General features: G+C 43.1%; 1 protein-coding gene across 1 annotated transcript; it reads left to right on the top strand.

The window, feature by feature from the left end:
- Positions 1–22,318: 22,318 nt before the first annotated feature.
- Positions 22,319–67,452, top strand: nsmfb (NMDA receptor synaptonuclear signaling and neuronal migration factor b). The gene is made up of 16 exons (XM_064971677.1): positions 22,319–22,668; positions 32,300–32,361; positions 32,866–33,636; positions 34,936–35,008; positions 35,934–35,939; positions 38,430–38,507; positions 55,137–55,201; positions 56,257–56,346; positions 58,450–58,577; positions 58,870–58,953; positions 59,209–59,242; positions 59,376–59,446; positions 59,607–59,686; positions 59,821–59,923; positions 62,412–62,487; positions 63,073–67,452. The coding sequence occupies exons 1-16, from the start codon at positions 22,598–22,600 to the stop codon at positions 63,168–63,170; spliced, it is 1,890 nt and encodes a 629-aa protein (XP_064827749.1). The 5' UTR covers positions 22,319–22,597; the 3' UTR covers positions 63,171–67,452.
- The last annotated feature ends 4,637 nt before the right edge of the window (positions 67,453–72,089 follow it).

The raw sequence follows: 72,089 nt of genomic DNA, 5'->3' as shown, positions 1-72,089 counted from the left end.
TACCACCCCTCCCCTAATTGGAGTAAACTAAATGACAACAATGAGAGTGTTTGTGCATCACTAGAATGCACACTTCCTCAAAACTTGAGGATAGAGCAGTGAGTGTTCCACACATTTAGCTGTGAAATGCACTTTGAGGATCAATTGTACTGTAATACTGCTGACCAGCTGTTCCTGAGTAGGGTTTGTGTGCCACCCAACAGGTTGTAGGTACCAGTAATGTGCAGGGGTGATGGATGGAGACAGACCCAATTAGAATAGAGGTAGGAAGGAACATAATCTGCTCCCTGCTTTCTCTTTACATACCAGACCTGTGTTCAAACACTATTTGAAATCTTTCAAATACTTTAAGCATTTGCTTTAGACAGCCTGGAGTGACAGATGTGCAGGGTTTGCAGTTTTGCAACTATTGTATTGGTTCCATTGTACCAGTCAAACCCAGCTAAAGTATTTGAAATGGTTCCCAATAGTGTTGGAACACAGGTCTGGTATACAGTAGTCCCAGGCAGGCAGTACTCTGTGTGCATACTAGATAAGCTCCTCCATTATGGCTGGCTCGGGCTCTGTGTTGTTTAGCATGCAGCCAGTGTGTCCATTGGACATGTGCTACTGTTCATCCATCACGCTAACAGCACTGTCCAACATGAGCCAAGACACACACACACATCTATCGCCCTAACAGTAATGTCTGACATCAGCAGAGCAACCATAACTGCACTCTGGGGGACTGACATTTTATTTGCGTGTGTGTGTTGGAAGGTAGTGTACAGTAGCAGCAATGACATGACTCAGCTCTGTGACTCACTGTCCATGCCTGCCAAACGCACGCTGGAGAGCCAATAAACCAGCCCCGTACGTACACACACAGAGAAATATTGCACAGATACAATCACACGCACAAATACACATGCACACTCACCTTAACCATTGTCAGTTGTATATCGGGGAATAGGAGAATACAAACATTGTATAATCTTGACCTTGAATCCATTTACTGCCACTATGGTAATTACCATATCATATTATGATAACATTGCAAAGCTATGGTATAATTTGCACATTCAAGCAGGTTTGCAATATTACTCATTAGTATTCCGACCTTGCTCAAAATATATAGCAAGATACCAATAATTCACCAGCGGCAATGTAATGAGAAGCCATTTAAATATGGCATCAGAGGGCAAACTGACAATACAAACATTCAGCTGCCTCCAATGAGATGACACTCCTGTTGAGATAGTAATTTTGCTGTTTAATGATCACGTGGGGTTATATTGGATGGTGAGCTGGTGGAGGAAAGGAAGTGGAGGAGGGATGAAAGAGGAGAGGAGGGCTGGAGGAGAAGAGGGATGGAGGAAGAGGTGAAGGGATGGAGGAGGAGGAGGTAGATAGGAGAGGGAATATTATCAGTATCATCAGGTGATGTTTGGCAGCATTGGCTGTGTTGCGTTGGGGGGTTAGACAGTGAGTAGGCTGCAGATCATGTGTAGGCAGTTAATTGGATTACTGGAATGGCTAATTAGATAGGCCTTCTGCCAAGCAGAAGAGTGTCTGAGCAATACATTTTCTGGGGTCCTCCTGCATAATATTTTTGGTTTATATGAAGCTCATTTCCTGCATTCCAACACAATCTAATATGACCCATGGCCCTTCTAGCCATCTATATTTAGAACAACAAAAAGTTAGCAAAAATGCCCACAGTCATCAAGCTAGGTAAGAGGTCATTATTAAATATGTTAAAGTGAGACTGAACTAGATCAAAGGTAATTCAATAGTCAATATTGTGTTGCACCTTTAGCCAGTAGCCTAACAAATGAACAACTCTTTCAAATAAAGTACAAAGACATATCGTTACATTGTCTTTATTAAGACATCCTCTAAGTCAAATTTCAGGCAGCCCGAGCCGCTTGGATGCCCGACCCCACCAGTCTAGTCAATAACTCAACTCTCTCCCCAACACAATTTCCTTCCCACGTTTTTTTTGTCTCAAGGGCAAGGTTTAGAAAACAGAAGTTTATTAAAATGCATACACCTAAACATTAACACATAGAAACAGTACATCCACCATATAATTCACATCATAGGTCTAATAGTACTGTAGAGCTCTTTTTACTTGCACACAATAGAGCTGTGTCACCCTGTTGTCATGACGTTGGCCTGGGGGGGTAGGTTTATGACAGTCATAAATACCTCTTCCACCCCTTTTCCTCTCTCTACCCTACTGAGGTTACATTTGCAAAACCCTTGGTTAACATAGAGATTCTGGGAACATCAGAAGGTGGGGGGAAATGAACTATATTCTGGTAATCTGAACAATGAAACATATGCGGTGGTACTTAATGAATATGATGTCAGTTCGGTTGTCATCTGAGACATTCTCATCAATGATCAGATGACATAAACTCTACAGTGGAAAGTCTACACATCAGAGTTATCGGATTCACATGGTATTGTTGTTCAATTTAAATGTTTGAATATGAAATTATTCGTGATGGGATGAAATGGGATTTTAGCTTCTAAAATGTGAGATTTGGGTTTTTATAAGATAGGGCTCTGCTCAATCAGTGGCCCGCCCCTGTGAAGGGACATGGGCTATAAAACTTTTCAAACACGCCCTCCTCTTCCTTCCTATATAAGCCCTTGATGACAATATAACCTCCTATTCCGAGGACGTGAGGACGACGGTCTTGCATCTACCACCAACCTAACGAAGCGCAGCTCAGAGTAAATATTTATTACATTTTCCTTTTCCAAATGGGCGGTAATTTAGAATGCATAAGATACTGTATTTACGATAGCACAGCTTCTTCCCTTTTTTCCTCAGTCTTCCCGCTCTTTCACGCAAACCCAGCCCCTTTTCTTTTGTGTAACAAGCTGTCATATCTGTTCCGCCCACCAGGGACGTTTTCCTTTATGACGTAATTTGTAATCAAGTTATGATTTAATTATGTGTATGTGTAATTCTGTGTGATTAGTTAGGTATTTAGTAAATAAAGAATTAAACACAATTTTGTATTGCTGATTCAACTTGTTAGCCACGGTTCGTGAAGATAACCAAGAATGTACAACTTTCAGATGAGACTGAATTAAGATGACAATTTATATTGACTGCTATTGATGTAAAATATTACTAGGTCTTTAAGAGGCAGAAATAATACAGTGTTAATTTTGCCATCAGCTGGAAGACAGTGTCCCCTTTTCTCAGCAGAGGGTGGTAAGGCCAGTGTATACTACTGGCAGCACCCTGCGGTGAAACACTGTTTCACATTCATTTTCAATGGAAGGAAAGCAGTGTGGTAGCCTCTGCTCTCTCCCTCCCCTCAAACAGACCATCAGATGCAGGCCATCAGTCCAGTAAAATAAAACAAAACAATTATTACGCTCACTCAAAAGTAATACAACAAATGATCTATCACAAGTGTGATCGTATACCTACATTTAAAAAATATATATCATTTCAAAATAGTCTGCGAAGAACAACATTTGCAGGGCAATTCAAGCATAGCCAACATGCAGTGATAATGTATTGGGCAGATAGTTTACTACAAACCTCATTGCTCATTTTAATAGGTTAATGTTGCATAGGCTTACATTTTTTAAGTCATGTTTAAAAAAAGAAGTCTGAGCAGTAGATCTCGGCTTGCATTTTGATTCAGAAAGTGATCTTGACTCATAAAAGGTGACCACTGATCTAATTGCTTGGCCTTTTCACCAAATCAATGCATGAACAAACAAGCACTTGCAGTAAATGTCAACAGGTTCCATCTTGTTCCCATTCTGGCCCATGTTTGACAAACACATCAGTCTCGGGTCCCATTAGCTAATATCCATCTGTAGAATTAGACTGATATCCAATGAAAGTATAATTAATTCCATGAATTATTGAAAAGTTTTCCTCTTTTCAAATGGAGTCGCTGGAGCGTCTTCAAATGATGTTGTTGAAGATAGATGTTTTTATGAGGGAGAATACATTTTTGGGATAGAAAAACGCTTTCAGTGTAAACCAGAGCTGTCCCAACTAAAAACATATTGGTGGACCGAAAGTTGTCTGTTCTTTTGACCAATCGATTGCTTGAAATGTTTACATGTGTAATCAACTGTGTGCATTGAGCTTGTCTGATGCTTTAAACTTACAGTTTGATGCTTGGAGAGAAGCAGAAGAAAAAAAACTTAACCTGACCCAACTATTCTCCTATCCTGATTAAAAATAAATATCATATGAATCACATTGGTTTCACATGGCCTGTCTGCAACGAACTTGAAACATTGAATCAACTATTAACTTGTGTTCGGCCCACAGTTTGCACTAGCGAGTTTCCAACATTGTATAAAATATTCTGGGCACACAGTTTCCTGGGCTAGTGTGCTCGAGACAGACACAGCTGTAGACTATTTGCACAAGGGATAAGAAGCAGTGCTTGACTTAGGCAGGAGCTCACTGGAGCTGAGTAGCAGCATCTCAAATGTTCTACTGCTTGAGCCCCTGTATCTCTTATAGAATATTAGCTCAAAAGTATTGTGGAGCTCCTGCACCATATAAACAGTACCAGCAACCAAACTAAGTACGGGAATTTATTTCAGTCCAAGTCAAGCACTGATAAGAAGCCACTTTATGACGTTTCCACTGGATCAGAGCTTTACATGTTTCCTTCCTCATGTTGAGTGGTTATCGAAAAGGAAAGCTGGAAAGATTTTTCAAATACCTTGAGGAACTATTGTAATTCTCAATGGATGTAAAAACAGACTTTGTTTGCTTGCTGTTTTAGGTGAAGAAAACATTTATTTGAGAAGCTCCACAGGTCATTAGTGGTGGTGCGTTAAGCCAATCAGAAATATTATCAGATACCGAAATGGGCACATTTATATTCCTACATTTCCACGCTGGCCAGGTAGTCTATATGCCTAATTTCTATGCGTGTGTGTCCTTACTCAACATCGACAGGAGCTCTCCAAACAAAAGACAATGACTAAATTGACATAACTCGTCAATAAATAAGCCAAAACTTGTTTATCACAAGTGTAGCACAGGTTGTGCACTCTCAGTGGCGACCCTTAATAAAACATTTTTGGGGGGGTGGCTGCCTGTTTTGCATGTTATTTTGCCATTAATACGTGTCACATATCAGTTTGCAAACAATGTCAAATATATATACAGTTGAGGTCGGACGTTTACATACACCTTAGCCAAATACATTTAAACTCAGTTTTTCACAATTCCTGTCAATTAATCCTAGTAAAAATGTTAGATCAGTTAGGATCACCACTTTATTTTAAGAATGTGAAATGTCAGAATAATAGTAGAGAGAATGATTTATTTTAGCTTTTATTTCTTTCATCACATTCCCCAGTGGGTCAGAAGTTTACTCAATTGGTATTTGGTAGCATTGCCTTTAAATTGTTTAACTTTGGTCGAACTTTTCGGGTAGCCTTCCACGTACCCTTCCACAAGCTTCCCACAATAAGTTGGGTGAATTTTGACCCATTCCTCCTGGCAGAGCTGGTGTAACTGAGTCAGGTTTGTAAGCATCCTTGCTCACACACACTTTTTCAGTTCTTCCCACAAATGTTCTATTTTCTTGAGGTCAGGGCTTTGTGATGGCCACTCCAATACCTTGACTTTGTTGTCCTTAAGCCATTTTTCCACAACTTTGGAAGTCATTGTCCATTTGGAAGACCCACTTGCTACCAAGCTTTAACTTCCTGACTGATTTCTTGAGATATTGCTTCAATATATCCACATGATTTTCCGTTCTCATGATGCCATCTATTTTGTGAAGTGCACCAGTCCCTCCTGCAGCAAAGCACCCCCACAACATGATGCTGCCACCCCCGTGCTTCACGGTTGGGATGGTATTATTCGGCTTGCAAGCCTCCCCCTTTTTCCTCCCAACATAACGATGGTCATTATGGCCAAACAGTTCTGTTTTTGTTTCATCAGACCAGAGGACATTTCTCCAAAAAGTCCAATCTTTTTCCCGTGTGCAGTTGCAAACTGTAGTCTGACTTTTTTATGGCGGTTGTGGATCAGTGGCTTCTTCCTTGCTGAGCGGCCTTTCAGCTTGTGTCGATATAGGACTTGTTTTACTGTGGATATAGATACTTTTATACCTGTTTCCTCCAGCATCTTCACAAGGTCCTTTGCTGTTGTTCTGCGATTGATTTGCACTTTTCACACCAAAATACGTTCATCTCTAGGAGACAGAACGCGTCTCCTTCCTGAGCGGTATGACGGCTGCGTGGTCCCATGGTGTTTATACTTGCGTACTATTGTTTGTACAGATGAACGTGGTAACTTCAGGCATTTGGAAATTGCTCCCAAGGATGAACCAGACTTGTGGAGGTCTACAATTCTTATTTTTTTGGTCTTGGCTGATTTCTTTTGATTTTCCCATGATGTCAAGCAAAGAGGCACTGAGTTTGAAGGACAGCCTTGAAATACAATCACAGGTAGACTTTCAATTGAATCAAATGATGTCAATTATCCTATCAGAAGCTTTTAAAGCCATGACATCCTTTTCTGGAATTTTCCAAGCTGTTTGAAGGCACAGTCAATTTAGTGTATGTAAAATTCTGACCCACTGGAATTGTGATACAGTGGATTATAAGTGAAATAATCTGTCTGTAAACAATTGTTGGAAAAATGACTTGTGTCATGCACAAGTAGATGTCCTAACTGACTTTCCAAAACTATAGTTTGTTAACAAGAAATTTGTGGAGTGGTTGAAAAATAGGTTTTTATGACTCCAACCTAAGCATATGTAAACTGTATATATATAATTGAGTCAATTAGGCCTCCATAAAAACATGGTCTCTTTTTTGCTTTCTTGAATAAGGCAGCTCCAAAATGCTGGTGTTTCAACCTAGCTAATTTCTTTCTGTAGTGGTGGGGCAACCAGCAGAAAGTACGGAGCGTAGGGGTTGGTAATGTTCTCTAGTTGTGCCGTGATTGGCTCAGTGTTCTGTCACTCATGGGGACACTACGTCACTGCCAAACCTCAGGGTAGAGCAACAAAATTCAAGCCCCTTAGAGTTACATTAGAATTGCCCATCCAAGAAGGTTCAAGGTCATTGGCCACAGATAAAACAATGTCAAATCACATTATATCTACAGTAGCTTGATTGGACTGATCATCATATTTTCAAAATCTTAGCTAGCAGTCATCGTGAATCGACAATCTAGTCGACAATCTACTGCCAAATCCTTTTTAATCCTTGTTATATGAAGATAAATAATGAAGAGAAATTATAGATAAAATGTATCGGTGCTCATCAGCCAATGGACATGAATATTACACAACAAGTTGGAAATCGCAAATTCAACAATGAGTGGTTTTGAAGGAATCAGTGACTAACTGCAAGCATTGCAAAGCAATCACTAGCCTGCTATTCAGTGGAGTGGGTGTGTGGTCCCAATTCTCGGTTTATGGTTCTCTTTTCTTAGTTTAAAATTATAAACATTCAACATTGGCCATGCTGTCAATCCAGCATGATTCCTGCCACGCTCAAAACAACAACTCCGACCTGGGAAATTTGACTTCAGTGAGTTCAAGACAACTGGGAACTCCGGAAAAAATACAGCTCGGACTGGGAAAATACACTTTGAATGGTCAGCTAACTAGGAATTGTAAGTCGGGAACTCGGGCCTCTTTCTAGAGCTACAATCTGAAGATCACTGACGTCATCATGATTCAACCTTCTTTTTTCCGAGTTGCCAGTTGTCTTGGAAGCAGCATAAATCCAGTGAAAGCCAGACTTTGATGACAAAGTTTGATGCCACGAAGGAGTGCGGCACCACCTTTCTGTTCAAGTGGGCACAGCACAACAAGGTGAGTCCAAAAAATGTTTTGTATGTTGCTGCAAAAATGATGTAATATGCCAGCGAGATATGTATACTGCAGCTAAGAAAGTAATACTAAGTATATGTTGTGTAGTAAGCTGTTAGTAGCCCATGTGCCTCACCCTAATAATTTGGTATATTTTCCCCTCTTCATTTCGCCTACTGTTCTGACTTGGTGGTGCACATGTAGTCTATAACCTGTTTTAGAGAAATGTAATCATCGAATTTTGAAAGAGCTTTCATTGTCTGCTTTTATATGCCCTCTTTCTTTATCCCACGGTTCTGACTTGGTGTACAGGGAGAACACTGTAAGAAAGGAATGTTCTGAATTATTTTGCTGTACATTTCAAAAGTGCTGAACAAATAGTTATATTGACTACGTCCGTCTTATCTTGCTTATTAATGTCTTAATCGAAATCATGGATTGCCTCGTTTCCGCTCGACGTCCCCTTATGCCGTAGTTTGTACATCTCAATTGTCAGTAGAAACCCCATTTGTTTAAGCAAGTCAGCTATATCAGCTGTGTTTTTTTAAAGGCAGTAAATGAGGCTGAATGAACTGTTTCACTGCCAGACAAGACTCTGCTGACAGCCAGGTGTAGCAGTGGTAAGATGTTGGAACTGCTGTTGCGACTCTGCTATTGGGATAACTTTATGTAGGCCCTAACAGTTTGTGGGCACCGTTTTTCACTGTTATAGTGCAATTCATGTATTGTTTAGTGTTGTGTTGTGTAGAGGTTTTACTGGCATGCATCCCCAATAAAATTGCCCCACCAAGATTTATGTGCTAAAATCGCCACTATGCACTCTGCAAACAATGTGTCAACTCCGACAATGAGAACAGGAAGATTGGCACAATATTGAATGCGTAATTTGTTTTTACCTTAACCAAAGTAACAGACATTGTAGATTAGAAATTCTAGGAATTCATGGTAAATGTTCTACTGGTGATATATGGGGAATTGATATACACTAACAATCAAACGCAAACAATTCACACAATGAAGTTATTAAACAATTTGCACAAATTGGCGGGAGAGAGTGCATTCTGGAGAGAGAGGTGCATTGTGCATTTGGGCGCATAGTCAATCTGACTTCTGCATTGGCTATGCAGCATTTACGGTGATATGGCCTCAGCAGAAGTCAGAGCAAGAATAGCCTCAGCAGAAGTCAGGACATTCATACATCTTGCGCTTCGAGGAGCAGTGCAAAGCTGTTGTCAAGGAAGTGAGTTTGTGTTTATACAGGATGTACCGGCCCCACTTACCGTCAACCAATCATGTCAATGCGGTTTGTGGACTTCAGGAAACAGCAGAGGGAGCACCCCAATATCCACATCGACAGAACAGTAGTGGAGAAGGTGGAAAGTTTTAAGTTCCTCGGCGTACACATCATGGTCAAATTGAAATGGTCCAACCACACAGACAGCGTGGTGAATAAGGCTCAACAATGCTTTTGGCTCCAAAAACACACAGAAAATTTTACAGATGCACAATCGAGAGCATCCTGTCGGGCTATAACACCGCCTGGTACAGCAACTGCTCCGCCCACAACTGTAAAGCTCTCAAGGGGAGTGAGGTCTGCACAACGCATCACCGGGGGCAAACTACCTACACCACCCGATGTCACAGGAAGGCCAAAAATATCATCAAGGACAACAACAACCCGAGCCACTGTTTGTTCACCCCACTATCATCGAGAAGGCGAGGTCAGTACAGCTGCATCAAAGCTGGGACCGAGAGACTGAAAAACAGCTTTTATCTCAAGGCCATCAGACTGTTAAACAGCCATCGCTAACATTGAGTGGCTGCTGCCAACATAGACTCAAATCTCTAGCCACTTAATCATTAAAAATTGGATGTAATAAATATATCACTAGTCACTTTAAACAATGCCATTGTACAATGCCATAATACAATGGCAACGGGTCCCTAGCGGACCAACACAATATGATACTTGTTCCGCAAGATGGCGATTTAAAGAAAGAGGGCGAGAGAGGAAAGCAAGAGAGAAAAGCAACACTTGGACCCATTTGTAAACTACGCTTAGTTTAGCCCTAACACCTTGCCTCGAACTGCCGCTCTTATGGGTCAGAACTGTTATTATGTGTTATTGATTATTTACGTGTTGAAGGTCTCTGTTGGGTATCTCTGATGGTCTGGTCTTTTGTTTTCAGGTTTAAGTCTCTGATTGTCCACAAGATGTCACAGTGTCCTTTCTCTTAGTTGTCTGTTCCCTTGCACTCGTTCTGTGAGAGGGGGCTTCTGAGGAGGCTAATCAGCTGTGTCGATGCTCCCAGCATGGTAGGAGGGCTGTGTAGACAACTGGTGACTTGAAAAGAATAACCAGGTGCTCCTGCTTGAATTCACCTTCCTAGACACTGTAATCAACCGTAGCATTGATTGTTAAGAGGTTCCTTTGTCTTCCTCAACCTTGTGTTGCGTTTTGGGATCGTGACTAATCGTGGACCCTGGCTGCAGTGCGTGGTCCTCTAGTCTAATATGTAAATTTGTGAGAGTTTGTGAGAGTCTCACCTTTCCATATTAGTGTGTAGCCAAAAGTGTTTTGGACTCTACAGACAGAAGTTGACAGATCGACGTTACCGACGAGTCCCGTGACACTTGTAGGGGTCGTAGAGCAAAACGGAGATGCCACAAACGCTTCCACGCTACAGACGTTTTCGTGAGAAGACAGATTTTTGGGATGTCTCATTGTCTGACAAACACCGCTGTAGCTCGTCCACCTTCAACCGCTGATGCGGAAGGCCCCCATTGGTGGGTGCAGTGGATTGAGATGCAGCCCAAGCAAAAAACAGATATATCTAGCGTAAACAGACATATTCATTTTTTCTAATGCTAATTTGATTTCCGCGGGGGCACGGCCATCGACTCTAAGGGGTTATTAACAACGGCTTCCAAAATGGCAGCGACTGCAGGCCAAAATAGACCAAATGAACATGTCAAAATGCTCAGACTTGCTGCCACTCCAATCTGTCCCCTATACATGTTTTATTGATGTGGCACTACTACCACATACCAGTTAAGTTGGTAAAGTATTCTTACTAACTACCATATACCAGTTAGATTGTTACAGTATTCCCACTAACGGGTCCAACAAATATAACCTCTCACAAGGCGCGTCTCACAATATATTAATGAACAAGAAACAAAAATATCATGCACTCACATGTGGTCAAAAAGGGTTTTTGGTCAAAAATATAGTACGGTATTGTATTCTGTGGGAAGAAATTACTGATACCTGCACGTTCACAATGAGGAGGCCTGCACTCTTGGCCTCGCATGCTAGCAGTGAAAATGTAGCAGAAACAAAACTTAACGTTGCATATCTCACTGCTTTCTTCCATGTGCTGTGCTCTCCTGACAACAAATAATCAACACTTTTTAATATCAATTCAGGGAATTGTGCTCAGTAAGCCCATGGAATATGGTGTTAGGTAATTGCGTAGCTACTGTTACGATAATATTTCTATAAATCTATTAGCAAGTACAAACTACAAGTGCATAACTAGATGGAAAAAGCATTTTTTATAATTATTTAGTTGCGATGTTTTCAGAAACCATGTATAACATTTGATTGGCAATGAGAAAGCCTCATGTTGATGTTGGTCACATTACTAATGTGAGTTTGTAATGCTGTGCGCACTGTGCAGTTCCAAAATAATTCAAAGGGTGGAACCCTAGACCACAAATTAATGTGTTACATGAAATAATGTTCTGGTTATGTGCAACATAGCAGGATTGGGATTTGAGGCTGCTATCCTTTGGATTATTGTGGAACTGCATAAACTCACATCAGCAGTAGGCTTGTATTTTAACTGTAGAGTAGTAGGACACAGACATAGCTTTTGCAGATAATATGTACAAACTCATTTTCTTTTTTAATTTTTTCTTTCACCTTTATTTAACCAGGTAGGCTAGTTGAGAACAAGTTCTCATTTGCAACTGCGACCTGGCCAAGATAACACAGACAACTGTGACACAGACAAAAACACAAGAGTTACACTGGAGTAAACAATAAACAAGCCAATAACACAATAAACAAATCAATGACACAGTAGAAAAAAAGAAAGTCTATATACAGTGTGTGCAAAAGGCATGAGGAGGTAGGCAATAAATAGGCCATAGGAGCAAATAGTTACAATTTAGCAGATTAACACTGGAGTGATAAATGAGCAGATGATGATGTGCAAGTAGAGATACTGGTGTGCAAAAGAGCAGAAAAGTAAATAAATAAAAACAGTATGGGGATGAGGTAGATAGATTGGGTGGGCTATTTACAGATGGACTATGTACAGCTGCAGCTATCGGTTAGCTGCTCAGATAGTTGATGTTTAAAGTTGGTGAGGGAAATAATAGTCTCCAACTTCAGCGATTTTTGCAATTCATTCCAGTCACTGGCAGCAGAGAACTGGAAGAAAAGGCGGCCAAATGAGGTGTTGGCTTTGGGGATTATCAGTGAGATATACCTGCTGGAACGTGTGCTACGGGTGGGTGTTGTTATCGTGACCAGTGAACTGAGATAAGGCGGAGCTTTACCTAGCATAGACTTATAGATGACCTGGAGCTCGTGCACCGAACACAAATTAAAAATAATAATATTTGTGGTAATAAATCACAGATTCCAAGGTCTATTGGCTACAGAACAATATTTATACCTATTTAATGACACAAAAACAAATACGAGGAATATGATACATGTTTGCAACTTCCTGCAGGTATTCTTCTGACAAGAAGTTTAGGACTGCAGACTCAATAACAAAACCGTCCAGGTTTGGATGCCTCTTAGCAGGTCAGCTCCAACAGTTGAAAATCTAGCAGTTGAAAATCTGATCTCGCTCAGCAAATATTCTAGTTAGGCAAGGGAATTATAGTTTGTGTTCACTAGTACTGTTGCTGACCTCAGAACGTGCTCCCACATGCAGACACAATAACAAAACCATCCATACGTTTCTGTTTGCTTTTCCCTCTTGCACGAGCTTGATCTGGGATTTCATTGATTTCACAGAAGGACTTTGTTCTCTCGTACAACTCTGTGGCCGTCTCATCTCTATGCTTGCTTTTCAAAGCATCGCACACAGCTTCCGTGTAGTCGACTGCATAGGCTAAGTCAACTGTTTCCCTTTGGAGGAACTTGTGGAGACCCTCAGTGGTGGCCAGAAGGCTTTTGAACATCAGAAGGAGATAGACAGTTGAGAACTTTGACAGTTTTGCCAATTGGCCCACAGCTAGGGCACTATTAACAGTGGCCAGGCACTGAAGTAGAGCAGGAAGGTTCTCCAACACTGTATCGACAGACTACAACTGGCATGCCCAGCGGGTGTTAGAAAAACCATTAGAAACCCAGTTGCTTCTGTACTTTTTTGAATTTCTGATGGTTAACAAGACTTCCACTAAAGAAAGAGTACATTCCCTCAAACATGTCAAAGAATTCATTAGCTTCTGGAAATGCCTTTGCAGGTGTGGCACAATACCAAATGTAATTAATGAGCGTAACAGTGGACATAAATTGTTTCTGTGAGAAACATCCGGAAGCAACTGCCTCACTCGTCACCGAAGCACCATCATAAGTTTTGCCACACATTTTAGGTATTGAATATCATTTGATGTTAAGAGTAGCTCAATTGAATCGGTTATTGCCTTTGCATCAAAACCACTTGGCGTGTTAATGCCAACAACAACAAAAAACGCTTGAACACCCTCTGGAGTCACATACCTAACACAGACCGTCAACTGTTCAATGTGTTTGACCCTAGCTTCATCTGCCATTACTGCAAGCATTTTTAGATTCCTTCATTTTCTTGACAATTGTTACTGTTATTTTGTTGTGAGCCATACCCAACCATTTCATTTTGTGAAGTTGGAGAGAGGTGGGGCCTGTGGGATGATGGATTTTACGACTGAAGAAAAGGGTTGAATACTTTAAAGAATTTCATAACCTCAAGGAAATTACCTCGATTGCTACTTGTTTCTGCTTTGTTATTACCACGGAATAGGATGGTTTGTCTACAGAGGAGAATTGCTATTGCTACTAGTCTTCTAAGATATTCTCTTCTTTCTGTTTTTTTTTTCGTTTAAATTTGCGACTTGTAACTGTTCTGCTATGTTTCCATGTGTAGCACAGGCAGTGTAGTATTGCCATGAAAGCACATTTGTTTGTGTGTGAGGATTTGCCCTCATGTTCATGGAGAGTGTCCAGTGCTCTTCCAATTTTGGCATCTGGTGGTTATCAAACAATCTCTTTCCTTTCCCAAATTGGCAACATGCAAAGCAAAACGCAGCATTTGTGCGAACAGAATATTCCAGCCAATTAAACATTTGGAACCAGCTTTATTGGGAAGCTCTTTTCTGCAATCCAAATTGCTGCTGTGGATAGTGGGCAAGTTGAACTTGACTTGGACCTGTTTGCTTAACACCCAAATCATCTGGCCCTTGCTGCTTTGGTGCTTGCCGTCTGAGTTCTCTCTCGTCTGCGTTCTCTTCTTCTGTTCTCCTGAATGCTCCTCTGTCTGTCTTGTGTGGGCCTCCCCTCTCTCTCCCTATGGTTCTTATGTGTTCTCCTCTCGCTGTCCTGTCTGCACCACTCTCTCACTCGCCTCTCTTCCTTGCGATATGAAGTTCTGCTTTACACTATCCCCTATATTATTACAGAGACAGAATAATATCAGTGCCGTAGCAATATGGAGTAAAAACACACACACACACACACACACACACACACACACACACACACACACACACACACACACACACACACACACACACACACACACACACACACACACACACACACACACACACACACACACACACACAGAGGCAATATGAACTACAAATAATAAGTTTACCTGATTTGAGCTAAAGTAAACATCTGGGACCATTTCTGTTCCTTAAAATAATAGCAGTTCACTCAATCTTAAGCCTGATTCAACTCTCATATTTGGACAGTAATTGATTAGACAGTAATTGATTAGTTAGTGATGCTTTTCAGGTGGTGAACAGAGCTCCAGCAGATGGATTCAGTGTTCATAACTATTTCTGGGTAGTCCCTAGTTAGCTAGCTAGCTTAACGTTATATGTCAGTGCAGCTTTTGAGTCAACATGTAAATCGGCTAACAAATGGGCTAACAAAACACATCGTTTTTTAATCTAAATTAACTATAGTAGTAGCAATCTAACAAAGTTTACCTCCGATTCTCCTTCTCAACTTTGTGCTCTCTCTCTCAGAAAAGGAACAGTCAGCGTGCGCTGAAATATAATTTAATTGAAGGAATAAAACATGACTTTGGAAAGCAACTTTATTTTTTTTTATTATTACTATTATTTTTATTAACAAATATCAACAAACAAAAGAGGAATAGTCACATGCAAACAGGCATACAAACAAACTGGAAAACGACTTTGACTCCGCCTCCTAAAGTGCCACTGTACACAGGGCAGGCCGGGGCTCATGATTGGAGTCTCGACGGAACGACTTGATTAGTGTAGTGTCAACATCGCAGCCACTACCAGCTAGCCTACTCCAGCAGTACTGTATCATTTCAATCATTTTAGTCAATAAGATTCTTGCTACGTAAGCTTAACTTTCTGAACATTCGAGACGTGTAGTCCACTTGTCATTCCAATCTCCTTTGCATTAGCGTAGCCTCTTCTGTACCCTGTCAACTATGTGTCTATCTATCCCTGTTCTCTCCTCTCTGCACAGACCATACAAACGCTCCACACCGCGTGGCCGCGGCACCCTAATCTGGTGGTCCCAGCGCGCACGACCCACGTGGAGTTCCTGGTCTCCGGTAGCCTCTGGAACTGCCGATCTGCGGCCAACAAGGCAGAGTTCATCTCAGCCTATGCCTCCCTCCAGTCCCTCGACTTCCTGGCACTGACGGAAACATGGATCACCACAGATAACACTGCTACTCCTACTGCTCTCTCTTCGTCCGCCCACGTGTTCTCGCACACCCCGAGAGCTTCTGGTCAGCGGGGTGGTGGCACCGGGATCCTCATCTCTCCCAAGTGGTCATTCTCTCTCTCTCCCCTTACCCATCTATCTATCGCCTCCTTTGAATTCCATGCTGTCACAGTTACCAGCCCTTTCAAGCTTAACATCCTTATCATTTATCGCCCTCCAGGTTCCCTCGGAGAGTTCATCAATGAGCTTGATGCCTTGATAAGCTCCTTTCCTGAGGACGGCTCACCTCTCACAGTCCTGGGCGACTTTAACCTCCCCACGTCTACCTTTGACTCATTCCTCTCTGCCTCCTTCTTTCCACTCCTCTCCTCTTTTGACCTCACCCTCTCACCTTCCCCCCTACTCACAAGGCAGGCAATACGCTCGACCTCATCTTTACTAGATGCTGTTCTTCCACTAACCTCATTGCAACTCCCCTCCAAGTCTCCGACCACTACCTTGTATCCTTTTCCCTCTCGCTCTCATCCAACACTTCCCGCACTGCCCCTACTCGGATGGTATCGCGCCGTCCCAACCTTCGCTCTCTCTCCCCCGCTACTCTCTCCTCTTCCATCCTATCATCTCTTCCCTCTGCTCATACCTTCTCCAACCTTTCTCCTGATTCTGCCTCCTCAACCCTCCTCTCTTCCCTTTCTGCATCCTTTGACTCTCTATGTCCCCTATCCTCCAGGCCGGCTCGGTCTTCCCCTCCCCGCTCCGTGGCTCGATGACTCATTGCGAGCTCACAGAACAGAGCTCCGGGCAGCCGAGCGGAAATGGAGGAAAACTCGCCTCCCTGCGGACCTGGCATCCTTTCACTCCCTCCTCTCTACATTTTCCTCCTCTGTCTCTGCTGCTAAAGCCACTTTCTACCACTCTAAATTCCAAGCATCTGCCTCTAACCCTAGGAAGCTCTTTGCCACCTTCTCCTCCCTCCTGAAACCTCCCCCCCTCCTCCCTCTCTGCAGATGACTTCGTCAACCATTTTGAAAAGAAGGTCGACGACATCCGATCCTCGTTTGCTAAGTCAAACGACACCGCTGGTTCTGCTCACACTGCCCTACCCTGTGCTCTGACCTCTTTCTCCCTCTCTCTCCAGATGAAATCTCGCTTCTTGTGACGGCCGGCCGCCCAACAACCTGCCCGCTTGACCCTATCCCCTCCTCTCTTCTCCAGACCATTTCCGGAGACCTTCTCCCTTACCTCACCTCGCTCATCAACTCATCCCTGACCGCTGGCTACGTCCCTTCCGTCTTCAAGAGAGCGAGAGTTGCACCCCTTCTGAAAAAACCTACACTCGATCCCTCCGATGTCAACAACTACAGACCAGTATCCCTTCTTTCTTTTCTCTCCAAAACTCTTGAACGTGCCGTCCTTGGCCAGCTCTCCCGCTATCTCTCTCAGAATGACCTTCTTGATCCAAATCAGTCAGGTTTCAAGACTAGTCATTCAACTGAGACTGCTCTTCTCTGTATCACGGAGGCGCTCCGCACTGCTAAAGCTAACTCTCTCTCCTCTGCTCTCATCCTTCTAGACCTATCGGCTGCCTTCGATACTGTGAACCATCAGATCCTCCTCTCCACCCTCTCCGAGTTGGGCATCTCCGGCGCGGCCCACGCTTGGATTGCGTCCTACCTGACAGGTCGCTCCTACCAGGTGGCGTGGCGAGAATCTGTCTCCTCGCCACGCGCTCTCACCACTGGTGTCCCCCAGGGCTCTGTTCTAGGCCCTCTCCTATTCTCGCTATACACCAAGTCACTTGGCTCTGTCATAACCTCACATGGTCTCTCCTATCATTGCTATGCAGACGACACACAATTAATCTTCTCCTTTCCCCCTTCTGATGACCAGGTGGCGAATCGCATCTCTGCATGTCTGGCAGACATATCAGTGTGGATGACGGATCACCACCTCAAGCTGAACCTCGGCAAGACGGAGCTGCTCTTCCTCCCGGGGAAGGACTGCCCGTTCCATGATCTCGCCATCACGGTTGACAACTCCATTGTGTCCTCCTCCCAGAGCGCTAAGAACCTTGGCGTGATCCTGGACAACACCCTGTCGTTCTCAACCAACATCATGGCGGTGGCCCGTTCCTGTAGGTTCATGCTCTACAACATCCGCAGAGTACGACCCTGCCTCACACAGGAAGCGGCGCAGGTCCTAATCCAGGCACTTGTCATCTCCCGTCTGGATTACTGCAACTCGCTGTTGGCTGGGCTCCCTGCCTGTGCCATTAAACCCCTACAACTCATCCAGAACGCCGCAGCCCGTCTGGTGTTCAACCTTCCCAAGTTCTCTCACGTCACCCCGCTCCTCCGCTCTCTCCACTGGCTTCCAGTTGAAGCTCGCATCCGCTACAAGACCATGGTGCTTGCCTACGGAGCTGTGAGGGGAACGGCACCGCAGTACCTCCAGGCTCTGATCAGGCCCTACACCCAAGCAAGGGCACTGCGTTCATCCACCTCTGGCCTGCTCGCCTCCCTACCATTGAGGAAGTACAGTTCCCGCTCAGCCCAGTCAAAACTGTTCGCTGCTCTGGCCCCCAATGGTGGAACAAACTCCCTCACGACGCCAGGACAGCGGAGTCAATCTCCACCTTCCGGAGACACCTGAAACCCCACCTCTTCAAGGAATACCTAGGATAGGATAAGTAATCCTTCTCACCACCCCCCCCCTTAATGATTTAGATGCACTATTGTAAAGTGGCTGTTCCACTGGATGTCAGAAGGTGAATTCACCAATTTGTAAGTCGCTCTGGATAAGAGCGTCTGCTAAATGACTTAAATGTAATGTAATGTAAATGTAGTGTGTAACGCAGTGTAGCCTAGTTAGTTTTGCACCATCCCATCAGCGCAAAAGCCTCGAGGCTGAGCTAAAATCATTCGGGGCTAAAACCCTGAAAGCCCGGGTCTGGTGATGTCACTGCCTGTAGGTCTGGGCAAACAAAACAAGGCACCTTTTACTAAAGCAATAAAGGGGTACTCTTCTCTCTGATGGTCTAGCAACCATTTTGATAATTTATAAAGCCCTAAAAAACAGAACAAAAAATGACCTAAACCTCTCCCCCAAAGCCAATTCCGTCCTTGGCTAATTCTGGGGTCTGAAACTTTCCCATTATCTGCCCATTGCACTCACAGACACACCCACAGGCCATTGTCTTAATTATTCATATTTTGGCTGCAAATCTGATGAGAACCCACTAGTGCTCTAGCATCTCCACATGGAACTGTCAAAACACATTGGAAAAACTTCAGCAGGCATGTGAAAAAAGATCACACAGACGTTTCAGCGTCAACTTCCTTCAGAGTGTGTACCCGAACCACACGTCTCCTGCTTCTCTACCCCTCCCCACATCCATTGGTCTCTGTCTGAGATAATGAAGCAGGTGGGAAGTATCTGATGTACTCAGTAGCAGCCAGTCAGTCCTGTAGATCCAAAGATAAAGGCTGCCTCCCAAATGTCACCCTATCCCCTAGTGCACTACTATGGGCCCTGGTCAGAAGTAGTGCACCATATAGGGAACAGGGTGCCATTTGGGAATCACACACATATATATTTTTTATGTTGCTCAGATGGTGGTGGAGAATTGTCTGCTCCATACTTACAATGCTGTATACTGTATGTGTAGAGGCTGTAGCTTTTAGCCAGGGGGCTCTGTTGGAGTCATGTATGGCAAGTGAATTGAAGAGCTGAACTGACACAATAAATAATGTACCAATCCCATTGTCTCATAGAATACACCGAAGGCACATTGAAGAACACTCTTATATTTTTCTTCAAAAATGTCTTCATATTTGTCCATAGCAAACCAATTAAAACCCTTCATCCAGGTCCTCCTATCTCTTTCTCTCCAACTCTTTTCACCCACCACCTATATGGCCTACCTACGATGACGTCCTTGTGCTTCAGCTGTGTTAGAATAAGGGCTGTGCCCCAAATGGCACCCGCGGCAGGGTAGCCTAGTGGTTAGAGCGTTGGACTAGTAACCGGAAGGCTGACAAGGTACACATCTGTCGTTCTGCCCCTGAACAGGCAGTTAACCCACTGTGTGAATCTAAGTGTGCGTTCTCTAATTCTCTCCTTCTCTCTCGGAGGAGGACCTGAGCCCTAGGACCATGCCCAAGGACTACCTGACATGATGACTCCTTGCTGTCCCCAGTCCACCTGGCCGTGCTGTTGCTCCAGTTTCAACTGTTCTGCCTTATTATTATTCGACCATGCTGGTCATTTATGAACATTTGAACATCTTGGCCATGTTCTGTATAATCTCCACCCGGCACAGCCGGAAGAGGACTGGCCACCCCACATATGCTCTCTCTAATTCTCTTTCTTTCTCTCTCTCGGAGGACCTGAGCACTAGGACCATGCCCCAGGACTACCTGACATGATGACTCCTTGCTGTCCCCAGTCCACCTGGCCGTGCTGCTGCTCCAGTTTCAACTGTTCTGCCTTATTATTATTCGACCATGCTGGTCATTTATGAACATTTGAACATCTTGGCCATGTTCTGTTATAATCTCTACCCGGCACAGCCAGAAGAGGACTGGCCACCCTACATAGCCTGGTTCCTCTCTAGGTTTCTTCCTAGGTTTTGGCCTTTCTAGGGAGTTTTTCCTAACCACCGTGCTTCTACACCTGCATTGCTTGCTGTTTGGGGTTTTAGGCTGGGTTTCTGTACAGCACTTTGAGATATCAGCTGATGTACGAAGGGCTATATAAATAAATTTGATTTGATTTGTTCCTAGGCCGTCATTGAAAATAAGAATTTGTTCTTAACTGACTTGCCTGGTATAAATAAAGGTAAAATAAAGGTAAAATAAATAAAAAAATTAATGTAGTGCCCTAGTTCAAAAGTAGTGCACTATATAGGGAATAGGGTGCCATTTGGGATAGAAAGTATCAAAAGAGGCAAGAATGTTATCTGGTGAGAAAGATTCCCTATAGCAGTCATTCAGGTCCTGTCTGAGTCCGTCAGTTGTACTCCTGCTGCTAATGCTGTCGAATAATCTGGACATCATTCCTAACAAAGGTTCTGGGGTGCGTGCCAAATGCACCCTATACCCTATATTCCCTACATTGACCAGTGGACTAGTGGACAACTTTTGACCAAGACGCCTAAGATGCCATTTCGGATGCAGACAATGACAAAAGTTGTATTGTTTGGGGTGAAATATTGTAAATGGATTGCACTGCAGTTGTCACGGTCTGCATTTCTGTCATAGACACTGTCCGTGGTGCTGAAAAAGCAGTTGTTGTGGCGAGAGGAGTAGGAGTTGTCAATGGTGCTGAAATAGCTGTTGGCGCTTGGGGGGTTGTCAAAATCAAAATCATTTTCTGTCAAAATCAAATCCATTTTTATTTGTCACATACACATGGTTAGCAGATGTTAATGCGAGTGTAGTGAAATGCAGAATTTGGTCAGATGGATGGTATGCTTGGTCAATGATGTCACCTCTGTATATACTGTGTTGATGACGATGACAAGGTAACCAAGATGGGTGATTCAGGCTTTGCTTTGAGACAAGGGCTGACTTATTACATCCTTACAAATAATAATTTTGCTAGTAGCCTACCCACAGTTTAATGGTGCACTGTAAAGAGGTTATCGTGAATTTGACAGTAGCTTACAGGCAGCTCAGAGGCAAGTAAAACTCTGTATTTCATATTACAGTACACCTACTGTAATGCAAATATGGTATAAAAGCAAGTACTGTGTAATGACACACAGTACAATACCAGAGATTTGACTGTAGTATACTATAAAAAAGTAAATACTACTGTAACTGGAATGAATAGATGAATGAAATTCATTGCAGGGTCTGTATTTCAGAGTAGTATGCTGTAATTACCATGGATTGGTGCAAGCAGGTTGGCTTCTAGGTAAATGTTTACACATTACAGCATATTAATGAAAATGTGTTGTTTTATATCACTTGCACTTCTAATGGCCTAACAAAGGCAACCAAACTAGCAGCGACTACAGGGCAAAACAGACCAAAAGGACATGGAAAAATGCTCAACCATTTAAGGTTCAAGACTTGCTGCCACTCCAATCTGTCCCCTATACATGTTAAATTGATGGGACACTATAACAGCACAGGAGTTCAATTGGTATGGCATTCTGCCTCACGGGTGCAACAAATATTGCTTCTTACAAGGCAGTCCTCAAAATACTGTATGTTAAGGAACTAACTGATTCAAACGAAGCGTGGTCGTCACTAGTTACCACAACCACAAAGTCATAAAGCCCCGCCCATTTCTACAATTTCTCTTCTTAAAATCTGATTTTAAACCTGACGTTAACCCCAACCACACTGCTAACATTACCTATAACACAAATCTTAAATTAAGAGGAAAAAGCTAAACATTTTGGGGGGAATTTTTACAATATAGCCAATTTAGACTTTGTCGTTGTATTAACTAGTGGAAACCTTTTCACCACTAGTGGGTGTATAATAAAGGAGTACAACACGAGGGACACGCAAGCAACCGCGCGCTACGAGCCGGGCACGTTTTCTGCTCTCTGAATCACCAGCGCTGTTCCTGCGATCACAGTCACACACTACAAGCTTTCCATAGTTACCAAGAGATTTTCTAGATTGAACGTAATTGAGTAAACTATGAAATTACAAAACTGGTTCTTTTTTTTTACAACTCAGGGTAAAGGGGGAGTTTTCCCCATTTAAGAGTGGTTCCGCTTTACCTCCGTGTTTTCAACGAGCTTTTATTTCCTTCATATCTGATCGCCCATCAGTGTAATGATCTGGCTTTTTGCTCGTGTCGTTTCCACTTCAGCATGGGAACTGCAGTGTCTAAAAGGAAGACTTTAAGGAACGATGCAATATCTTCTGTGACCGCAAAAGTTAGGTGAGTGTCTGGCCGGGGGCTCCTCCGTAGCTGGCAGGTATAGTGATCAGATGCAGGGTGTAACCAGGTGCATGTTGCGGCTCTGATAACTGTTGGAATAGCGGTGTTGGTGGATAGCGACTCTGCTTTATTGTTCAAGCAGTAATTCCAAACGAGCTAAAACCTTTATAAACAATGATATATCAATGATAGCCTATCAAATGTGTTTCACTGTTTACTGTTGTGGATTGTGTGATCAAATCTCTGCTTTGCAAAAGTATTTGCAATTATTTATTTCATTACATGGATAAATCTGCTATCATATCAGCCCATAATTTATATTCCTCGAATGTATTTTATTTTTATTGGGCTACCTACAATGATAATGTATTTTTTTCAAGTCATTGAACAGCCATGGGAATTTGTAACAAATGTGCTTTGAGCAATAAGAGTTAGTAAAACCACCGATACATTTATTTGTCGGCAATACTCCTTATTAGGGCGATTTTGCAACTATGTTAAGAAAAAAAGTGTTTTCTTATACACATAAAAGTTAACACTAAAATAAGCTTAAACGTTTTGTTAATTTTTCAAATATGCTTTTTGAGTCATTTTCAAAAGTATTTTATTCCTGTATTCCACTGTTTCGCATTGAGAAGGCAATTGTCCCACACCCTGACTTTTGATCTTCTGCTATGTATTTCAATGAAAATGATTTGTAAATATTTAATGCACCTGGTTAGAAAGGGAGCTATATAGATTTGTTATGTGTCATAAGTCCTAACTATATATATATATTTTTCTACAAAATACAGTTGTCCCACAATTTTATGTCATTACCATTACTTTGAACAAAACGATACATTATAGTGCTTTTATCACAAGTCACACATGAACTGGGAACTGACCGTGGAGAACAAGGATATGCCATGGAGAGTGTATTATATTATGTCTCCATCTTCAAGAAAAGCAACCTCGAAATATGTCAAGATCTGAGAATAGTCTTTACAGCAAAGGCTCTAACTCATCTAGATTATCCTCTATTTGAAAGAAAACATTTCATTTTGTTGTGGTTGGAATTTATAGCTGATCATATTAACCAACTAAACCTCATGGTGTGGCAGGTAAATCCATAAATGTTGCAAATTGTCATTACCAACACTGTCACTACCGCCACAAAATGTGTCGGTACAAAGTAGCGACTATTTGTATACCTTTAGTATAAAATGCTCAATAGTGCTTAGTAAATTATATTTGACTGTCTTTGTAGCAATCAATGATATTTTAGATATCGATTTCCACTCACTTACTGTACACAAATAAAGCAATGTATTACTGCCACACAGTCATTACCAACTTAATGTACACATATTTCCTAAGAAAAAATACATGTAAACATTATCTATCACACATCTGTCTACATCAAGTAGAAATATGTTCCCAATATAACTAATATAAAAATGATATCATAATTTGAACAAGAAATGACGTTGTTGATGCTAGCCTCCGTGCAGGCACACAAGCACAGCCAGCAAAGGCCCATATTTATGGATTAAGGTATTCAAATAATTATTTATAAATGTGGTGGTACCAAAAACCTATAGTCAGATTAACCAAATAATCCATAAAGCCATTATGTTTTTCAATCAGTTTTAAACTAAAACTGAATGTTTTATAATGCAACGGTAACGACATGTGTATTAGGAAACAGAGAAAAAGGGAGTGAAGTCCATGTATTGTCAAATAAAATGGTCACAGGCATTACCAGTTTATGGTTCCTGACAAAATGAGAAAATTATTTCTGTTAATGCATTTAAAAAAAAATAAACATGTTACATATGCCCATAATTGCAAAATCACCCATTTATCTACTGTATTGTGTTGTAACTCAAGCACTACCCTTTGTACTATCAAGCTTCTTAATGCCCAGTAGCCAAGATGGGGTTATGGTATTTAACATATTTTGATAAGTTATTTACACTCCTAGAAAAAGGGTTACAAAAGGGTTATTAGCGCAGGGATAGGCTTATACCAATAACCATTTTGATCTGAAGAACCCATTTTGGAAGACAATGGTTCTTTGTAAGACAAAGGGTTCTACCTAGAACATTTTACATCCTAAGAACCGTGTTTGGAAGAAAGGGTTATTTGATGATTCCTTTGGCGGCAAGAAGGATTGTTTTGAAGGCAAGAAGGTTTCTACATAGAAGCATTTATCATATTTCCCAGCATGCTCTACTGCAGGGTGATCTTCAGAATTGTTTTTAATATTTGTGTTTTTGCATGTACATTGATTGATTAATTTTATGCTACACAAAGATAAATAGCATATCTTTTTTTTTACTAATCCAATTTGTTAGTATTATAGATGATTGAGGGAGTCTCAATATTCAGTCTTCTCTACCCTGGCAGCCATTCTGGATGCAGGTTGCGGGTGAATAAAAATTCCACTTGTTGGATATCCTATCTCTGTCTGGATTCCAATAGTAGTTTCACATCCCTTTGCAAGCCAGCATAATGTGATTTGCAGGCCTGATGTGGCCTCTAAACCAGGAGTTTCCTAACACCACTGTATTATGGGTATAACTTGGCCCTCGAAGAAAGGCATTGTGATATATGTAATGTATTGTCAGAAATCATTTTAAATTAAAGGCTAATAAGGCTGGTGGAACCATTCATAGAGGGTTCTAGGGAGAACCCTCCAAAGATAAAAGGGTTCTCTGTAGAACCCTTCATAGAAGGTTCTAGGAAGAACCTTTAGATGATAAAATTGTTATTGGTAGAACCCTTCATATCATATAGGGTTCTAGGCCGAACCCTTCGTAAAGGGTTCTAGGTACAACCATATACAGGGGGTTCCATGAAGAACCCTACATAAAGGGTTCTAGGGTGCTAGGTAGAAGCAAAGGCTTCTTGTTAGCACCAAAAAGGGTTCACCTATGGTAACAAACTGAAGAACCCTATATGTGTGAGTGTGTGATCTGATATGAAAAGGCATATGAAATGCTACCAATCAACTGCACACAAAATTGAATCCTAAACCCTTGATTTCCAAATGGCATGAAGCATGTAGGCAACAACACATTTCTAAAAAGTTTCCATAATTTTTAAGCTTGCCAACCAACAGGCTCTGGCATCTATGGTGTACCAGAACATTTATTTTACACACTCTCCTTCTTTATCTCTCTCTCTCTCTCTCTCTCACACACACACACACATCACAGAATGAAACATACTGACCTTTACATCCACTTACACAGCCTCAACCACGTACACACACACACACACTTTTGATCTCTTTCTGTTATGCTCTGTCATACACACACACTCACTCTATCTATCCCCCTCTCTCTTTCTACCTCTCTCTCACTCTATCTCTCTACCTCTTTCTTTCTACCTCTCCCTCTCTCTACCTCTCTCTCTACCACTCTCCCTACCCCTCTCTCTTTCTACCTCTCTCTCTCGATCCTGCTCTCTCACATACTCACACACACAATCTCTTTCTGTCTCACACACTCTCATTCTCATCTCCTTCTCTGTTTCTCATCTTAGTCTTTCTGTCTCTCTAACACACATCGTCAATCAAACTGACCACATTATCAAAGACACATATTATTGGACTGAAGCTCAAGAGCTGTGTTTTCCACTTTTTCTATGACAGATTTCGAGACGTGCTCCAGACTCTTCAGAAAGCAATCACCCTTAACTTTAGTGTTCACTTTAAACACTATGATGGTATAATTTCCATGAGTTATGGACTTTTTTTTTTACCAACCTGTAGATAGACTATAAAATCAATCAATGTAACGGTGTTGTGGTTTTACATCACTTCTGCCTCAGAATCACAATCACTGGCTGATTAGTCTCCTGCAGCAGCGACGAAACATTGAAGGTCACTTTTTCCATGGAGCTAACATGGACACACTTGTTCTGACAATTACCCCGTGTTACCCAGGACATATCTTACGACATATCTTGTTTACTGCTAGAATAAAGTTTAAAATGGGTAACAAGGTGAGGACACAGACAGGATACTGTCTACTTCTTTATTCTGGTATGTTCTATTATTCATCTTGTAATGCTGGACTGGACGGTTGCTGGACACAGGACTGAGAGTAGTTTCAGCCAAGAGGTATATTTATGCCCTCAAGGTAAATGGACTAATATGTGTACCTGAAAATGCACTGGAACAAAATATTGATATATTTGAATTGGTAACATTAGAATAAGTGTATACTTGGCTGCACTGGGTATTTTAGTACAATTCGGAGGACAATTATTGCAGGCGGCTTGAAGTTAGCTTTCTCTGGCCATGCAAGTCAATAGAACTCCAGAAGTGTTGACGAAACTGTTTCATCTGTTGTACAGTGTCATTTCATGGCTCTGCTCATCATACTAGGCAGAATGTATTGTGTGGCCACTTGCAGAGCAGTGCTGACCAGTGACTGCATGGCTGAACACAGCAGAGAGAGCACAGTGGAGGTTAGCTCCATTACACTCACGATTAGCCCTTTCTGGTTATTACTGCGCATATTGGCTTCTCTCCTAATTATTCGACATCCACATTACAGGCCTGAAACGCATCTGGTGCCATGGCATTGATGTGAGGAATAGCTGGTTCAGCAGCCTCTTGGTGTATTCCATTAGGATATTGTACATTGGCGTTGGGGTGGGTGCGTCCAAACTGGCACCTTATTCCCTATATAGTCAACTACTTTTGACAAGAGCCCTTTAGTCAAAAGTAGCACACTATGTAGGGACTAGGGTGCCAGTTCGGGCGCAATCTTTGTATTACACAGTCACACGCTGCCCTAGTGCTGAACCTACAGCCACTTCTGACAGAGAGGTAATTGTCTGCCTGACACCTAGTGTTTATTGTCTGAATCTCAGGCCATCTCAGTACTAATGTATCTTAATTAAGCCACCGGCCTTTTCACCCAACCTGTGTTCAATTTTCTCTCTGTGCTCTCAGGCAATCAGAGGGACACAGAGCGATATCCAGAGAGGACAAATACTTTAGACTAGGGCTCCCAGATGAAAATAGAGTGGGTGATCTCTCTCTCTCCCTCCCTATCACCCCCCCTCTCTCTCTGTATGGCAGGGATTACAGTGCAGAGGGGATGTATCTGTGGTATCTAGCTGCTGTAATTACTCTGATTACAGCCTGTAGAGGGAGCCTGGACTGGAATGAAACAGGGAGACAGTGATCCTGTACAGTGGAGGCTGCCTGGCACTCATTGATCTGAGTAATTACGCCCATGTTACTGTTGCGCCAAAGGCAGACGGAACAGCCGAATGGAACGCAGGACACAGCGGGTCAGAAACTAACGCTGCACACCGGGCCGGCTACGGCGCTCAGCATAAATCATCATGTTATGCAAAGTAGGGCTGAGGTTGCGTTCCAAATGGCACCCTGTCCCCAATAGAGGCCCTGGCCAAACCTAGTGCACTATGTAGGGAACACGGTGCCGTAGGCTGAGACTGTCTGCTTGTGGTCAAAATACTGATTAAGCTTACTTGGCGTTAACTACCCAGTGATTTCCTACATCTGGTGTTGTTGTTGTTGTTTAATCCAATTACAAAGCAATCATTCTTACGGACTCTGATAAACATAAATTTAATCACCTAAGAACCTCAGTGTAGAGAGTGAAACGGAGAAAGCGGCCAGCAGGTACTTTGAAGGCCTGCCAAATTAGAGATTTCCATTTGACTCCCAGAGAGAAAGAGAGAGAGGGAGAGAGAGAGAGAGAGGGGGGGGGAGAGAGGGAGCGAGAGAGAGAGCAATTGAGGACAAGAAACTAAGACGCTAAGTGGCCAACTCGATATTTGTTGTGTCATCTTGTCATTTCACTCAATTGGATGTATTTGTATTGGAGGTAGAACACAGTCGAGAAGAGAAGGTGAGAGAGAGAGAGACCTTTTATTTTACCTTTATTTACACCGTTTTTTTTCTCATTGAGATAACATCTCTTTTCCAAGAGAGACCTGGTCCAATAGCAGCAGAGGGAAAGAGGGGGAGAGAGGAAGACAGAGAAAGGCGAGAGAGAGGGGGGATGGAGGGAGAGAGGGAAGGTGAGAAAGATGGGGAGAGGGAGATATATAGGGTGTCTCATAAAGAGGTCATCCTCTCAGTTAGGAGATCTGTGATGAGATTCAGTGGCTGAGCAGGAACACTCTGTGCCCCTCTTTCCCAAATGACTCTAACACATTATAAAAGAGCCCGGTTTGGTGTCAATGAGACACCCAGTAACTGGGCTACACTCATGATTTCACTAAGACACCCAGGGCCAGAACACCGAAGGCTGGCTTTTTGACACAGATAGGAAAAGTGGCTTCAGACTGTCACTTCAGGCACTACCTCATTGAGCTGATTTTTTCTTTCTTCATGACTAAGGGCCAGGATTCCTTCCTGATTACCTGATGAGGAACAACTCTGGGCTTATAACTAGGGCCTATAGTTTGTCCTGGTCAGGTTACTCTACTCATGTCCTCTATTACGGCCCCTAATGCATTTTGTCGTCACAGCCCTCTGCATACACATCAGTATAATGTATTTACATTGCACCGCACTGTATGTATACGTCCCCAGGCACAGCAGCGGAATGTGTGGGCTTGGCTACACTGAGTCTGTTTATTTCCCTATACATCACAGCACCACAGACAAAAGCAAAGGCGTTTGCTTTGCTTTCACAGAACATGCCATTTGGGTTTACATCACTTTTCTTAAATAATCTTCTCCACTTTCTTACTTCAATATGCATGATTGCAATCCGAGGTGAGCTAGGAACAGGGAGATATCAGTTGGTGTTGTATTGGACCTTTGTAGTGCCACAAAGAGATTGGCTCCATGCCAGTTTGTCTTCTGGAAGTGGTTGTTGTGAATGTGTTTTGTCATCCCCATTACCTTTTTACACACATCCCATTAGAATGTGTATTGGAAGGAGTGGAGCCAGAGAGATAAGGGATGATAGCATTCTCTCCTCTCCCTCTCTCTACCAGTTGCTGGGACTTTTCAGGGCAGGTTGTTGCTTTTTGGGATGACGCGATTTCCACTAGATGTGCCAGCTGCAGAGTCAAAATTAGCTAGCCTATATATCGGAAACATTTATGAAAACACAAATGAGCTTTTTGGTCTTCATTTAAGGTTAGGTTTAGGCACAAGGTTAACAGTGTGGTCAAGAATAGTGTTAAGCATAAGGTCAGCAGTGTGGTTAAGGTTAGAGTTAGGCATAACGTTAGCAGTGTGGTAAGGGTTAGGCATAAGGTTAGCAGTGTGGTTAGGGTTAGGCATAAGGTTAGCAGTGTGGTTAAGGTTAGGGTTAAGCATAATGTTAGCAGTGTGGTTAAGATTAGGGTTAGGCATAAAGTTAGCAGTGTGGTAAGGGTTAGGTATAATATTAGCAGTGTGGTTAGGGTTAAGCATAAGGTTAGCAGTGTGGTTAAGGTTAGGGTTAGGCATAAGTTTAGCAGTGTGGTTAAGGTTAGGGTTAATCATAAGGTTAGCCGTGTGGTTAAGGTTAGGCATACGGTTAACAGTGTGGTTAAGGTTCGTGTTAAGCATAAGGTTAGCAATATGGTTAAGGTTAGGGTTAGGCATAAAGTTAGCAGTGTGGTAAGGGTTAGGCATAAGGTTAGCAGTATGGTTATGGTTAGGTATAACATTAGCAGTGTGGTTAAGGTTAGGGTTTGGTTTAAAATCGGATTTTATGACTTTGTACCTGTGCCAGCTCGTGACTACAGAGCTGCCTCCAGTACATGAGTCATCCCAATAAATGTCAACCTGCATTTTCAGGGGGAGAGCTGCTACACGTGCTGCCTTATATTTAATTATTTTGAGTGTGTGTGTTGTAGCAGGGAGAGGGCCATGGCTACAACAACAAAGCAATCCCATTTCATAGCAGCATCCCCCGGAGATGTGTACAGACTGCACAACGCCAGCCAGCACCACTGACTGGGGGAGGATTAAAGCCCTGTGTATCTATGTAGGTGTGTGTGTGTGCGCGCGCATGTATGCGTGTCATATGTGTGTAACTATGTACGCACATGCTCTACTTGTGTTAGCCTATATCCTCTGTGTCTCTAGCAAATATTATGTGCAGTCTGCATAGCTATGTGGGCGTGCTTAGAAATGTGTTTGTAGAAATGTGTTTGCGTTCGAAAGTTTATCTAATTACCAGTATTAAACCACTTAGTACTGCTGACCATGTTTTTTTTCCTGTTGCCTATTAAGAGAGCAAGAACAATAGCTCTAGCCACTAAATAAAACATTTCCACATTCACTCCACATTTTAAGGGAAAGGGAATTGGGAAATAGATTTGTTTTTTTTAATGATGTTGAAGAATTAAAATTAAATGTATGGTAATATTTCATAACCCACCCTATTAGGTTTTAAGTATTCATAAAGATGTTCCGTATGAAATCCTTTGTCAGAGGGTTGGTCATGGAGCCGCAGATTGTGCAGGCTTTTGTTCCTGCCCAGCACTTAAAACCTGATTCAACAATGGTCTTGATTGTTAGTTCAATCTGGTATTTTAGCACTGAGCTGGAATAAAATATCTGCACAGTTTACAGCCTTCACATGACCATATCTGAAGCACTGTTCACATTCCAAGTTGGCCAGTTGGAAGTGAAACCTACGCCTCTGTTTGTGTCCCAAATGGCACCCTATTCCCTATATAGGTCCACTACCTCTGACCAAAGCCCCGTGGCCCGTGATGAAAAGTAGTGCGCTGTTAGGAAATACTGTAGGGTGCCATATGGAAGACACATTTGTCACCAAAGTCTAAAACCGAATGAAATGACCCTGCTACTGTGTGTGGTACAGTACATGGCAGATCGTATTAGGAAGTATTAAACCTGGAGAAGAGAATTGCACGCAGCTTTTGTTTTGTATTGCAAATCTATCCCCAGGCCCATGCTAAGAAACCTTAGGGGAGATTGAATTTGTGACATGTGAAAGGAGTGCTTTTAAGTTTTACGAAGGTAACGATTGAACATACTCAGCCTCCCACGTCCCTCTTCTAATGCTCCATGCCCAGTGCTCCCCACGCGACGACGTGTGTTTGTGTGTGTGCGTGCATGTGTGTGTGTCTGTGCTTGTCTGTGTGTGTGTATTTGTGTATATGTGTGTACAAGCGTGAGGAATCATATCAAACCTGTCTGGAACACACTGCATATTGGATTTCACCTTCTGTAGGAGAGAATAATGGCCACTGTGTAGAACACGTACCATGAACATTTTTGCGATGTATAGATAGACTAGCAGCGTGAAGTGACCTTCTCGAGTAGTTTCGGCTTAAGAAGACAGTTCCATAGGGAAATCAGAGTAAAGCCAAGCCAATGAGACAAATGTTCAGGTCTAATCAATGATTGCGCAAGACAATCATAAAACATTGTTTGCGTCGCAAATGGAACCCTATTTCCTATAAAGTGCACTACTTTTAACCAGAACCCTATGGGCTCTGGTCAAAAGTAGTACACTACAGGGAATCTGAAGCTATTTGGGACGTAGCTAGCTACTGAGTAGGAGACGCCTTGGAATAGTGAATCACTCTCAGTTGGAGTCAGCAGGAAGGCTCACGGTGAGAGGCAGGCAGGCAGGATGCCAGTGGTCCAGTGCTAATCAGTGTTGTGTTGTGCTTCTTTTTGCAGAGCAGCCAGAGCTTTTGGAGATTATCTGTCTCACACACACCCTGAGAACCGTGCCGGCTCAGGTAGGCAACGTCTTCACCTGTGCCCAGCCTCATCTGGTAGCCTACATCTCAACCTCATCTAGTACATTCCAGAGCTTTCCTCATGGCTTGACATCTCCAAGGACTTTCCTCATCACATGGCTTCATATTTCGTGTAACCTTCCACATCACTCGGCCTTCCTCTCATCTCACTGTATATCAGTTAGAAGCAGAGAATGCTCTGAAAATTTGACCACATTATATCTGGCATATTTTACTGTGAGAGGGTGTATCTTCCCAAGGCCCAGGACCGGGCAAGTCTGCCAAACCCCTTCTATCCTTCAACTTATCCTCTCAAAGTCCCTCCCAATTCCCCTTCTCCGTCATCCATCTCTTCACATCTCATTCCCCTTCTCATCTCCCAAAAGCTTTCTTGGCTCCCTGATGTTTGCTCAAATGTTGCCAAGGCCTTGAGATCAAAAGACAAACAGCTCATCTCTTCGCCCTCTCTCTCTCTCTCTCTCTCTCTCTCCCCCCTCTCTCCAGATCACCTGCTGTCTGATACCTTTATCGGCCAAGACACAGACTCCCCTGACCTCAGTCGTCTCCACAACAACCTGCACCCTCAGAATCAGCCCCAGGCCCACAGTCTCCAGTCACAGCCCAGCACCCTGCATCCCCAGTCCAGCTGTCTCCATCCCCAGCCCAGCACCCTGCAGCCAGATAGTTTGCAGTCCACAGGACCGTCCAAACGCACGCTCTCAGCGGAGCGCAGCTTCTCCTTTGAGCAGCAGCCTCCTCCCAGGTCCACTGAGGGAAGTCTGACGGGCCTGAAGCCAGCTTCCCAGCGGGTCTACACCATCACCAGGGAGGGAGGCATGCTAGGGGGCCGAGGCAGCGAGGAGAGCCTGGAGCTGGAGGTGCTGAAGCAGCCCCTGTCCCCTCCTCCCTCCTCCAACCAGCCCTCGTACTCCAATCCACAACCACCAGGCAGCAAATACCAACATGGCGGCGGTGGTGGTGGCAACCATCACCGTGGCAACCATAACCATGGCCCACAGAACCACAGGTCCCAGTCCCAGCCCCTGCAGAGCTCGGGGAGCGCCCATAACATCCGGGACTGGGGGGTGCGGAGGGGGGGCTCGCGGGAGGACTGCACCCCAGAGTCTGTGACCTGCATCAGGGCCCCATGTCAGAGCCAGCGCTCCCTGGATCTGGAGACGTCCCCGCAAGACGGAGGCAAACAAAGGAAGAAGCTGGAGAGGATGTACAGCGAAGACCGAGACAGAGACAGACAAGGCTCTGCTGAGGAGAGAGGTGAGGAGGAGGAGGGGGAGGGAAGAATGGAGGGGAGTGGGGCCTTAGGTGTCTATATATCTCTTTATCGCCATCCCTTGTATACTATGATAAGATTAATTTGGAACAGAATGTTTTTCTCAAACGCAAAGCGTTTGGAATCTGTATCGGTGAAACTGCCATGTCCGTTTGTAATATTACAACAACAATGATGTTACTTCAAACAGTGGGGCCCGCGGAGGTACTGCAGGGGGCCCGCAGCTAAATCTTAATCTCCATCACATCTACTCATTCAAGGGTTTTTCTTTATTTTTTACTAATAATAGTGAAGACATCAAAACTATGAAGTAACACATAGGGAATCATGTAGTAACCCAGAAAATGTTAAACAAATCCAAATATATTTTATATTTGATATTCTTCAAAGTAGCCTCCCTTTGCCTTGATGACAGTTTTGCATACTCTTAGCATTCTCTCAACCAGCTTCATGAGGTAGTGACCTGGAATGCATTTCAATTAACAGGTGTGCCCTGTTAAAAGTTAATTTGTGGAATTTCTTTCCTTAATGTGTTTGAGCCAATCTCAAATATAAAATCTATTTTGATTTGTTGTACTTTTGTTTTTGTTACTACATGATTCCATATGTCTTATTTCATAGTTTTGATGTCTTCACTATTATTCTACAATGTAGAAAATAGTAAAAATAAAGAAAAAAAACACTTGAATGAATAGGTGTGATCAAACTTTTTACTGGTACTATATACTGTAAAAATATATATAAACTCATCATTATTTTTTATTTTTTATGAATATTACTAACAACAGATTAAACGCATTTTGGCCAAGAGATCTGTGGAATAAGTGTAGAGTGAGTGATACAATACAATGTAATATTATTCAACTAGAATTTATGTTCTTAACCCTGGGTTAACATGAGCCTGGGAGGCTCACTGGGATTTTGGTATCCACAGTACACCAATTATAGATTTTACAACTCAATACTTCTTGTATTCCCCAACAATCTGTATTTTAAGCTTTAAAACACCAAAGTTTTCTATCTGCCTCATGGAAAAAGGTGTAGAATTGCAGGATATTAATGTTAAAGCTGCAACAACCCAAAATCTCTGCCCCTGCCAAGAGACTTGGTATGAAGGGGTACCTGACTAATTTACTATCAAAAAAGGGGTCCCCGGCCCCAAAAAAGTTTGAGAACGGATCTCAGCTCTAACATTGTATGAAGCATGGTAACTGCTGAGAGAGAACAACAGTTGGAGTCTTATGTTGTGGGCTAAACTGCTGCTTTGTTTCCTTGGTATATAGAGGACAACCCTAATAGCTGGTTCCCCAAAGAGAATATGTTCAGCTTCCAGACGGCAACCACAACAATGCAGGCGTGAGTATAGGATACGCCCAGTGCAGATATAACACACTCCTAACGAACATGACATGGCTTCCTCAAGAGTTCCGTGTTCTCAACACGGATCTAAAGATAGATGAGAGTTCAGAGTGCCTCCCAAATATGCACCGGATTCCCAACAGTATATAGTGCTCTATAAAGGGAAAAGGGTGGCATTTGAGACGTTTTGACTCCTTCACATGGCTCTACATTGGACACAGTTGGAGGCCAGTAGTTTCAGAGAGGCTCTGTCATGCAGTACAGAAGGGCTAATGACTGTGCAAGGCCTTCGGACCTTGGGCACTGTGTGTTGCATGAGCAGGTTCATTAGTCTACACACAAGCACGCGCGCACACACACACACACACACTGCTGACTGCTTAATTATCACCTGTCTGGTTGAACTAGTAATTACGGCCCACACACACCCTGCACTCCCAGCACGCCACTGTCATTCTCCCTGCTCCCTCTCTCACTCCACTCATCTCTCCACTCATCTCCTATCTGGCCGTCCCCCTGGATCCCACACTCTCTCTCCATCGCTCCCTCTCTGTGCACATCTGTCAACGTCTTTGTTTATTTTTCTTCTCCATCTGTCGCTGTCCCTCCTTTCCTCTGCGTCATCTGTCTCCCCCCCCCATACTCCCCATGGAGGCCCTGCACTTTATCCCCTATATAGTGCTGTACTTTTGACCAGGACCCATAGGGCTCTGGTGAAAAGTAGTGCACTATATAGGGAATAGGGTGCCATTTGTGATGCACACAGTGTCCTTGACTGGAATATCATATGATTGACAGCTAGCTCTCCCAACCGTATATCTCTCTGTCAAGTTCTTTATTTATTACTAAAGTGTCTTAACTTGATTCTCCTCTCTTTCCTTCCCTTCCTCCACACGGCCTGCACCAACTCCTGCGCCTACAGTATATCGTGAGTAACTCTCTATCTCTCACTCCTTCTCTGTGCCCCTCAGACAACTCACTGTTAAACTCTTGGCTATGTCTCCCTGTGTGCTATTACCCATTGTATCCTTCATCCTTATTAACCCCTCTTAACCCCCCCCCCCCCCCTGCTGTACTGAGTGTTTGATGTTAAGGAAAAACATCAACAGTATCCAAAGCTCCAATGAATAAACAATACATATTCTGCACAATCGGTCTAAATTGTAAATAAGTGCAGATTGAATTCTCACTATAACAGTATAGCTGGTATTAAATTGTATTAATCTACGGATCAGCAATGCAGAACATAAAAGACACAGTATTGTAGCACAATGAGTCACACTAGAGATGGTAATGTAGTGTTCTGTTCCTCTGTAGCCAGGGTCATGACACACACACACACCCCTCTCCACACTGACTTTGTTGTAAGTTTGGCTTCGTCAGTTCATTCGGTGCAACAAAAGGACGACTGACTCTTCAAAAGGACGCATTCGGGAAGGAACAAAGAATTGCCTCGAGTAATATAGCCTACTGTAGTTACGCAATATTGTATAATACATAAGTGCATAAGTGTAATGAAAAGTACACACTGTAGGTGGTCTCAAGAAAAGGCCATTATGCGACTCATTGTTTTAGTGGTGCCCGTCTAGATAGAAGTAGATCGCAACGGACACCCTGTTCCCTATATAGGGCACTACCTTGGTCAAAAGTAGAGTACTATGAAGGAGATAGGTTCCCATTTGGGACGCAATGAGAGTGAATATATTATATTTCATAATTAAGCAATAAGGCACAAGAGACCATGCTATGTGCTGAATACAGTCACGGGTAAATACTGTTGTTCAGCCCGATGCGACGCGAAGGACCAGCCAACCCATTTAACTTAGACTGTATTCTGCACATAGCACGGTCTCGAGTGCCTTATTGCTTCTAGAAAACATATAAAATGTAAATAAATGACGCATTTTCATTAACTTTATCTTGATAATTCAATTCATACTATTTAAGTATTCCTTTAGACGAAAGAGTCCGGCAATGTTGTTAGGGAAAAACACTGGTTGTTCTTTCTATACTTCTAACAAACAATTGTTGCTATGCTAGCTAGCCTATAGCTTATTTAGTTATGTTTGCTAACTTTTAAGATGTTTTGTTCTCATTAATCTGTACATTGCCATTTATTGTACATCCACTATAAAAGTGTCCCATGTCGCGTGGTACATTGTCTCCAGGAACTGTATCCATTATCTTCCTCTTTTCTGCCGGAGTGGTGCACCAGGCAACACAGAACACTTCTTTTAGTGGATGGACGATAAATGGCAATGTACAGAGCGTTAGCAGACATAACTTGGCTAGCTGTAGGCTAGCTAGTTATCCAGTTTAGCTAGCATAGTCCCAGTTGGTATTAGATATAACGTTGCGCCCCCCTCCCGCCTGTGGGGAAAACAACCTGTGGTTACCTAGGTTACCCCATTGGTGCACAGCAAAAACTTCACCTTTTTCGAATGCATTTTTTTTGTTGTCTCCTTGTTTTAGTTAATTACAAAGCTACATGTAAGAAAAGGGCAACACGTTTAAGGATTACTTCTCAACATTGCATGCTCCCGAGCGTTCTCACTACATAGAAAAACATAAAATTGTAGGCATGCGGGGCTTCCCTCATGCCCCTTTTAATGACGGTGCTGTGAGTGAGTGAGTGACTGCTAGCTACCAACAGTAGCATTAAGCTAGCCAAGACCAACACAAACAGACTATACAGCTACAAGTAGTAAGTGCAGTTTCAAACAGACCATACTAAACAAGTTAAATGTATTGTTATTTTAATGTTGGTAACCGTTTTATTAAAGCAATAAAGCACTCGAGACCGTGCTATGTGCTGAATTCTGTCACCGGTAAATGGGTTGACTTCGGGCCAAACAAAGCAATTTACTTGTAACTATATTCAGCACATAGCACATGTCTTTTAGGCCTTATTTCTTAATTGTGCACTGTCCAGTATACATAGAACAGGTTGTGAAGTAATTTGTTTTATAATCCTCATTAGTAGTTATTAGTTTATACCACAGCATACAGCAGTCTAGTTTATGCACAGGAGGAAACACACACAGACAGTTCTCATCATCTGTGTGACAGGCAGTGATTGACCCCAGTGCGTAGAATATGGATAGCATCTGTCACACATGATGGTTACTCTTTTTGGCACCCTGTCACAACATATATCCATTTAGGAGGTACACACAAACACAATTGCTGTCTTGGTGGTATCCTTATGTGTGTGTTTGCAGTGTGTGTCGTGTACAACAAGCACCTGTGCTGCTGGCTCTAACCCACTAGCCACTAACCAGTGCTAACCCTGTGATGGCTAATTCTCTGTGGCGTGGATCCCCGCTCACTAACGCCTTCTAACCCTGCACTCACAAACCCAGCCCCTCACTTCTGACCTCTGAGCCTTGACCCCGTTAACACTGTGACGTCCCAGCAGGGCATTCCGGTGCATTGCTGAGAGAAAGAGGAGGAAACGAGAACAGGAGGCAACCTCTACTATAACAGAGACTGAGAGGTACCTTCCATGTCTGACCTGGCTGCCCTGTACACAGTGCTGTAGTGTGGTGTGGCCCTCGCCCCAACAACCCCTGCGCAGACACACACGTGCACACACACAGATGCACAGGCACCCTCTAACATTGTTGTTGTGCCTCCCCTCACACTCACACCCTGTCCGTCAGACCAACTCTAATGATCGACCATGTCTTAGTAGCCTCTCACTGTTCCAGGTAGCGTGATCATACAACATTTTGCCAAAGAGCCAGACAGTTGACTCCAGAAGTCAATAATGATTGGTGTGCGTGAGTGTCTGGGTTGCTGTCTGTGCATGGATGGGCTGGCGGTAAAGGAGGAAAGCTAGTGTCTGTCTCACCAACTCAAACCCAGCTCTGAAGTTGCGCACTACAGTATATATGGAATAGGGTTCCATTTGGGAGACAGCCTAGCTGTACTACTGTAGATGGGGCCAGGAGCTGGGTTTGCGTTGGTGAGACTGACACTGCTACAACAGCTTGTCAACATTTTAGTTCCTTAGGCCTGGCGGCTGTGCGAGAATAGGCAGTGGTGTGTAACCGTGGCAATGAATCAATGTATGAACATTTACAGCATGACATTGGCATGACAGTTTTAATCAGTGTTAAACACCGAGCTGCTGCAGTGCACACCGTGTGACTGTGTTCATGGAGACTGGACTGTAACTCACTTCTCTGCCGGACAGCGTTGTGTGGCTGGGACTGTATGAATCATGTGTCACAGTGTAGCTCTTACAGGATAAAGGGTACAATAAATTGTCGGTGTATTCAGTGCACCAGGGTTCTCCTGTTGCAGAGGAGTATGAACAGTGTTTCATTGTATCAATTTGGTTCGATTTATTATATTCAGATTAAAGGAACACATATGGATGGGTGGAGATTGGACTGAGAAGTTTGTATATGAAGAGTAACGCACGCACGCTAATACACACGTGCACACACACCAAAACTCCCCTCATTAATTTAGGTCTGGAGGAGGTGCTCTCTCTTGCTCGCTCGCTCTTTAGGTCTGGAGGAGGTGCTCTCTCTTGCTCGCTCGAGTCATTTCAGGGAGTGCATCGTACTGTCACAGGCATCCAGTTGATTTGTGTAAGAGACCTTGACAGTATTTTATTTGTAAACCAGCTGTCTAGAAAACACACGTTAGCTTTAGCTTGGTATCTAACACGCAAACCATTAGGCTGCCGTTACACGATGCAACTTGCACACAATTTGAGTCTTTTGCAACTGAGTTTTTTCTTGATTGCTTCGCGAAGCACCCCCCTGCAACTAATCTATAACTTGGTTGCATCCAATTAAACCTTTTCAACAGCCAATCAAAACAAACATCCATTCGACGGTTCGGAATCCTGACCCAGTCATGTCAACACACAGCTGTCAGTGCTGCGCAGAACAACCCTCTACCAAGGTTGACAGAACAAAGACAAGCACAGCAGGAGATGTTTAAGTGATAATTCCCTTGAAGACGGTGTTTGAAGGATATATTGGCACGGGTGTTAGGCCCGAGACAAAGTTGAGCTTAACAACACCCGTGCCAATATATCCTCCAAACATCAGTTTTATACAACAGGTTACCAACATATTCAAATAATGACTGACATATTTTCATCAAAAAAAATTCATACTATTTCATCCTTCCACAAGATATAGTCCCGACACAAATCTAGGGTTGCTACCCAAGCCGGCTGGTCGTTCGTTCTATCGGTTCGGTTGCTAGAGACGCGACTCAGTCATTCGTTCTAAATGTTCCATTGCCATACTGGCTGGCAACATTCTTATCCCTTGCTTGCTAGCTAGCCAACTACGGCTAACATACAGTCACGTCAAAAAGTGCAGGCAGAATAACAGTCACGTCAAAAAGTGCAAGCAGAATAACAGCAAAGTAGCTGCATTTGCATTTGTTTAACCCTCTGTGGCATGGTGTTTCCCTCAGGCAACAAACTACCTTTTCGTACCTCACACCACCCCTTTCATTTCTTTTAAAGAAAAAAATCTAGATATATTTTCTAACATGTCTGTGTCCAATGAAATGAGGGGCTGAAGTGAGTGTGGCCTTTTGTCTGGGGGTGGAGCAGTCCTTTCACGAAGCAAAGCCACATGGGACACAGGGCCACCAATTGGTAAGATAAAATCACTTTTTAACATGTTTAAATTCAAATAACTTCATATAAAAAAATATGTGCATGAGTATGTAAAGAAGTATGTTTGATTGTTTAAATACTTATTTTGTTTTTATTTATATACTAAAACTGTTTTTTTTTTGGTTCGTTGCCTCAGGGCAACATTGTGCCGTTAGACCACTTTTGTTCGGGCCATATCATGCTAAAGTGTGGAGATGTGCTCGGATGCATAATTATGACCATGGTCAATGTTTTTACTTTACTATCTACTGATACTTACAGGAAATGGACACAAGAACGTTTTATGGGCATAAGGAACATCATCGAGCAGTTAGGGTCATTCCCGCTGACAGTGAGGAAGGTGAGCCTGAGGAGAGTCAGGAAGAGTGGATCCCGAATCAGGTTCGAAAGACAGGAGGTCAGGGGTCAGTTAGGGGTCAGTCAGCAAAGTAATGTGTGTGTGGTGTGTGTGTGTGTGTGTTTGCATGCGTGTCAGTGGATGAAGAAGGGTATATGACACATTGAAATGTGTGCTTCCTGCTTTCTTTTATAAAGGAGAATGCCTGAGGATGAAGATTTTTATTTATTTATTTATTTCACCTTTATTTAACCAGGTAGGCAAGTTGAGAACAAGTTCTCATTTACAATTGCGACCTGGCCAAGATAAAGCAAAGCAGTTCGACACATACAACGACACAGAGTTACACATGGAGCAAAACAAACATACAGTCAATAATACAGTATAAACAAGTCTATATACGATGTGAGCAAATGAGGTGAGATAAGACAGGTAAAGGCAAAAAAAGGCCATGGTGGCAAAGTAAATACAATATAGCAAGTAAAACACTGGAATGGTAGATTTGCAATGGAAGAATGTGCAAAGTAGAAATAAAAATAATGGGGTGCAAAGGAGCAAAATAAATTAAATACAGTAGGGAAAGAGGTAGTTGTTTGGGCTAAAATATAGGTGGGCTATGTACAGGTGCAGTAATCTGTGAGCTGCTCTGACAGTTGGTGCTTAAAGCTAGTGAGGGAGATAAGTGTTTCCAGTTTCAGTGCTTTTTGTAGTTCGTTCCAGTCATTGGCAGCAGAGAACTGGAAGGAGAGGCGGCCAAAGAAAGAATTGGTTTTGGGGGTGACTAGAGAGATATACCTGCTGGAGCGTGTGCTACAGGTGGGAGATGCTATGGTGACCAGCGAGCTGAGATAAGGGGGGACTTTACCTAGCAGGGTCTTGTAGATGACATGGTGCCAGTGGGTTTGGCGACGAGTATGAAGTGAGGGCCAGCCAACGAGAGCGTACAGGTCGCAATGGTGGGTAGTATATGGGGCTTTGGTGACAAAACGGATTGCACTGTGATAGACTGCATCCAATTTGTTGAGTAGGGTATTGGAGGCTATTTTGTAAATGACATCGCCAAAGTCGAGGATTGGTAGGATGGTCAGTTTTACAAGGGTATGTTTGGCAGCATGAGTGAAGGATGCTTTGTTGCGAAATAGGAAGCCAATTCTAGATTTAACTTTGGATTCAAGATATTTGATATGTGTCTGGAAGGAGAGTTTACAGTCTAACCAGACACATAAGTATTTGTAGTTGTCCACGTATTCTAAATCAGAGCCGTCCAGAGTAGTGATGTTGGACAGGCGGGTAGGTGCGGGTAGCGATCGGTTGAAGAGCATGCATTTAGTTTTACTTGTATTTAAGAGCAATTGGAGGCCACGGAAGGAGAGTTGTATGGCATTGAAGCTTGCCTGGAGGTTAGTTAACACAGTGTCCAAAGAAGGGCTAGAAGTATACAGAATGGTGTCGTCTGCGTAGAGGTGGTTCAGAGACTCACCAGCAGCAAGAGCGACCTCATTGATGTATACAGAGAAGAGAGTCGGTCCAAGAATTGAACCCTGTGGCACCTCCATAGAGACTGCCAGAGGTCCGGACAGCAGACCCTCCGATTTGACACACTGAACTCTATCAGAGAAGTAGTTAGTGAACCAGGCGAGGCAATCATTTGAGAAACCAAGGCTGTCGAGTCTGCCGATGAGGATGTGGTGATTGACAGAGTCGAAAGCCTTGGCCAGATCAATGAACACGGCTGCACAGTAATGTTTCTTATCGATGGCGGTTAAGATATCGTTTAGGACCTTGAGTGTGGCTGAGGTGCACCCATGACCAGCTCTGAAACCAGATTGCATAGCAGAGAAGGTATGGTGAGATTCGAAATGGTCGGTAATCTGTTTGTTGACTTGGTTTTTGAAGACCTTAGAAAGGCAGGGTAGGATAGATATAGGTCTATAGCAGTTTGGGTCAAGAGTGTCCCCCCCTTTGAAGAGGGGGATGACCGCAGCTGCTTTCCAATCTTTGGGGATCTCAGACGAGGCGAAAGAGAGGTTGAACAGGCTAGTAATAGGGGTGGCAACAATTTCGGCAGATAATTTTAGAAAGAAAGGGTCCAGATTGTCTAGCCCGGCTGATTTGTAGGGGTCCAGATTTTGAAGCTCTTTCAGAACATCAGCTGAACGGATTTGGGAGAAGGAGAAATGGGGAAGGCTTGGGCGAGTTGCTGTGGGGGGTGCAGTGCTGTTGACCGGGGTAGGAGTAGCCAGGTGGAAAGCATGGCCAGCCGTAGAAAAATGCTTATTGAAATTCTCAATTATGGTGGATTTATCAGTGGTGACAGTGTTTCCTATCTTCAGTGCAGTGGGCAGCTGGGAGGAGGTGTTCTTATTCTCCATGGACTTTACAGTGTCCCAGAGCTTTTTTGAGTTAGTGTTGCAGGAAGCAAATTTCTGCTTGAAAAAGTAGGCCTTGGCTTTTCTAACTGCCTGTGTATACTGGTATACTGTATACTGGGGGCTGTTCGATGCTAATGCAGAATGCCATAGGATGTTTTTGTGTTGGTTAAGGGCAGTCAGGTCCTGCAAGAACCAAGGGATATATCTGTTCCAAGTTCTAAATTTCTTGAATGGGGCATGTTTATTTAAGATGGTTAGGAAGGCATTTTAAAAAAAATATCCAGGCATCCTCTACTGACGGGATGAGATCAATATCCTTCCAGGATACCCCGGCCAGGTCGATTAGAAAGGCCTGCTCACTGAAGTGTTTCAGGTGAGCGTTTTACAGTGATGAGTGGGGGTCGTTTGACCGCTGACCCATTGCGGATGCAGGCAATGAGGCAGTGATCGCTGAGATCTTGGTTGAAGACAGCAGAGGTGTATTTAGAGGGCAAGTTGGTTAGGATGATATCTATGAGGGTGCCCGTGTTTAAGGCTTTTGGGAGGTACCTGGTAGGTTCATTGATAATTTGTGTGAGATTGAGGGCATCAAGTTTAGATTGTAGGATGGCTGGGGTGTTAAGCATGTTCCAGTTTAGGTCGCCTAGCAGCACGAGCTCTGAAGATAGATGGGGGGCAATCAGTTCACATATGGTGTCCAGAGCACAACTGGGGGCAGAGGGTGGTCTATAGCAGACTGCAATGGTGAGGGACTTGTTTTTAGAGAGGTGGATTTTTAAAAGTAGAAGTTCTAATTGTTTGGGTACAGACCTGGATAGTAGGACAGAACTCTGCAGGCTATCTTTGCAGTAGATTGCAACACCGCCCCCTTTGGCAGTTCTATCTTGTCTGAAAAGGTTGTAGTTTGGAATTAAAATTTCAGAATTTTTGGTAGTCTTCCTAAGCCAGGATTCAGACACAGCTAGAACATCCGGGTTGGCAGAGTGTGCTAAAGCAGTGAATAGAACAAACTTTTGGAGGAGGCTTCTAATGTTAACATGCATGAAACCAAGGCTATTACGGTTACAGAAGTCGTCAAAAGAGAGCGCCTGGGGAATAGGAGTGGAGCTAGGCACTGTAGGGCCTGGATTCACTTCTATATCGCCAGAGGAACAGAGGAGGAGTAGAATAAGGGTGCGGCTGAAAGCAATAAGAATTGGTCGTCTAGAACGTCTTGAACAGAGAGTAAAAGGAGGTTTCTGGGGGCGATAAAATAGCATCAAGGTATAATGTACAGACAAAGGTATGGTAGGATGTGAATACAGTGGAGGTAAACCTAGGTATTGAGTGATGAAGAGAGAGATATTGTCTCTAGAAACATCATTGAAACCAGGAGATGTCATTGCATGTGTGGGTGGTGGAACTAATAGGTTGGATAAGGTATGGTGAGCAGGACTAGAGGCTCTACAGTGAAATAAGCCAATAAACACTAACCAGAACAGCAATGGACAAGGCATATTGACATTAAGGAGAGGCATGCTTAGTCGAGTGATCAAAAGGGTCCAGAGAGTGGAGAGGTTGGTTGGGGGGTCACGGCGATCCAGACAGCCAGCCAGGCCATCGGTAGCAAGCTAGCATAGGATGGACGTCTGTTATTAGCCACCTCTTGCGCTCCGTCAGTAGATTAGTGGGGTTCCGTGTGGTAGAGGGGACCAATCCAAATCACACAACAACAACAAAAATAAAAACAATAGATATAGCTAGAGGCCCAGAAGAAGAAAAAAATAATAACAATAAAAATAACTAAATAAATTGTCCGATTATCTATTCAGATAGCAGCCGATAAGACAGCTAATGGCTAGCAGGCCGCAGATGGGCGCCCAGGCAACGTCGCGACGGAGGAACCAGACGGATAACTCCCTCGGGTAGACAACGTCGGCAGTTCAGCCGTGAAGGCCCGGTGGGGCTCCGCGTAGGCAGCAAAACGGGTCCGGATAGGTGACCGCAGCCCAGGAGTGATTGATGGAACTCCTCAGCTGGCTAGCTCCGGAACAACTGATGTTCGCTCCGGAATCGACGAAAGCTTTAACTAGCTTCTGATTAGCTTCTGGATTAGCTTCTGGCTAGCTCCTGGCTAGCTTCTGGCTAGTTTTTTCTGACTAGCTTGTGATTAGCTTCTGGATTAGCTCCTGGCTAGCTTCTGGCTAGCTCCTGGCTAGCTTCTGGCTAGTTTCTGGCTAGCTTCTGGCTAGTTTCTGGCTAGCTTCTTGGAGTTTGGAGTTTCTGGCTAGCTTCTTGGATGATTACAGACTTGAGGTAAATAATACTTTTTTATACTTTTTTATAAATATAAATTGGTGAGGCGGGTTGCAGGAGAGTGTTTTGAGGATGAGTTTATGGAAAATTTAAATAAAAAAATGTATGAAAAAAATTGTAAATATATATATATATATATATATATACGGGACACGACAAGACGAGGACAAAAGACGTCTGAACTGCTATGCCATCTTGGTTCTATAAGATGTAGCAGACGTTGATGTTCCACGCCTACCCCGGCGGAGAACACCCCACAATGCATACTTCAATGCTTACCCAGAATGGCAGGGCCTGCTTTCAAGATCTGATGATATCATGTCCCCCCTCCAGTACTCCAAGCAGTTTTTCTCTGAAGACATTCTGGAAGTTATTGTAGGGCAGTCAAATCTATATGCGATACAATGTAACGTAAACAAGCACCTTAACCTCACTCCAAAAGAATTGGAGCAGTTCCTGGGTATTGTAGTGTACATTGTTTGGTTTACCCTGCACCTTCATGTTTTGGAACAAAGCCTGCCGAGTGTCCCAAGTAGCTGACACCATGACACCATGATACTGAATAGATGGGAGGCCATCAAAAAATCCCTGAGGTTGACAGTTGGGATCTGAAGCGAAAAACTATCGCCAAAGTCCCATGCCCTGCTGTGGTGTAAGAATACAACAAGAATATGGGTGGGGTGGATCTGCTCGACTCACTGTACCAGGACAAAATCAGATCAAAGAAGTGTTCCCGCAGGATGGTCTTCCACTTCCTGGATATGATCATTGTGATCACCTGGCTGCTCTACCAAAGATATTGTGAAGGCACTGGCATGAGAAAGAAGGAACAAATGAAGCTGTATACCTTCAAGTCATACATTGCAAAAGTGGAAAGAGTCTGGAGCGCGAGAAATGTTGTCCCAGTTCAACATTTGCTGGTGAGGTATGAGGAGAAGAGGAGAAAATAACCCTCTGCTTCAATTCCAGTCCCTGATGTGCACCTGGATGCCACAGCCCACTGAAAAGAAGGGGAGATGCAAGATACCAGGGTGCACAGGTACACCAAAAGCCAAGTGCCAGAAATGTGATGTCCACCTCTGTTTCACATCCACCAGCAACTGCTTCCTGAGGTTCCACACAGAATTGGAAATCAGAGTGTGCTTTGTCAAAAAGAGAAACACTGATTCAAATAATAACCCACACAAACACACATTCAGACACACTGAAACACACACACTTGCATATATACCCGCACACATAGGCTAACCCCTCCACACACACACACACACACTCATTTGGGTGTTCGTTTATTTGATTTGTTTGATGTTTTGACTTCGAAGCTTCTTATTGTGATTGGCTGGAACTATTTGTGGTTGATGTTTGTCTAAATTAAACTTGTTCTAATGCATATATTGCTTGTTTTCCTTATTCCACTTATCATACGTACTATAGAAATCCTTGGTGTTTCAGCAAGAAACCAATATCTGTTTGGGAGACGACGATGACAAATTTTATGATGGATATATTATCAGGGACCCTGAAGCTCCCCAAAAAGCCGGGTGAAATGTTTTTCCCCCCAAAAATAAAAACTCATGCCATAGAGGGTTAAGCTGTTTTCCAGAGACATTTATTTGGATACATCCATAAAAATGAGCTAATGAGGCATGATTTCGCCTGGAAAATGTGCTCACTCATCAGGACACTGATGTTCAGAGGAGCGAGCCAACAACACAGCTAACACAATCGCTTCAAGATGGAAAAACTGCAAACTAGCTGCACTTAGTTTCTTTTGACATTTTTTCAATTACATTTCTTTGTGTATATCCATAAAAATGATGCCAGCAGATTCATGATTTTAACTGGTTGAGAAACGTTGCCTGCCTGTATTTCTCTCGTCCCGAATCCCGACACTATGGGACAGCTGGACATCGAATTTGTATTTTGAAACAATGTTGCAAATGTCGGAGAGACAGACAGTAGGGTTTTTACAAATCTCCACTGTTGAAATGGGGTGAGTTTATAATTCTCAAACAATATGACAGAAGCATCTTCAATTTGATTGGCTGTACCATGCAATTTTAATCATGTTTTGAGTTGCTTCATGTAACAGCAAAGTTACTTGAGATGATGCCACTTGCAACTGCAACTAAAATTGCATGATAGTTGCTTTGTGTAACCCCAGGCTTAGGCAACAGTCTCAATAAAGGTGTTTCCGTTATAAATTGGACACAGCAGAATGCACAACATTAGTTATAATTTATGAGTGTTTCTTCCAACACGTTTGTCTTAACTATGGCATTCATACTACAACAGTATAGAGAGAGATTCAGTATTGCGTGCTGGACAACACGTGGGAACAAATACCTAACTTTGAGAGAGTCCTCTTAAACAAAGACGAGCGACGACAGCGCTAAAAGCTTCTTAACATGCACAATAGCATCACGTGTCAAATAAACATTCATGAATTATGGAGAATTTTTTTTAGGCTTGTTTCTCTTCTTCCACTCTGTTCCACTGACATGTAAGGCTGTTTCTTTTCTCTGTTTCCCCTCATCCCTTTCCCTCTCTACTTCCTCCTTTAAAGCAGGCAGTGTTTGTGGGTAAACTGACGACAGCAACTCTCTCTCTCATACACACACACACACACACACACACACACACACACACACACACACACACACACACACACACACACACACACACACCCATATGCATAATACCCATATGCATAATGCCTGTGTTTGATCCACAACATGAATCAGAACCATGGATATGTGTATACCAGACAGCTGCGTAGAGCAAGAGACAAGGGAACAAGGGATGAAGTAGGTTGAAGAGATGAGGAGAAGTAGTGAGGGATGAGAGGGAGGGCAGTATTAAACTTCAAAGTCTAATTTCAACTTCTAAGTTAGAGAGGAAGAGGAGGTTAAGCACACATAACTTGCACCTTAAGCCATACCAGTGGCGATTTTAGCATGTAAGTCTTTTTGGGGACAGCTTTTAAATATTTTTAGATGCATGCCAGCAAAGCCACTAAACAACACAACACTAAACAATACAGTAATGTTTTAATTTTTCATTTTTTTCACCTTTATTTAACCAGGTAGGCTAGTTGAGAACAAGTTTTCATTTACAACTGTGACCTGGCTAAGATAAAGCAAAGCAGTGCATCACAAACAACAACACAGAGTTACACATGGAATAAACAAACATACAGTCAATAATGCAATAGAAAAAGTATATATACAGTGTGTGCAAATGAGGTAGGATAAGGGAGGTAAGGCAATAAATAGGCCATAGTGGTGAAATAATTACAATATAGCAATTAAACACTGGAGTGATAGATGTGCAGAAGATGAATGTGCAAGTAGAGATACTGGGGCGCAAAGGAGCAAAAAAGATAAATAACAGTATGGGGATAAGGTAGTTGGATGGGCTATATTTACAGATGGGCTATGTACAGGTGCACTGATCTGTGAGCTGCTCTGACAGCTGGTGCTTAAAGTTAGTGAGGGAGATAATGAGTCTCCAGCTTCAGTGATTTTTGCAGTTCGTTCCAGTCATTGGCAGCAAAGAACTGGAAGGAAAGGCGGCCAAAGAAATAATTGGCTTTGGGGGTGACCAGTGAAATATACCTGCTGGAGCGCGTATTACTATGCTGCTATGGGGACTAGTGAGCTGAGATAAGGCGGGGCTTTACCTAGCAAAGATTTATAGATGACCTGGAGCCAGTGGGTTTGGCGATTAATATGAAGTGAGGGCCAGCCAATGAGAGCATACAGGTCGCAGTGGTGGGTAGTATATGGGGCTTTGGTGACAAAACGGATGGCACTGTGATAGACTGCATCCAATTTGCTGAGTAGAGTGTTGGAGGCTATTTTGTAAATGACATCGCCGAAGTCAAGGATCAGTAGGATAGTCAGTTTTACGAGGGTATGTTTGGCAGCATGAGTGACGGATGCTTTGTTGTGGAATAGGAAGCCAATTCTAGATTTAATTTTGGATTAGAGATGCTAAATGTGAGTCTGGAAGGAGAGTTTACAGTCTAACCAGACACCTAGGTATTTGTGGTTGTCCACATATTTTAAGTCAGAACCGCCCAGAGTAGTGATGCTGGACGGGCGGGCAGGTGCAGGCAGCGATCGGTTGAAGAGCATGCATTTAGTTTTACTCGCATTTAAGAGCAGTTGGAGGCCACGGAAGGAGAGCTGTATGGCATTGAAGCTCGTTTGGAGGTTAGTTAACACAGTGTCCAAAGAAGGGCCAAAAGTATACAGAATGGTGTCGTCTGCGTAGAGGTGGATCAGAGAATCACCAGCAGCAAGAGCGACATTATTGATATTTACAGAGAAGAGAGTCGGACCGGGAATTGAACCCTAATTAATTGCACTATAACGGTGATTAAAGGTGCCCACAAACTGTTAGGGCCTACATAAAGTTGTCCCAACAGCAGAGCCGTCTTTTCAGCACCATGCAGTGAATCCTTACCACCGCTACAGCTGGTTATCAGCGGAACCTTGTCTGGCAGTGAAACTGTTAATTCAGCCTCATTTGCTAACTTTAAAAAAAGAAGCTGATATGGCTGACTTGCTTAAACAAATGTGGTTTCTACTGACAATTAATATGTACAATCTATGGCATAATGGGACGACGAGCAGATAAGAGTCAATCCGTAATTCCGATTAAGACATTAATGAGGGAGCGAGACAACAAAACCCCCGTTTTGCCCGGGGTTGAAGCGGCCAGCTGTCTAGTGATTTTAGTGCAGCATTTGATTCACCTTGTTATGCTGTGCTGACTTGCACAGGAAGATGGCGCGGCAGTCCTTCTTGTGGGCAAATTTCGTCATCAAACTTTGTCATCAAAGTCTGGCATTCTCTGGATTGATGGTGCTCTCCAGACAATTGGGAACTTGGAAAAAAACAAGGTTGAATCATGATGTCTGATCTTCAGGTCGTAGCTCTAGAAAGTGGCCCGAGTTCCCGACTTGGAATTCTGAGTTGGATGACCGTTCAAAACATATTAATTTCCCAGTCGGAGCTTGTTTTTTTTTTTGAGTTCCCAGTTGTCTTGAACTCAATGAAGTGTGAGATTTCCCAGTTCTGAGTTTCCTGTTTTTTTTTACACGCCAGAAGTCCTACTAGATTGACAACATGGCCAATGTATTCAACCTTTTAGGCTAATAATAGCCTAAACAAACCATTCTAGCACCATTATTTAACTTTACATGCTTGCGCCACCATTATCTTAGGCTATATTGTTGAGCATTTGACACAATATAAAACTCACTACAATGCAAAACCCAAACTTACCTCTTTTACTGAACTAATTTGATCCAAATCTACCTCTGACGCAGTGCTGACCTCCTCAATCCTCCGTTTTGCCCGGGGTTGAAGCGGCCAGCTGTCTAATTCTCTGTCCTTGAGCTGATGTAGTAACTGCGGTGCTCACCGGTGGTGAGATATAAACAACTCATTCACTTGTGCTGTATTCAAACTTTTCTGGCCCATGGTGTTGCTTATGAATGTTTATCCTTTTGAAATGCATATTTAATTGGTCACTGCAAATGTAATTGGTCTTTGCAAATGTATGGAAGCGTGCTAAACTGTGTCCTATTCCGAACAACAGCAAAGAAACCATTACTCCTGCCAATAGTCGACCATTTAGTATGCTCCCTTCACTAAGTAAGATATTGGAGGGTATTGTGAATAGACACATATGGGAGTACATGGAAAAGAATGATCTGATTACAGCCAATCAGCATGCTGTTCACAAAAACCATTCCATTACCACTGCATTGGTTGACATGATTGACCAGAGGCTCAATGCTATGGATAATGGCAGGTTTGTGGGTGTACTATTTTTAGATTTTAGTGCAGCATTTGATTTAGTGGATCATAAAATAATTTTGACAAAATTGTTGCATTATGGTTTTAAGGAGGAAACATTGAATTTGGTACAGTCATATCTATCTGACAGGAAACAGTCCACCTATAACAATGGTTCATTTTCTTCCCCTCATGCTTTAAACTATGGAATACCGCAGGGCAGCTTCCTTGGGCCACTACTTTACTTGATATATACCAACGACCTTCCTTATGCCTTATCTGAAAGTCAAGCTACTATATTTACAGATTATACTATAATTTATGCAGCAAGACAATTGGTTCAACAGGTACAGCAAGCTCTACATGTAGAGTTGGAAAATATCAGGAAGTGGGTTTGCCGGAACAAACTTGTTTTAAACACAAACACACCAGGAAAAGGCCAACACAGCATGGGATACAATTAAGTATGGGGGGAGTACAAATTGAAGAAGTGGCAGAAACCAAACTACTAGGAGTGCAGCTAGACAACTGCTTATCATGGTTGTCTCAAATAACTCATCTATGTTAAAAGAAATATTAAAGCTGCATGCATGATCAGAAGGATAGCTACATATTTAACGGGAAAGATTCTTAACCCAAGCATGAATTGAGAGTCAGGTGAGCTACTGTTCTGTGGCCTGGGGAAATGCATCAGCAAGTGAAATTAGGAAGCTGCAGAATGCACAGAAGAAAGCAGCAAGGATTGTTTTAAGGTGGACATATGGTTATTCTGTTGTAGTCAATGCGCAATGCTCTTGGTTGGTCATCAATCAACGAGATAATTGAAAAAACATTCTTATTTTATTTCATAATATACACCATTTAAAACGGCCAAACTCTATTCACAACAGTATTCAATTGGTAAGAGACAGGCATTCAGTAAATACTAGGAATAGATTGTCCACCATCTATGTGTTATCCAGACAGAAAAGACTGTGGGAGTATTTATCTGATCAATATGTTAGTGCGTTATGTCTGTTTGTAACAGTGTGTTATATGTGAAAATGTGATCGTATTATAAATTGTATTTTAATGTTTAAGGACTCTTTGAAGATTAGTCCAAATGAGAACTAAAAGAGATCCTAATCAAATAAAATCAAAATCCTTTTAAGCTTGGAAAAGAGATGCTTAAACGTAGACTTGGACCACACTGAATAACAGTCTAGTGATTGCTTTGCAACGCTTGCAGTTAGCCACTGATTCCTTCCAAACCAATCATTGTTGAATTTGCAATTTCCAATTTGTTGTGTAATGTTTATGTCCAATTTTCGATGAGCATGGATACATTTTCTCTATAATTTATCTTCATATGACAAGGATTGAAAAGGATTTGTCAGTAGATTGTTGACTTGATTCATGAATAATGACAGCGTGTCTAGTTTGCTAGCTAAGATTTTGAAAGTATGATGTTGACATGAGTCCAATCAAAGTTATGGTAGATATACCTTGATTTGACGTCATTTTATCTGTGGCCAATGACATTGAGCCTTGATGGATGGATAGTTCTAATGTAACTCTATGGCAGCACCCAAGGGGCTTGATTTTTCAAGCTATCCCCATAGATTTTGCAGCGACATAGTGCCCCAGTGAGTGACAGAACACTGACCAATCACATTACCAACTCCTATCCTCTGTATTTTCCACTGGCTGCCCCACCACCACAGAAAGCACTGAGGCTAGGCTGAAACACCTGCATTTAGCTGCCTTACTCAAGAAAGCAAAGATGAGACCATGTTTTTGTTTGCGGCTTTATTAATTAAATGATTTTTTTTTTACATTGTTTGCAAACTGATATGTGACACATATTAATGCACATTTTTTATATTAATAACAAAAATATATATAGATTAATAAAGTAATACTGTATATATACATACTACTGTATATATACATACAGTGCCTTTGAAAAGTATTCAGACCCCATGACTTTTTCCACATTTTGTTACGTTACAACCTTATTCTAAAATCAAAATACAAATCCTTAGCAATCTACTCACCATACCCCATAATGACATAGCAAAAAACATTTTTTTTTCAGAAATGTTGGCAAATTTATTACAAATAAAAAACAAAAATACATTATTTACATAAGTATTCAGACCCTTTGCTATGAGACTCGAAATTGAGCCCAGATGCATCCATTCAATTGACTGGACATGATTTGGAAAGGCATAAACTTGTCTATATAAGGTTCCACAGTTATAAGGTTCCACAGTTGACAGCGCATGTCAGAGCAAAAACCCAGCCATGAGGTCGAAGAAATCATCCGTAGAGCTCTGAGATAGGATTGTGTCGAGGCACAGATATGGGGAAGGGTACGAAAAAATCCCTGCAGCATTGAAGGTCCCCATGAACACAGTGGCCTCCATCATTCTTAAATTGAAGAAGTTTGGAACCACCAAGACTCTTCCTAGAGCTGTCCGCCCGACCAAACTGAGCAATCGAGGAAGGAAGGGCCTTGGTCAGGGAGGTGACCAAGAACCCGATGGTCACTCTGACTGAGCTCTAGAGTTTTTCTGTGGAGATGGGAGAACCTTCCAGAAGGACAACCATCTCTGCAGCACTCCACCAATCAGGCCTTTATGTTAGAGTGGCCAGACGGAAGCCACTCCTCAGTAAAAGGCACATGACAGCCCGCTGGGAGTTTGCCAAAAGGCACCTAAAGACTCTCAGACCATGATAAAGAAGGTTTTCTGGTCTAATGAAACCAAGATTTAACTCTTTGGCCTGAATTCCAAGCGTCACTTCTGGAGGAAACCTGGCACCATCCCTATTGTTAAGCATGGTGGTAGCATCATGCTGTGAAGATGTTTTTCAGCGGAAGGGGACAAAGTTTTTTATTTTGAATAAATTAGCTAAAATGTCTAAAAACTTTATTATGTCATTATGGAGGTATTGTGTGTAGATCGCTGAGATGTTCTTAAATCAATTTTAGAATAAGGTTGTACTGTATATATTTTTAGCTAAACAGGTGTGGCTCAAAACAGTCGGGGCTCTGCCCTGAATGACGGTTCACAACTGAGCCATACCATTGCATGTGTTTCCTTAAAAAAGTTATTTAGTAATTGCTTCTGTTTATGAGGATGCAATATACAGTACCAGGCTCCAGTAACACGGTTATCTCTACACATTACTGTATCTAGTCAGTATTTACTTTCTGTGTAACTAACATCACATGTTTGTTTTTTTTTTTTTTTCAAGAGTTTGTACACTGTCAGTAGATGACAGCTGAATCACAGGAACTTGTTTCACAAGATTGGATAAAAAAAAAAAATCACAGATCCACAATGTTTTAGATCTTTTTTTCAGAGGTTTTGGATGAGTCAGACCGACTAAACTTGGAAAAGAGTTCATCTCTTTTGATCCAGTTGAATCATGTTGTGGGAGAGTTCGAAAGGAATCAGATTGATCAAGACTGAATAACTTCAAACAGCCCCCCCCCCAAAAAAAAACATGAACAGGCATTGATTGACACGCCATTTCCCTTTCCTGTCCAGGTAAGCTACTAAACTGTTACTCTTCTTCTTCCCTCTGCTCTCTCTCTCCCTCACCCTCTGTTCTCCTTCTCTCTCCTCCCTCTTTCTTCTCCCTTCTACTGCTCTGTTCTTTTCTGTGACAGGAACTTCCGGAAGCACCTGAGAATGGTGGGCAGCCGCAGAATGAAGGCTCAGAGTGAGTTCCCCAGTGAGTGTGGCCCTGGTGCCTGTGCCGTCGTAGCTTGTTATTATGGGATCTACTTTCGTCAGTGTGGTTGTGCTACATGCATGCAGCCTGTACAGTACATGTGTCAGTGTGTGCTGGATAAAATATACTGCATGGTACATTCATGCATTCATAAACAATTGTGGCATGGCTCAATATTAACTAGTTAAAGCTACAGTAAATGGAACCAAGTGGTCCATTGTGGGAGTGTGGTGAAACCTTAGTAGTATAGTCTCCCAAGCACACCGAATCTCACTTCACCCGCCCCCTTCCACATGTTCTCCCCTCTAAATTCTGTGTCCCTCTCTTACTTTTCAACCTGTCTGAAAAATAGACATCAATCTCCCAGGAGAAAGTGGTCAAAAAGTCAAGATGATCAACGTTACGGCATAAAAGCTTTCAAGTTGGCGTTTTATAGTAGGATGTCTGGTTAGAAGAAGCTGGTAGAGGTGTTGACTTTATTAGCAGCTGTTAAGTGACTGGGTGGTTTGGATACGACAGACCCAGCTGTGAGCTGGAGTACCAGATGCTCACCCACTCAGCATCACTGTTTCGTGATGATGACTCAGTCAGAGCAATACAAGGAACATGTTTTCAGCCAGGCTGTTTTGAATGAACCGGGATGTGTTGAACATATGGGAAGTGTTTGTGTGTGTTGGCGTCTGTTTGGCGGACTGAATCCCACTCCGTGTTGAAAGACGTTTCTGAGTTACTAGCATCTGTGTTGAGTGGCTACATCCCAATTATCTGTCCTTTTCTCCCAAAGTGTTCCTTTGTTCACCTCCCTTCACTGATTTGGAAGGAAATTACAGGTATTAAAATACAAGGTGGAAACTCCCTCTAGCCTCCACCAATCCAATCCTTTTAGACTTGTGGGAAGTAGTGAACAAGTGTACACTTCAGAAGAAAATAGATATTATTGGAACATGCCCAGTGTGTTTTGGGCTTGATTAGGGAAAGTGCGTGTGGCACTGCCCCCCCCTCCCCCCCCGGCCTCCTCCTCATCCTCCACTCATTCTCCTCCACTCCTTCATCAGCATATGCCGACCGCCGAGCCAAGAGTTTCAACCGCTCCTGGAGTGACCCCACCCCTATGAAGCCAGACTCTCTCCATGGCTCCAGAGACAGTGAGTCCAGACACATACTATACACACACTCGCTCATGCAAGCCGACGTGCCCAGGAGACATACGCAAACACACTTTCTCACTCAAGCATACTCGACACAAGCACGTACAGTTAAGAATAACTTTACTGAGGCACAAAACAGGCGCTATACGTACACTATGGACACGCACACACTCACACACACACTCACACACACACTCACACACTCATTTGAAAGAAGCTCCCCTGTACAGACTGTTTGACCCCGATTGTGTTTTTCTTCTACCTATTCACGTCTGTCTTTTGGCAGCGGCGGTCTACTGTACCTTGCGTCTGTACGTCTGTCCTTTACGCCTGTACTGTGCGTCTCTGCCGTCCTCCATATCTGTCCAGGGTCTGTCCGAGTCCGGTGCTTGTATGTTCCAAGCTCTGTCTTTCATTCTAAATATTTTGTGTCCGTGTCTCTCTGCAACCTATTGTCTATGTATCTGATGGTTTTGTGTGCCTGCTTTATGTGCCTATGATTTCTTGTGCTACAGTGCATTCGCAAAGTATTCAGACCTCTTGACTTTTCCCACGTTTTGTTACGTTACAGCCTTATTCTAAAATGGATGAACAAAAAACTAAATCCTCAATCTACACACAATACCACATAATGACAAAGCAAAAACAGGTTGTTCAGGAATTTTTGCAAATGTGTAAAAAAACAAAAACAAACAGAAATACCTTATTTACATATGTATTCAGACCCTTTGCTATGAGACTCGAAATTGAACTCAGGTGCATCCTGTTTCCATTGATCATCCTTGAGATGTTTCTACAACTTGATTGGAGTCCACCTGTGGTAAATTCAATTTATTAGACGGGATTTAGAAAGGCACACACTTGACTATATAAGGTCCCACAGTTGACAGTGCATGTCAGAGCAAAAACCAAGCCTTGAGGTCGAAGGAATTGTCTCCGAGACAGGATTGTGTTGAGGCACAGATCTGGGGAAGGGTACGAACACAGTGGCCTCCATCATTCTTAAATGGAAGAAGTTTGGAACCACCAAGATTCTTCCTAGAGCTGGCCTCCCGGCCAAACTGAGGCATGGTGGTGGGAATGTTTCTCAGCGGCAGGGACTTGGAGACTAGTCAGGATCGAGGGAAAGATGAACGGAGCAAGTACAGAGAGATCCTTGATAAAAACCTGCTCCAGAGAGCTCAGGACCTCAGACTGGGGGCGAAGGTTCACCTTCCAACAGGACAACGAGGCTAAGCACACACCCAAGACAACGCAGAGACCTGAAACCCAAATGCAGACACAGGAAGCAGATGGTTGGAGTTTAAGATGATTAATAAATCCAAAGGGAATAGTCAAGAGAATGGTCGTGGACAGGCAAAAGGTCATAACCAGATCAGAGTCCAGGAGGTACAGAGTGGCAGGCAGGCAGACTCGAGGTCAGGGCAGGCAGAATAGTCAGGCAGGCGGGTACAGAGTCCAGAACAGGCAAGGGTCAAAACCGGGAGGACTAGAAAAAGGAGAAAAGGCAAAGCAGGAAACCGGGGAAAAACTCTGGTAGGCTTGGACATACAAGACGAACTGGCACAGAGAGACAGGAAACACAGGGATAAATACACTGGGGAAAATAAGCGACACCTGGAGAGGGTGGAGACAATAACGAGGTCAAGTGAAACAGATCAGGGTGTGACAAAAAATAGCGGTGCCTCGATGCACCCCATCCAACCTGACAGACCTTGAGAGGATCTGCAGAGAAGAATGTGAGAAACTCCCCAAATACAGGTGTGCCAAGCTTGTAGCTTCATACCCAAGAAGAGTCTATGCTGTAATCGCTGCCAAAGGTGCTTCAACAAAGTACTGAGTATAGGGTCTGAGTACTTATGTAAATGTGATATTTCCTCGATGTGTGTCTCTCTATGATTCCTGTCTTCTTCTCTCTGCAAACAGCCAGCAGCCAGGTGCGTAGCTTTTGATTGCAGACTCTCCTCTAATCAGCTCTGTTTGTGATCCTTTCATCTCTCTCCGACTCTGTGTTTCTCTGTGTGTGTGTGTGTGTGTGTGTGTGTGTGTGTGTGTGTGTGTGTGTGTGTGTGTGTGTGTGTGTGTGTGTGTGTGTGTCAGATGGGGACCTGCAGTCCTCGTCAGGGGCTCTAGATGAAGGGTCACAGGAGGATGCGGACTGGGAGGAGGAGAGAGAGCTGGAGAGAGCAGCCTGCGAGGGAGAGGACTTCACCCCCCCCAAAATCATAGTGAGATTCTCAGCTCACCTACGAGACCAGTTAGCCATCTCATAGCAGTGCAAAGTGAATAGGGTACATTGTGTTGTTAATAGCTAAGTGTAGATTGTAGTAGAATATCTCTGTAGTGCTGTTCTATATGACCTTAAACAGATATCATACTACTAAGTAGGGTAGTTTCTGACAAATGTATGTGTCTGTTTCCATTCTTATTATGATGTTACTTACAGTATATAATGTACCTACTGTAGACAGTTTTTTGTGCATTTTTGTATAGATGTTGAGACTGTCTGTCTTCTTCCAGCTGATATCCTCTAAGGTCCCGAAGGCTGAATATGTCCCTAACATCATCCGTCGGGACGACCCCTCGGTCATCCCCATCCTTTATGTGAGTCCCTCTCATCCACTGGTGCGTTGCACTACTCCTACCTGTTATGATCATTCCTGGATATTCTGATGACTGTCATATTGATTTGCAAGAGTCTCTTCTACACTTCCTAAATATTACAGTTTATATGGAAAATATCAACTTTTTAAATGCTACGCCATAACGCGCATACCATAAACCACCCCGTTCACACAGTAGTTGGAATTGTCTTACCGTCTCATTTTATTGTCTCCTATTTTTTTCATTTTTCTGTAGGATCATGAACATGCCACATTCGATGACATCATTGGTGAGTAGAGGAAGTGTTTGTTTTTCAGTCATAGTATGCCCTGAATAATGATCATAGTACAGTATGTGGCCTCTCCCCTCTCTCCTCAAGTAACATTTATACTTTCCTCCCTCATCTTTCCCTCCAATCACAGAGGAGATAGAGAAGAAGCTGACGGCCTACAGGAAAGGCTGTAAGATCTGGAACATGCTCATCTTCTGTCAGGTGAGAGAGGGGAAGGGGAGATGGCTTAGACACTATTGTGTGTTTGCGTGTGTGAGCTGGAGAATGGGTTCTTATTGTCTCAAACTCAGTGTTTATGTCAGCTTATTGCTGCTGCGGTTATTGTTGCACGCACATAACCGGAATGAACCCTGTTCTCCAGGGAGGTCCGGGGCATCTGTACCTGCTCAAGAACAAAGTGGCCACGTTTGCCAAGGTGGAGAAGGAGGAGGACATGATCCAGTAAGATCACTCACTTCTGACAACAATATCACCATGACAACTGTCACTGGATTGCAGGAGCATAGACCAAAGTCATACACTACCATAAAAATGCAGATTCATTTAATCTCTTCCACTTGTATTTGTATGGACAGGTTCTGGAAGAAGTTGAGTCGGTTCATGAGCAAACTAAACCCCGAGGCCAACCTCATTCACATAATGGGCTGCTATGTTCTGGGGAGCGCCAATGGAGAAAAAGTATGGATTTAAAGTTTCCTATTGCAGTTGCAAAAATCTAGTAATTTTCCCAAAGTTACCAGGTTTTCTAGAAATCCCAGTTGGAGGATTCCTGAATTTCCTGCGTTCTCCCCTCCTGATTCCTGGATTTCCTGTGTTCTCCCCTCCTGATTCCTGGATTACCTGTGTTCTCCCCTCCTGATTCCTGGATTACCTGTGTTCTCCCCTCCTGATTCCAGGAATTTCTGCCTAAACCTTTGGGATTTTGTGAAAGTTACTGAAATGTTGGCCCCATAGTCTGGGTAGCAGTCTGTTTAGCTGTCATTCCACTCCTTGACAATCCTCGTCATGCTAATCTTTGTCATAGGAGAGCTAAACAGACTTGTACCCAGGCTAACCCTACCCAGTACTATATTAACTTATGTAAAGAGTTGTTTCCTATTCTGTCACTGTAAACATTTATTACCACAACTGTACTGCTTCATTATAGATGAGTGCACAGTATATAGGCCTATTTTTATTTATGTAGCCAGTATAGAGCCACACACACACACACACACACACACACACACACACACACACACACACACACACACACACACACACACCCCTGCCCTGCTGGCCCTCCTCACCCACAGAGACTAAGCCGTACTGGCAGACACTGCAGGGAACAAGCAGCTATGCACACAAACAGATTCACGTACACACACACACAGACACACACGCACACACTCAGGCACGCACACACAAACACACACAGGCACTTAGTTCAGATGGTCTTGAAAATGCATGCACTCTCACACAGAAACTCCGTACATTTGCTACAGCATTTGTGTTTACTCATTTAAATAATTGAACATACCGTTTTCACACGCTGTATTAGGCAGTGAAATGTGCAGCAACACATGCATGCATTTTGTTCATTAGCACGCAGTACAGTGTGCCCACCCTCTGACACAGACATCAGTGTTGTTCCAGTCTAGCTGACATTTTCGCCACGTTGTTCCTTCTCTGGAGTGTGTGTGTGTGTGTGTGTGTGTGTGTGTGTGTGTGTGTGTGTGTGTGTGTGTGTGTGTGTGTGTGTGTGTGTGTGTGTGTGTGTGTGTGTGTGTGTGTGTGTGTGTGTGTGTGCGTGCGTGCGTGGCAGTCTGGAGGCTGTACAAATCGCAGAAATGAAACAGGGAAGCATTTTTCAGTGCATTTATCAGTGTTCTCTTCTGCTATCTGTAATCCCCTGCTACCTCAGCTGGAATGCAGATAGAAAGCTTTAGTCATCCGTCTAATAATAGTCTGCTAGTTTCAGACCTACGTACCGGTACACACCCAGCTTACCTGTAGCTGCAACTCAACTCTAACATCTCCTTGATTGATTTTGCGTGTCTCCCAAATGGTACCCTTTTCCATATACAGTGCACTACTTTGACCAGGGCCTACAGGGAATGGGGTGCCATTTTGGATGCAAACCTTAACTTCGTTATACAGCTCGTTTCCACTCCTTTAGTTGTATTCACTCCCTGTACAGTCTTCTTCTGGGGAGCAGTCACCTCTAGCCTACAAAGGACAAGACAAAAACATCCTTAGTTCCTCCTCTGAATTCTGTTAATCCGTCTGCTGGTTTCTGCCGATAGAATCGACCACCGAAATCCTTCTGTTGTACAGTATTCCCCTCTTTTAAAATAGTGACCCGGCTTTAAGGGTTCAAACGATTGTTGTTCATCTCTGTCGACACGGTCAGGGGAGTTCAGGTTAAGCACGGTAACACTGGAGCACATTATATTCAAAGTGTCCCGCTAGGGCCCTGAACCCTGACCTCTCCCACACACGCACACAAACTCCCCAGAGGTTCCGTACATTGATTTAGATCATGCATGCTGCTACTTCTACTGCTCTGTGAATGGCGTCAGCAGATAGGAAACGGGCTTCTGGAAAAACATGTTAATTGGTTGCGAGGCTCCATGGGGCAGTGGCACTGGCTGGTCCAGACTGCAGGGAGTGGAGCAGGAGTGGAGAAGAGAAGAGGTGCAGGGAAAGGGGAGGTGCAGAGAGAGGGAGAGGAGCGGGGAGAGGGGGGGGTGTAGGGAGTGAGCGGAGAAGTGGGCAGGAGGAGGGTTATGTAAGGTACAGTAATGTGCTCTGACAGGCACTCCAGCAATGAGCACTCTCCTCGTACACAACGGCCACTCAACAACAGATATACTCAGTGAGACAAACACAGGTTAACACTTCAGTGTCACTTCCCATTCTGCTGTATACACAAGACACACTCTGCCCCTGTCGTTCCCACTATGAAGGGCTCTTTTCGGTTGATGTTATGACATATTTAACTTTGGAGTTAGTTGTATTGCTTTTGGAGGTACAACTGAGCGTTAGTTTCCTTTGGAAAAAGAACGAGTGACAATATGTCTGCAATTGTTTTTGCTGTGAACAGAAGACTATTTTCTCTCCTCTCAAGAGGTTTGTCTGTTTTGCCAGATGGATGTTTTGAAATGTAAAATGTTCTGCTTCACAGCTAATCCAGAACCTGAAGCAGCTAATGAGACCTCATGCCATCGAATTCAAGTCCCCACTAGAGCTGTCTGCGCAGGGTGAGTGTAAACATGCATGACCACATGCACACAATTTCACATATGTACATTTTCCAATATCTGCTACATGCTGCGCTGTACACGTTCCCTGAATGTAAATAGTGAACATTGATCAAACCTAGTAAGGCAAACCAAGTTAATTAGGACATTTGGGAACACACCGGCAGACATGTCTGAACTTCCTGAGCTCTGAACGCACCCCTCATCAATCATTTCCCCCTGACACTTATTGATGTCATGCTAATTATTTCTCAATTAATATATCATTATCTCCACTGAGTGTTTCCCTCTCCTCTATTGACCCACAAGACCCAAACTATTTCTCCACCTCTTTCTCTTTTATCTTGTCTCCTCCATTTCCACCGGTTTATAGCTTGATCAAGCTTTACATTACATGAACACTTCAATCAACTGTATATTTCAATCAAACTTTGAGAGTAGTTGTTGGGAAGGGGGGGGGGGGGGCGTGAATTATTTTATTTTCTGAGAACGGATTAGCTAGTGGAGAGGTGAAGAGAAATCAACTGGATTTAACCGGAGCCCCTCGACCCCGCCCACCCACCCTCTCTCTATTTCTCTCTCTAGGCAAGGAGATGATCGAGATGTACTTTGACTTCCGTCTCTTCCGCCTGTGGAAAACCCGCCAGCACTCCAAGCTGCTCGACTATGACAACCTTTTGTGACATTGCTCACCTTTCACCTTTGTCAGCCTACTGGCTGTGTATCTCATCACCGATAGCCTACAGTGACGGCTTTCCTTGAGAGGTCCTGGACGGGAGCGCTCTGTAGAAGAGGTGCAACAGGAAGACGGGGTTCAGGTGGTTTTACTCACCGAGGAGGCTTCAATCCTCAGCTCTCGGATATGAATTGAAGGCACTAAGTGAATTACAGTAGCAGCTACTGTCAAGAGGTGAACTGTATATTCCCCCCCCCCCCATCCATTTTCACCATCTCAACTAATGCCTCTACTGAGAGAGAACCAGAGAGTGAAGGTAGAAGAGAGGAGTGGATAGATCATCCTTTAGTCTCAAGAGACACATTGTGTTAGATTTTATGCTCAGGAGCCCAGAAAGTCTTCTTGGAAAGAGAGAGTGAGAGAGAGAGAGAGAGTGAGATGCAGCACCTGCAGGGAAAATAAAGACTCTTTGTGAAAGGGGAGAAGAGATGGTGACAGATTTCCTCCTTTGTCTACCTGTCAGCTGTGTGAACTCAGATTAGTACGTAGATCTCCCTAAGGAGCTAAATGTATTTATGAAGTGCTTTGGTGGTTTTCGGAGCTTTAGAGAATAGATTTCCGTTATCTATACATGTACCACAAATAGAAAAGATAGTACTAAATTAGTCTTACCAATAATTCAAAGTGTCTATATATCGTATAAAACAGCATTTATTTTGAACTTATTGTATTAGTATTTCTTATGAACTGTTTGTCTTGAATAACTCAGGGTTACTGCTATCCCTCGTATGATAATTGCCGTCACCTCATGTACCGTCATAACGTAACGGAATAGGACGGAGATGTCTGTCGACGAGTTCCGATCCTCTCCGCTCAGTGGTTGTCAGGGAAACCGTTTCTGTGTCTCTGAGCACCTGTGCGTGTTTGTGTGTGAACGAGGCAGTTTTTCTTTTTCTTTTTTGATTCTTCATACACTAGGTCAATTGTAGCTTATTGCTCATTACGCATGCAACAGTGACACCATACCAGAGCCCTTCCACGTTTATGTTTTACCCTGCTGAACTACGGACACAGACGTTTCTTTCTTGTAGTGTTCAGTTCACTCCCAGGGAATGATACCCTGATGCTGTGAGCGCTCTGTCTTACTGTGTGTGTCTGCATTGCATTGCTAACTGTGCATCACTTAATACTGCCATGAGGTTTATGGAACGTGGACTAGGCCGAGATGACTTGTGTCACACTGCTTATGGTCATCTCCCTCTCTTTATATCTACAGTATATTTACTTGTATTTCACTAGTATTGCTGCTAGTTAGTCTAGTTACTCTCTGCACTGCCTGTGTTTTTCTTCGTTCTTGTTCGAACCAAAATCTCAGTATTCTTGTCATGTCATTCTTATGGCATTTACTTTCTGTGTATTGTGCTATTGACTTTTAACAAATGGGCTTTCTGTCTTGCCCATGTGATATTGTGCAACACTCAGTAGTGGTACAGTACACCTCAAACACACGCGGAGCAGTTCTGTGAAGGAGCGGGTCATGATATTGAGATTGGTTTCCAACTTTTGCTCGTGCTCAAAAGTGGCAAAATAACATCATTTACGGATGCTCTTCGCATTCCCTCCTTAAACTGTTCCACCAGAGCTATTAAGTTAACGTGTGTGTAGCTCCTCGGCGCGTGTGTGTGGGTGGTTTGTGTGTTTCTCAGAATCCTAGCATGATGAGGCACTGCAGGGGTACTGAACTGTGAGGAGTCTCCATTATCAGTGTTCTCTCTTAGCTGGGGGGGGGGGATGATAATACACATCTTTATGCATCCGTGTGGACATACTCACCACCGAGAGACAAAAGAGAGAGGCCATTTTCTTTATATTCCGTAAGATTTGCTATTATTCAGCAACGTTGGTACAGAGGGTACACGCCTAACTATTCTTTGTTGACCTTCCTAGAATGAGGCAGGCACTCCATGTATTTTACTCACTTGTAGTTTTTCTACATTTAACTCTTTCTCACTAACACACGAGTATTACTGTACATGCGTTATATTGATGTGCAATCAACATTCAGTTTGTGCCACATGGGTATTGTATCTCTCCCCCACTCCTCTGTTTAATGTGTACCTTTACAAAACTGTTAACCAAGGATACAAACCCTCTATCCTGTAGCAATAGACTTTGTAACATTTCCTACACTGTTATTAGAAAATATGCGTTTGCCTTGTTTTGGTCCCAATGCACAGCAATCTCCAACATTACTGACATTGATACGGAAGCAGAGACAGAGGGAAAGAGCACGAGAGAAAAGAGAGAGAGAGTGAGAGAGAAAGAGCACGACTGTACACATTGATATGTGAGGTTCAGTGTTTATAGCAGATGAGGATGTGTGTATCTTGCTACTCAGAAAGTAGCCTGCTGTATGTGTGGTCTTGGATATCCCACAGTTACTGGCCTTCAACTTCCTCTTCTCAGACCCTCACTGCTGCCTGCCTCAAAAGCTAACCCCGGGAGGGATTAGGGCCGAGATTTAATGCGGAAGATCTGCGCAATAGCACAATTTTACATTCAAAAGACAATGTTCCTGTGTTCCTGACTACATTCACGGTGCACACTGCATATGTCCGGCTCGATCGGGAATTGCCCAACGCGGCTCTTCCTCGATATGGATTGAATCTAGCCCTAGGTGTTGGAGCAGAAAGACATGAATTGTTACTGTATTAAAATACATCAAATTGGCCATATCTATCTGTCTTTGCGTGGCCTGTTTTAATGCAAATTAGCTCGGAAAACAGAAATGGAAAAACAGTGAATTAAGTGAAGTGAATTAATTGAGCACAGTGAAATACAGTGAATTCAAAAATGTTGTATGAATCATTGATGTATGGTTCTGCTTTAAAATATGTTTATGACCCAGGGGATAGGCCAGTGGACAGAGAACCATCCTTTAAATGCCATGGATATAGGAATATTTATTATCTGGCATTTGAGGATGATTTCAAACCATTGTGCCAGCAGAGGAGGAAGTGGTGGAGCAAATGTAGTGCACTATATAGGGAATAGGATGCAATTTGGGATGCATGCGTAAGAAGGGTAATATACGAGGGCTATGGCAATCTTTCTTGGATAGTTGACAAGCATGGATAGACATTAAAACTATGAGATTGCAAAAGAGAGACGTGTAAATGAGAAGTTGGTCTGGCCCATATTTAGATGAGAGCTAGGGGCTTTGTCCCAAATAGCTCCCTATTTCCTATTTAGTGCACTACTATTGACCAGGACTCTGCTCAAAAGTAGTGCACTTTCTATAGTGAATGCAGTGACTGTAATGTATTATACTGAAGGCAGAATCAGTGAAGCGAGCGCTGACTGCTCGTCGTGGTTTGACTTATCATCCTGGCCAACGAAGCAGCCATTTCCATTTCTGTGAGTAGAAATATAATTGCACAAACCAAGACATCCATCTCACACGCTCTCTTAATTCAAACCTTCTGTCGTCACCAATGAGTAAATAAGACATTTCCATGAACTTTCATCCTATTTTTAATGTATGAGTTTCTCCCCCATTGACTGCGTCCACTTTTTATCAAGATATATTGTACGCCTCCCAAATGACACCATGTTCCCTGTATATAGCACTACGTTTGACCAGAACCCTATGGGGAAAGGGTGGAATTTTGGACTCAGCCATTGCCTAGTTCTCTGCTCTGTATGCTCTGTGTTGGGGATGCTGATTGAGTTATGATGATTGATTGATGCAGCTCTGATTGCTCTGACGCCTCATGTTGGGAAGTGATTGTATTTTGGGACGAGGGGGAGCGCACACAGATCTCATATTGTGTAATTTCGGTCTTGACTTTTCACAAAGTCATGTCTGGACCAGGGCGTTGCATTTTCAGTAGATTTCTTTAGGTAGATGTACATAACATACTACAATAGAAAGGGAGATTTTAGAAGTGACGGCTGTCACTAATGTAATTCTTTAGTCAGGTTGAATATCCAAATGTCTTGATAAGAGTATTGTTTAAAATGCTAATTATGATAGTGATTGATGTCTCTGGTGATTTTAATACTAGGAGATACTAAAGAAAATAGACTGGAGTAGTGTACTTTTACTTAGAATAGCCATATATCTTGAGAATTGACATTTAATTGACATTTTAAACTTGCTGTAACTGAACTAATATCACGAGCAGTACAGTATGTTTCGCACTGTACAATATTGGTACTAACCAGTGGAAAATGTTTCTAAAGTGTTATTCTTCTTTTCAGTAAAAAATGTATCCAGTTCTAACCAATTTGTGTCTTCGTTGTTTCTTTGTTGGCTGACTCACCTGAATCTGTAAATAACTTGCTCGATTTTACAATGAACTGTCGGGAAATAAGCGGCACAATGATAGATAGGTGATTTATCCATCCAGTCCAGATTCTCAATTTATCTTGAAAATTATCTGTTGCCTCTCTGCCTATAATACACAATGGTTGATAAACTATTTGTCTCTGACGCGCATGCACACGCACACGCACACGCACACGCACACACACACACACACACACACACACACACACACACACACACACACACACACACACACACACACACGCACACACACACAGACCTCTGGCACACTTTCCACAGTCTGGCTGGTCATCAGCTGGTGCTTAAAGGTTGTCAGCTCATAGGAGATGTACCTAGGATACCTTAATAAAAAATGAATTAAATACAAGTCACCCAGTAAAATACTACTTAAATAAAAGTATCTGGTTTTAAATGTACTTAAGTACAGGGATGGAAAAGTACAAAGAATGGTCATGTAAATGCCCTACATCAAATTCCTTATATTACAGTTTTTTCCAACTGCTTACATACGTTTTGAAAACTGTCTCCTTTTCTTCAAAACTCTACACACAATTCCCAAAACTGCACACACAAAATGCAAAATGCCTCACATCTCCTTCAAAATGTAACACTGCATTCAAAATGCCATAAACACATGTCGGAATGAAGCATTTACATCAAATGGCAAACACTGCTTTCATAATAGTACATTTTTGGATATACCATGTAAACACTGTTGTTCTAAATCTAAAGCTCTTTGGTCTTTCATAGGCTTATATCTACATTTCAATACAATGTTCTACAGTGGAAGGAATCTGCTGAGAGGGGTAACAAGTACACTGTAAACACCAAGCAATGTAGAAACAGAAAATATTTATTAGGCCAAACATTAAAGATGTATACAGTAGCAAACAACAAAACCATAAACATATGTAAACCAAAAGTATATTCTTTAGAATACAGTAAAAAACACAATTGTGTGTGTGGGGTCCCGAGGGGGTGGGGCAGTCACCAGTGCTAAGTTACGCTACATCTCTTCTCCGGCCTGGGTCTACCTCTTCTCCGGCCTACTTTACACAACTGTTGAAGGGAGATGGAGGATGGAGCTGCTGAGACCAACACTGCAAAACAAGAACAAAGTGATGGTGAGCACTCATGGGATTGGCTGGCTGGCTAGAGTCTTTCATTAGCAGGTAGAGGGAACAAGAGAGAGGGAGTGAGGGAGGGAGAAACAAGCCATGACACGTGATGTAGTCTGAATCTGGGCCACTCTCCTCCCTCTGTCGTAAGCCCCAAAGTTAACATTCCTCAAAGGGCACACGATTGGATTACGTGACATTCTCAGAGTGTTGGTGTTTAATTGGTGTTGTGGCTTTTGGCAACACATTTGAAAAAGGTCCCCAAGGATATTAATAATTAAAAATAATGAGTCAGGGTTTTCCATTAGCTCAGAGTGTTTTCTGTGCCTCGTCAAAGACGTTCAACCACACAGCGAGTGATTTCCTATGGATAACTGTACAGTATCTGTACACAAACACATCTCTTTACCTGTACACAGACCCGTGCATCTCTTTGTTTGTGTGTGCGTGTGCACTTCCATTTGTGTTCTTGTATGTGTGAATGTCTGCATGTGTGCCTGTGTGTGTGTGCCTGTGTGTGTGTGCCTGGGTATGTGTGTTCCTGCGTGCGTGTGTGAGTACGTGCCTGTGTGCATGCATGGCTCAGATTGGAGTGAAGAATGGCATTTATAAGCACTTTTATAGCAGGTATGTCTCCTAGGTTGTAGGTTTCACCAGGCATTTACAGCCTGTATGAATCAGGGACAGTAAGATGGGTGATCACATGACAGACTGCTTCAACCTTTCTGCTGTCTTCACTGATGAAGGGTGCTATATTCCACACAACACTACCTCCTGCTTCTCCCCCCGGGCCTCAGTCCTACCAAGGGCACTACTTCATTGCACTTTCCTCATAGAATGCGGCCCCAAATGACACCATATTCCCTATATAGTACACTACTTTTGACCAGACCCTGCAACATAAGACAACAACAAAAATACAATGGTTTGAGTGAAAGGACTAACTTGTGACTCCAAGTGGCCACACATCTCTCCAAAGTGTGCAATTTCAATGCACCGTTTTGACTCAGAGTCTTCAACTATAAGATGCTTTTTTGAGCTCTCCTAGCTGTGCCGTTGAGGAACTAGAGCAAGCACACTTGTAGTTGTTTTGTTTGGAACACAACCCTGCATCCCACCATCACAAAATGATTGTTGTTCATTGCGCAGTCCAAAAACGGTCCATTATAAATCGCAATCTGGGTCAGGTGGGTATCATTTAAAAGCCAGTTCTATTTCCAACATGTCTAGCTAAATTATAAAATATAATATTACAATCTTACAATGTAATTCAGGAAAAATATTGTAATTTTAGTGGACACAGAAAAGAGTTATGAATGCATTCAGGTACATGTCCTGTGTGAATTTTTTTCTCAATAGACAGACTCATTGGGGCGGTTTCTTGGATACAGATTAAACCTAATCCTAGACTCAATTGCACTTTTAAACTGGACTAACTGAAATGGCATTTCTCAAGTTTAAAAAAGTCTCTGACTTGCCAAGGTAGATTTAAAAAGTTTGATTTCCAGAAGGATGATTAGAGTTAATCTAGATCTAAATGAAGCCTTAAATTAAACCTGGCCAGAGGCAGGTTAAACTTCAGATTAATGGACGTTGACCCCCAGGTGATTTAAAATGATTATTTTCTTAACTTTTACCCTTTTTTATCCCCAATTTCGTGGTATCCAATTGGTAGTTACAGTCTTGTCTCATCGCTGCAACTCCCGATACGGAGACTCAAAGGTCGAGAGCCATGCATCCTCCAAAACACGACCCAACCAAGCCGCACTGCTTCTTGATTCAATGCCCACTTAACCCAGAAGTCAGCCACACCAATGTGTCAGAGGAAACACCGTACACCTGGCGACTGTGTCATTGTGTATGCACCCAGCCTACCACAGGAGTCGCTGGAGCATGATAGGACAGGGATGACTCTGCCGGCCAAACCCTCCCCAAACCCGGACAATTGTGTGCTGCCCCATGGGTCTCCCGGTTGCAGCCGGCTGCGACAGAGCTTGGACTCAAAACAGGATCTCTGGTGGCACAGCTAGCAACTGTGATGCAGTGCCTTAGACCACTGCGCCATTCGGGAGGTGGCCCCCAGGTTTACCTTGGCAATGGAGGAAAATGTATTACCCAGACATCTTCAACGATGATCAAAGAGCACCACCAAGGCCAGACAGAAGGGCGGTTATAGACAGAAGGTTATAGAATGATTTTGATGAAATCGATTTCTGTAACGTTTCCGTACAAAGGAAAATGCAGCTGACATTTGTTTTGTTTGAGCCAAGGACTTTGTCTGACTCTCTTAGGGGAATGTCTCCTTCCCTACAGGGGCTATATATGCGATATGTGAACTGAAAGACAATTACAGTACATCAAGATCCCTGATGCTGCTGCCCAAGCCAACTACAAGGTAGAGTTCATGGAATATGGGAACTTCCCTGGAGTCATTGGCTGTATAGATGGATGTCATATTCCCATCAAGTGTCCCTTTACAGCAGGTGCTGAGGAGTACAGGATGAGTAAATACTGGTTCTCAATCAATGACAAAGTGTGTGCACTCACAATTTGCAGTTCTCCAACGTCGTTGCACATTGAAAGGATTTTCCAAAACTCCTCTTTTCATGCTCAGGAGGACAACATAGTGGAATCTTACTTGGTGACAGTGGGTACATACAGTATGTACAGACCAACTTCTTGTTCACCCACTTTCTTCATGCAATATGACCTGAGCAACAACTTTACAACCAATCACATATACGCACCAGAAGTGTAGTGTAGTGTTTGGTGTATGGTGTCTCAGAAACACATTGCGCTTCCAACCAAGAAGATTCTGCATTGTCATAATTACACATGTTAAATGAATGTGTCCAACCAAATGAGGAGAGGAACGGTCCCCCATCTAAACTGTCCAAATGGTCATCATTGGGGATACCTTACAGGGGTTGCTGGCTATCAGTGATCCCGGTCAACAAGTCCCCCAGCTCATATGTCTCCGTGTTTCCACTGCTCCAGAGTCCAATGGCGGCGAGCTTTACACCACTCCAGCCGACGCTTGGCATTGCTCATGGTGATCTTAGGCTTGTGTGCGGCTGCTCAGCCATGGAAACCCATATCATGAAGCTCCCGACGAACAGTTCTGTGCTGCTGTTGCTGCCAGAGGCAGTTTGGAACTCGGTAGTGAGTGTTGCAATTGAGGACACACAATTTTTAAGCGCTACTTGCTTTAACACTCGGTGGTCCCATTCTGTGTGAGTGTGTGGCTTACCACTTTGCGGCTGAGCCGTTGTTGCTCCTAGATGTTTCCACTTTGCATGAACAGCACTTACAGTTTACCGGGGCTGCTCTAGCAGGTCCCGAAATTTTACAAACTGACTTGTTCTATTGCCAATGTTTGTCTATATAGATTGCATGGCCGTGTGCTCGATTTTATACACCTGTCAGCATCGGATTTGGCTGAATTAGCTAAATCCAC

Source organism: Oncorhynchus masou, chromosome 1 (genome assembly GCF_036934945.1).
Source record: "Oncorhynchus masou masou isolate Uvic2021 chromosome 1, UVic_Omas_1.1, whole genome shotgun sequence".
NCBI classification, from domain to species: domain Eukaryota; kingdom Metazoa; phylum Chordata; class Actinopteri; order Salmoniformes; family Salmonidae; genus Oncorhynchus; species Oncorhynchus masou.
Note: the sequence above shows the minus strand (reverse complement) of the source record. Positions and strands in the feature narration are given on the sequence as shown.

Excerpts from the sequence above, each read along its gene's own strand:
- nsmfb (XM_064971677.1), top strand. The coding sequence starts at position 22,598 with ATGGGAACTGCAGTGTCTAAAAGGAAGACTTTAAGGAACGATGCAATA. Across the intron at positions 55,202-56,256 it reads GGCTCAGAGTGAGTTCCCCA|CATATGCCGACCGCCGAGCC; the intron begins GTGAGTGTGGCC and ends CTCCTTCATCAG. Across the intron at positions 59,243-59,375 it reads CACATTCGATGACATCATTG|AGGAGATAGAGAAGAAGCTG; the intron begins GTGAGTAGAGGA and ends CTCCAATCACAG.